This window comes from Triticum urartu, chromosome 5A, assembly GCF_056163025.1.
Source record: "Triticum urartu cultivar PI428250 chromosome 5A, HENAU_Tu73, whole genome shotgun sequence".
NCBI classification, from domain to species: Eukaryota; Viridiplantae; Streptophyta; class Magnoliopsida; order Poales; family Poaceae; genus Triticum; species Triticum urartu.
The window spans coordinates 190539977-190612065 of record NC_141877.1 but is presented as its reverse complement, the minus strand read 5'-3'; the positions used below and the strand labels follow the sequence as shown (position 1 = coordinate 190612065).

Genomic DNA, 72089 nt, shown 5'->3' with positions numbered 1-72089 from the left:
TTAGCAATAAATATGGACTTGACTCTGAGATAGTAGCCTCCTTTTGTGAATCATTTGCTACTCATGTTGATCACCCTAAAGAGAAGTGGTTTAAATATCACCCACCTATTAAAGAAGAAATTAAAGAACCGGTACCAATTAAGGAAGAAACCATAATTTATAATGTTGATCCAGTTATTCCTTCTGCTTATATTGAGAAACCACATTTCCCTGATAGGATAAAGGAACATGCTAAAGTTTCAACTGTGGTTAACAAAAGCGATATTAGAACACCTAAACCTGATGCACAAATCAAAGTAGAACATAGTATTGCTATGGTTAAAGATCTCTTGTAAGAAGATATGGATGGGCATGCTATTTACTTCTGCGAAGAAGCTGCTAGAATTGCCAAACCTGATAAAAAGGATAAACATAGACCTGTTGTTGGCATGCATGTTGTCTCAGTTAAAATAGGAGATCACTGTTATCATGGTTTATGTGACATAGGTGCTAGCATGAGTGCTAGTCCTTACACCTTATATCAAGAAATTATGAGTGGCATAGCACCTGCAGAGATAGAAGACATAGATGTTACTATTAAACTTGCTAATAGAGACACTATATCACCAATTGGGATTGTTAGAGATGTTGAAGTCTTGTGTGCGAAAATAAAATACCCTACTGATTTTCTTGTTCTTGGTTCCCCACAAGATGACTTTTGTCCCATTATCTTTGGTAGACCTTTCTTGAACACCATTAATGCTATAATAGACTATGAGAAACAAATTGTCGGTGTTAGTTTTGGTGATGAGTCTCATGAGTTTAATTTTTCCAAGTTTAGTAGAAAGCTTCATGAAAAAGAATTGCCTAGTAAGGACGAAATAATTGGTCTTTCTTCTATTGTTGTACCACCTACTGATCCACTAGAACAATATTTGCTAGACCACAAAAATGATTTACATGTGCAAGAAAGAAATGAAATAGATAAGATTTTCTTTGAACAACGTCCTCTGCTTAAACACAATTTGCCTATCGAAACTCTAGGAGGTCCTCCTCCACCTAAAGGGGATCCTGTGTTTGAATTAGAACAATTGGCAGACACTTTGAAATATGCTTATCTTGATGAAAAGAAGATATGTCCTATTATTATTAGTGCTAACCTTTCAGAACATGAAGAAGAAAGATTATTGAAAGTTATAAGGAAGCACCAAGCTGCTATTGGATATACTCTTGATGATTTAAAGGGCATTAGTCCCACTCTATGTCAGCACAAATTTAATATGGAACCTGACGCTAAACCCGTTGTTGATCACCAACGTCGGTTAAATCCAAAGATGAAGGAAGTGGTAAGAACGGAAATCTTAAAACTTCTGGAAGCAGGTATAATCTATCCCATAGCTGATAGTAGATGGGTAAGTCATGTTCATTGTGTCCCCAAAAAGGGAGGTATTACTGTTGTTCCTAATGATAAGAATGAACTTATTCCACAAAGAATTGTTACAGGCTATAGAATGGTAATTTATTTTAGAAAAGTAAACAAAGCAACTAGGAAAGATCATTACCCTGTGCCTTCTATTGATCAAATGCTTGAAATATTATCTAAGCACACACATTTTTGCTTCCTTGATGGATATTCTGTTTTTTCACAAATACATGTCTCTCAACCTGATCAAGAAAAGACCACTTTTACCTGTCCCTTTGGAACCTATGCTTATAGATGTATGCCTTTCAGTTTATGTAATTCACCTGCTACCTTTCAAAGATGTATGACTGCTATATTCTCTAACTTTTTTTAAAATATTGTTGAGGTTTTCATGGACGACTTCTCTGTTTATGGGAAGTCTTTTGATGATTTTTTAAGCAATCTTGATCGAGTTTTGCAGAGATGTGAACAAACAAATCTTGTCTTGAATTGGGAGAAGTGCCACTTTATGGTTAATGAAGGAATTGTCTTGGGTCATAAAATTTCTGAAAGAGGTATTGAAGTGGACAAAGCTAAAGTTGATGCAATTGAGAAAATGCCATGTCCTAAAGATATAAAAGGTATCCATAGTTTCTTAGGTCATGCTGGTTTCTATAGGAGATTTATCAAAGACTTTTCTAAAATTTCTAGGCCTCTTACGAATCTTTTGCAAAAGGATATTCCATTTGTTTTTTATGATGATTATTTAGAAGCCTTGAAACACTCAAGAAAGCCTTAATTTCAGCACCTATTGTTCAACCACCTAATTGGAACTTGCCTTTTGAAATTATGTGTGATGCTAGTGATTATGCTATTGGTGCTGTTCTAGGATAAAGAGTTGATAAGAAACTGACTGTTATTCATTATGCTAGTAAAACTCTAAACAATGCTCAAAGAAACTATGCAGCTACTGAAAAAAGAATTCTTAGCAGTGGTGTTTGCTTATGACAAATTTAGACCTTATATTGTTGATTCCAAGGTAATTGTTCACACAGACCATGCTACTATTAAATATCTTATGGAAAAGAAAGATGCTAAACCTAGACTTATTTGATGGGTTCTCTTATTACAAGAATTTGATTTACATATCACTGATAGAAAAGGAGCTGAGAACCCCGTAGCTGATAATTTATCTAGGCTTGAAAATGTGCCTCATGACCCACTACCTATTGATGATAGTTTTCTTGATGAGCAATTAGCTGCAATAAATGTTGCTCATAGTAACCCATGGTATGCTGACTATGCTAATTACATTGTTGCTAAATATTTACCACCTACATACCAACAAAAAAATTCTTCTATGATTTAAGACATTACTTTTGGGATGACCCACATCTTTATAAAGAAGGAGTAGATGGTATTATTAGACGTTGTGTGCCTAAGCATGAATAGGGACAAATCCTACAAAAATGTCACTCTGAAGCTTACGGAGGGCATCATGCTGGAGATAGAACTGCTCACAAGGTATTGCAATCTGGATTTTATTGGCCTACTCTCTTCAAGGATGCCCGTAAGTCCGTCTTATCTTGTGATGAATGCCAAAGAATAGGTAATATCGGTAAGCGTCAAGAAATGCCTATGAATTATTCACTTGGTGTTGAACCATTTGATTTGGGGGATTTGATTACATGGGACCTTTTCGTTCCTCTAATGGGTATACACATATTTTGGTTGCTGTTGATTATGTTACTAAATGGGTAGAAGCTATTCCAACCAGTAGTGCTAATCACAACACCTCTATTAAAATGCTTAAGGAAGTTATTTTCCCAAGGTTTGGAGTCCCTAGATATTTAATAACTGATGGTGGTTCACACTTTATTCATGGTGCTTTCTGTAAAATGTTTGCCAAGTATGGTGTTAACCATAGAATTGCATCACCTTATCATCCTCAATCTAGTGGTCAAGTTGAACTTAGCAATAGAGAAATAAAATTAATTCTGCAAGAGACTGTCAATAGGTCCAGGAAGAATTGGTCTAAGAAATTAGATGATGCACTTTGGGCTTATAGAACAGCATATAAAAATCCTATGGGCATGTCTCCCTATAAAATGGTTTATGAAAAAGCTTGTCATTTGCCTCTTGAGTTAGAACATAAAGCATATTGGGTAATCAAAGAACTCAATTATGATTTCAAACTTGCTGGGGAAAAGAGGTTATTTGATATTAGCTCTTTAGATGAATGGAGAACCCAAGCTTATGAAAATGCTAAGTTGTTTAAAGAAAAAGTTAAAAGATGGCATGATAAAAGAATCCAAAAACGTGAGTTTAAAGTCGGAGAATATGTTCGTTTCAGATTCTTTGCAGGAAAACTCCTCTCAAAATGGGAAGGACCCTATGTTAGCGAGGAGGTTTATCGGTCTGGATCCATCAAAATAAATAAAGCCGAAGGTACTAACCTGAAGGTTGTTAACGGGAAACGAATAAAACATTATATCTCAGGTACGCCCATTAATGTTGAAAGTAATATTATCCAAACTTTGACACCGGAAGAACACATAAAAGAGTCCTTCCGGAACACTCCATAATCGTGAAAATAAGGAGGTACGTGATACGGTAAGTAAACGGACTCCGAAAAATCCGCAAAAATATTTTTTTGTCAGTTTTGGAATATTTAGAAAAATAGAAAAATAAGAAACTTCCAGGAAGCGTACCCTGGTGGGCACAAGACACCAGGGCCTGGCGCGCCCAGGTGGGTTGTGCCCACCTGGGACACCTTTCAGACTCCGTTTTTCTTCAGTTTGCTTGTTCCCAAAGATAGAAAATCTTTATATACTCCCCGAACATGTTGATCACCGTATCATGGAGAAATCCTCTGTTCTCTTTTCTTGTTGTTTCCTGTCATATTCAGCCAGGCTAGCCTCATGTCTTCCTCAGCCTCCAACAATGGAGAAAAAGACACATGGGCGATTCAGGAGGATCTAAGAAGAGAGGAAGCTGAAGAGCTGGCTATGGAGGAAGAGGAGGAAAATACTTTTGGGGTTCACTCTGCGGCTTCCAAGAGAGGAACCTTGGCCGACATCTCCACTCACCCGAATCCTCATCAAGCTATGAGGTCACCAAATAATGAAGAGAGCCTCGAAGTGCAAGAAGAAACCCCACCAAGGAGGCCTTTTCATAGGTTACATCGTAACAATTTTGGCAATTTGATTCATAACTATGGGTTCGAGAATACTCCTCGTAGGCACATACCGTCCAATTGGGACATATCTCGCCCAGGAGAAAACAGTGCAGGAATAAACCCTTGGGGCCCGGAAAATAAACACATAATGGCTAAAGTGAAGAAAAACGGTGAGCTAATTCATCAAGCCCTTCGGGAGATCCAAGGCTTGAAGGATCTACTCATGGTTATACTGGAAACTACCACTTCACCACCACCTTCTTCTTCATCACCAAAGGAAAATTGAGTATCGGGTATGGGCACTCCCCTTGGCTTATGCCAAGCTTGGGGGAGGTGTCCCGGTATCGTATCATCCCCACTATCTTTTGCCTTAACTTATTTTAGTTCGATCTTTTGCTTTAAATGAATAAAAGTTTAGTTTGATCCTTTCTTTTCGAGAGTATGCTTAGTGATCTATCCTTGTAATCGTGTGCAAGATATATATAATAAAGTTTAGTTTGAGGTTTTGCTTTCTTTACTTTCATGTTGCAAATAAAAGAAAATAAATAAGGAAGAAAAAAAGAAAGGAAACAATAAAAAAGAAAGGAAATAAACGAAAAAGATCATATGCTAAATCTTATGGTAGGTGATGACACCACATAAGGAAAAGTATAAGTAGAAAAATTTATTAGAGATTGACAAACATGGCATTAGTTAAGATGCAACTCATGAAAGAATTAATAAGGGAAGGGAAGATTCACATATAAATATACTATCTGATACGTCCATTTTGCATCAGGCTTTTATATCGATATTTATTGCATTATGAGGTGTTATTACACATTATGTCACAATACTTATGCCTATTCTCTCTTATTTTACAAGGTTTACATGAAGAGGGAGAATGCCGGTAGCTGGGATTCTGGGCTGGAAAAGGAGCAAATATTAGAGACCTATTCTTCACAGCTCCAAAAGTCCTGAAACTTCATGGAAGACGTTTTCAGAATATATAAAAAATACTCGGCAGAAGAAATTCACCAGGGGGGCACACCATGCCCACGAGGGTGGGGGCGCGCCCTACCCCCCTGGGCGCGCCCCCTACCTCGTGGGCCCCCTAGTGGCCATCTTCTGCTATATGAAGTCTTTCGATGGGAAAAATCATAAGCCTTCTTCTCGGACCACACTCCGCCGCCACGAGGCGGAACCTTGGCAGAACCAATCTAGGGCTCTTGCAGAGCTGTTCTGCCAGGGAAACTTCCCTCTCGGAGGGGGAGATCATCGCCATCGTCATCACCAACACTCCTCTCATCGGGAGAGGGCAATCTCCATCAACATCTTCATCAGCACCATCTCCTCTCAAAACCCTAGTTCATCTCTTGTATCCAATTCTTGTCTCCAAGTCCGGGATTGGTGCTAGTAGGTTGCTAGTAGTGTTAATTACTCCTTGTAGTTGATGCTAGTTGGTTTAATTGGTGGAAGATCATATGTTCAGATCCTATATGCATATTAATACCCCTCTGATTTTGAACATTTTTATGCTTTGTGAGTAGTTACTTTTGTTCCTGAGGACATGGGAGAAGTCTTTCTATTAGCAGTCATGTGAATTTGGTATTCATTCGATATTTTGATGAGATGTATGTTGTCTCTCCTCTAGTGGTGTTATGTGAACGTCGACTACATGACACTTCACCATTATTTGGGCCTAGAGGAAGGCATTGGAAAGTAATAAGTAGATGATGGGTTGCTAGAGTGACAGAAGCTTAAACCCTAGTTTATGTGTTGCTTCGTAACGGGCTGATTTGGATCCATATGTTTCATGCTATGGTTAGGTTTACCTTAATACTTTTGTTGTAGTTGCGGATGCTTGCAATAGAGGTTAATCATAAGTGGGATGCTTGTCCAATTAAGGGCAGTACCCAAGCACCGGTCCACCCACATATCAAATTATCAAAGTACCGAACGCGAATCATATGAGCGTGATGAAAATTAGTTGACTATATTCCCATGTGTCCTCGGGAGCGCTTTTCTCTATATAAGAGTTTGTCCAGGCTTGTCCTTTGCTACATAAAGGATTGGGCCACCTTGCTGCACTTTATTTACTTTTGTTACTTGTTGCTCATTACAAATTATCCTATCACAAAACTATCTGTTACCACTTATTTCAGTACTTGCAGAGAATACCTTGCTGGAAACCGCTTATCATTTCCTTCTGCTCCTCGTTGGGTTCGACACTCTTACTTATCTAAAGGACTACGATAGATCCCCTATACTTGTGGGTCATCAAGACTCTTTTCTAGTGCCATTTTCGGGGAGTGAAGCGCCTTTGGTAGGTGGAATTTGGTAAGGAAAAATTTATATAGTGTGCTGAAATTTACTATCACTTGTTACTATGGAAAGTAATCCTCTGAGGGGCTTGTTCGGGGTATCTTCACCCCGACCAGTAGAGCAAAGAGTTGCTCCTCAACCTACTGAACCTACTGAAAATGAAAATGTGAAATTCATTCGGGTATGATAGAAAAACTGCTAGCTAATCCTTTTTTAGGAGATGGAACAAAACATCCTGATGAGCATCTAATATATGTTGATGAAGTTTGTGGATTATTTAAGCTTGCAGGTGTACCTGGAGATATTGTTAAGAAGAAGGTCTTGCCTTTATCTTTGAAGGGAGACGCATCGACATGGTATAGGCTATGTGATGATATGGGGTCTTGGAATTACAAACAATTGAAACTGGAATTTCATCAGAAGTTTTATCCTATGCATCTTGTTCATCGTGATCGCAATTACATATATAATTTTTGGCCTTGCGAAGGAGAAAGCATCGTTCAATCTTGGGGGAGGCTTAAATCAATGTTATATTCATGCCCCAATCATGAGCTCTCAAGAGAAATGATTATTCAAAAAAATTTATGCTCGGCTTTCTGATAACAATCGCACCATGCTTGATACTTCTTGTGCTGGCTCTTTTATGATGAAGACTATTGAATTCAAATGGGATTTATTGGAAAGAATTAAATGCAACTTGGAAGATTGGGACCTCGACAAAGGTAAGGAGTCAGGCATGACACCTAGTTTTGATTGTGTTAAATCTTTTATGGATACAGATATTTTTCATAAATTTAGCACTAAATATGGACTTGACTCTGAGATAGTAGCTTCTTTCTGTGAATCTTTTGCTACTTATGTTGATCTCCCCAAGGAGAAGTGATTTAAATATCATCCTCCCATAGAAGTAAAAGTAGCTGCACCTATTAAAGTTGAAGAAAAGATTGTCACTTATAATGATCCTATTGTTCCTACTGCGTATGTTGAGAAACCACCTTTCCCTGTTAGGATAAAGGATCATGCTAAAGCTTCAATTGTGGTTCGTAAAAGCAATCTTAAAAGATATAAACCTCCTGAGCAAGTTAAAGTTGAACCTAATATTGCTATTGTTAAAGATCTCTTGTTTGATAATATTGATGGGCATGTTATTTATTTCTGTGATGAAACTGCTTGAATTGCTAAACCTTGTGCTAAAGATAAACCTAGACCTGTGGTAGGCATGCCTATTATTTCTGTTAAAATAGGAGATCATTGTTATCATGGCTTATGTGATATGGGTGCTAGTGCTAGCGCAATACCTCATTCCTTATACAAAGAAATTATGCATGATATTGCACCTGCTGAGATAGAAGATATTGATGTCACAATTAAACTTGCCAATAGAGATACTATTTCACCAATGGGAATTGTTAGAGATGTTGAAGTCTTGTGTGGGAAAACTAAATATCCTACTGATTTTCTTGTTCTTGGTTCCCCACAAGATAGCTTTTGTCCCATTATATTTGGTAGACCCTTCCTGAACACTGTTAATGCTACCATAGATTGCAAAAGGGATGTTGTTACTATCGGTTTAGATGATATGACTCATGAATTTAATTTCTCTAAATTTAGTAGACAACACCGTGAAGAAGAATTACCTAGTAAGGATGAAATTATTGGTATTGCTTCTATTGTCGTACCTCCTAGTGATCCTTTAGAACAATATTTGCTAGACCATGAAAATGATATGTTTATGAATGAAAGAAGGGAATTAGATGAAGTGTTTCTTAAACAGGAACCTATTCTGAAAAACAATTTACCTGTTGAAATCCTAGGGGATCCTCCTCCACCCAAGGGTGATCCCGTGTTTGAGCTTAAACCATTACCTGTTATTTCTGTAAAAAGATATATCCTGTTATTATTAGTGCTAACCTTTCAGAGCATGAGGAAGAGAGATTATTGAAAACTCTGAAGAAGCACCATGCTGCTATTGGGTATACTCTTGATGATCTTAAGGGCATTAGCCCCACTCTATGTCAACATAAAATTAATTTGGAAGAAGATGCTAAACCAGTTCGTGATCATCAACGTCGGCTGAATCCTAAAATGAAAGAAGTGGTAAGAAAGGAAATACTAAAGCTCCTTGAGGCAGGTGTAATCTATCCCGTTGCTGATGGTCAGTGGGTAAGCCCTGTCCATTGTGTCCCTAAGAAGGGAGGTATTACTGTTGTTCCTAATGATAAAGATGAATTGATTCGGCAAAGAATTATTACAGGTTATAGGATGGTAATTGATTTCCGCAAATTAAATAAGGCCACTAAAAAGGATCATTACCCCTTACCTTTTATCGATAAAATGCTAGAAAGATTATCCAAACATACACATTTTTGCTTTCTAGATGGTTTCTCTCAAATACCTGTGTCGGCCAAAGATCAATCAAAGACTAATTTTACATGCCCTTTTGGTACTTTTGCTTATAGACATATGCGTTTTGGTTTATGTAATGCACCTGGTACCTTTCAAAGATGCATGATGGCTATAGTCTCTGACTTTTGTGAAAAGATTTGTGAGGTTTTCATGGACGACTTTTCCGTCTATGGATCTTCTTTTGATGATTGCTTGAGCAACCTTGATCGAGTTTTGCAGAGATGTGAAGAAACTAATCTGGTCTTGAATTGGGAAAGTGCCACTTTATTGTTAATGAAGGTATTGTCTTGGGGCACAAAGTTTCTGAAAGAGGTATTGAAGTTGATAAAGCCAAGGTTGATGCTATTGAAAAGATGCCATGTCCCAAGGACATCAAAGGTATAAGAAGTTTCCTTGGCCATGCCGGATTTTATAGGAGGTTCATTAAGGACTTCTCCAAAATTTCTCGGCCTTTGACTAATTTATTAAAAAAGATATACCGTTTGTTTTTTATGATGATTACGTAGAAGCATTTGAAATACTTAAGAAAGCATTAATCTCTGCACCTATTGTTCAACCGCCTGATTGGAATTTACCCTTTGAAATTATGTGTGATGCTAGTGATTATGCTGTAGGTGCTGTTCTAGGACAAAGAGTTGATAAGAAATTAAATTTTGTTCAATATGCTAGTAAAACCCTAGACAATGCTCAAAGAAATTATGCTACTACTGAAAAAGAATTCTTAGCAGTTGTATTTGCTTGTGATAAGTTCAGACCTTACATTGTTGATTCTAAAGTAACTATTCACACTGATCATGCTGCTATTAAATATCTCATGGAAAAGAAAGATGCTAAACCTAGACTTATTAGATGGGTTCTCTTGTTACAAGAATTTGACTTACATATTGTTGATAGAAAGGGAGCTGAGAACCCCGTTGCAGACAACTTGTCTAGGTTAGAAAATGTGCTTGATGACCCACTTCCTATTGATGATTTCTTTCCTGATGAGCAATTAAATGTCATAAATGCCTCTCATACTGCTCCATGGTATGCTGATTATGCTAATTACATTGTTGCTAAGTTTATACCACCTAGTTTCACATACCAGCAAAAGAAAAAGTTCTTCTATGATTTGAGGCATTACTTTTGGGATGACCCACATCTTTATAAAGAAGGAGTAGATGGTGTTATTAGACGTTGTGTACCTGAGCATGAACAGGAATAGATCCTACGCAAGTGTCACTCCGAAGCTTATGGAGGACACCATGCTGGAGATAGAATTGCACATAAGGTACTGCAATCTGGTTTTTATTGGCCTACTCTCTTCAAGGATGCCCGTAAGTTTGTCTTATCTTGTGATGAATGTCAAAGAATTGGTAATATTAGTAGATGTCAAGAAATGCCTATGAATTATTCACTTGTTATTGAACCATTTGATGTTTGGGTCTTTGACTATATGGGACCCTTTCCTTCCTCTAATGGATATACACATATTTTAGTTGCTGTTGATTACGTTACTAAGTGGGTAGAAGCTATTCCAACTAGTAGTGTTGATCATAACACTTCTTTTAAAATGCTTAAAGAAGTTATTTTTCCAAGATTTGGAGTCCCTAGATATTTAGTGACTGATGGTGGTTCACATTTTATTCATGGTGCTTTCCGTAAAATGCTTGCTAAATATGATGTTAACCATAGAATTGCATCTCCTTATCATCCTCAGTCTAGTGGTCAAGTAGAATTGAGTAATAGAGAGCTCAAATTAATTTTGCAAAAGACTGTTAATAGATCTAGAAAAAATTGGTCCAAGAAACTTGATGATGCATTATGGGCCTATAGAACTGCATATAAAAATCCTATGGGTATGTATCCTTATAAAATGGTTTATGGAAAAGCATGTCACTTACCTCGAACTAGAACACAAGGCATATTGGGCCATTAAAGAACTCAATTATGATTTCAAACTTGCCGGTGAGAAGAGGTTATTTGATATTAGCTCACTTGATGAATGGAGAACCCAAGCCTATGAAAATGCCAAGTTGTTTAAAGAAAAAGTTAAAAGATGGCATGACAAAAGGATACAAAAGCGTGAGTTTAATGTAGGTGATTATGTATTGCTATACAACTCTCATTTAAGATTTTTTGCAGGAAAACTTCTCTCTAAATGGGAAGGTCCTTACGTTATCGAGGAGGTCTATTGATCCGGTGCTATAAAAATCAACAACTTCGAAGGCACAAATCCGAACGTGGCGAACAGTCAAAGAATTAAACATTATATCTCAGGTAATACCATAAATGTTGAAACCAATGTTATTGAAACCATAACTCCGGACGAATACATAAGGGACACTTTCCGGAATGTTCCAGACTCCGAAAAGGAATAGGTATGTGGTACGGTAAGTAAACCGACTCCAAAACAGTTTTTAAGGCAATATTTCTCTGTTTTGGAATATTTAGAAAAATAGAAAAATAAGTAGCAGTCCGGGAAGTACACGAGGGCTCCACGAGGGTGGAGGGCGCGTTCTACCCCCTGGGCGCGCCCCCTACCTCTTGGGCACCTCGTGTGCTCTCCGGTCTCCGTTTTCGTACACGACACGTATTTTGGTCGGTAAAAATTAATTATATAATCTCCCGAAGGTTTTGACTCCCGTATCATGCAATTATCCTCTGTTTTGTGTTTCGATTTGTTGCTGCTGCAGATTAGAGCAAGATGTCTTTGCAAGAGTCAGTCGGGGAGAGCTGGGTGTCTCACCCGGCACCGAGATCAATGACAAACAACAATGCTAACCTATTTGGGCCAGCAACATAGGAAGAGATGGAGGCCGAATTGAAGAGGATATATGCCATGGAAGAGGATCAAGAAGTCACCTCCCGCTTCCGAGCTGGATTCACAATGGGAGAACTACAGAGCTCGGCTATTCCAAACTCGGTTATCCCTTCCAATGTTAGATTTCTTTCTTATGAGAATATGAAAAAGAGTGTCACTGGTTCTCCCGCAGCTATGCAGCACCCTTGGGTGCAGGGAGCTTTGGCTGTTACAGGAAAACTCTGAAAGGAAATAATGGACCTCAAGCAGCAAGTCAATAAGGTCGAGGAGGAGAATCGTATCCTGAGGGGCATCATCGCCAAGAACATCACATCACCACCCACGAAAAAGAGAGACATAATCACCTGGGTATGGGCACTCCCCTTGGCAATTGCCAAGCTTGGGGAGTGCCCCGGTATCGTATCACCATCACTTTTATCTTTACCATTTTTCTTAGTTCGATCCTTTTGGTAATATCTTGATCTAGTAGAATAAAAGTTCTTAGTATGATCTAGTCGTGAGTTTTGCTTTATGATTCTTGTATGTAATCGAGTCCGTGAGCTATATAATAAAGATTAGTGTTGAGTCAAGGGCTTGATTACTTTGCCATGATCTTAAGTGAATAAAAGAAAAGAGAGAGAAATAAAAAGAAACAAAGAGATCATGTGAGTCTTATGGAGAGTAATGAGCTCACATAGAAAAAGTATGATCCATAAAAGTTGTTGAGGGTTGACAAACATAGTTTTGGTCATCGTTGCAATTAATAGGAAGTAATAAAGAAAGAGAGGTCTTCACATATACATATACTATCTTGGACATCTTTTATAATTGTGAGCACTCATTAAAATATGACATGCTAAACAGTTGACGTTGGACAAGGAAGACAACGTAATGGGTTATGTTTTCTTACATCTGAGATAAATTATATTGTCATGGATCATCCAACATGGTTGAGCTTGCCTTTCCCTCTCATGCTAGCCAAATTCATCGCACTAAGTAGAGATACTACTTGTGCTTCTAAATACCCTTAAACCAGTTTTTCCATGAGAGTCCACCATACCTACCTATGGATTGAGTAAGATCCTCCAAGTAAGTTGTCACCGGTGCAAAGCAATAAAAATTGCTCTCTAAATATGTATGACTTATTAGTGTGGGAGAAAATAAGCTTTATACGATCGTGTGATATGGAAGAAATAAAAGCGACAGACTGCATAATAAAGGTCCATATTACAAGTGGCAATATAAAGTGACGTTCTTTCGCATTAAGATTTTGTGCATCCAACCATAAAAGCGCATGACAACCTCTGCTTCCCTCTGTGAAGGGCTTACCTTTTACTTATATCTCCTACATTGCATAAGAGTCATGGTGATCTTCACCCTTCCTTTTTCATTTTATCCTTTGGCAAGCACGTTATGTTGGAAAGATCCTGGTATATATGGCTAATTGGATGTGAGTTTTCATGAACTATTACTGTTGACATTACCCTTGAGGTAAAACGTTGGGAGGCAAAACTATAAGCCCCTATCTTTCTCTGTGTCCGATTAAAATTCCATACCCATAAGTATTGCGCGAGTGTCAACAATTGTGAAAGACTATATGATAGTTGAGTATGTGGACTTGCTGAAAAGCTCTTATATATTGACTCTTTCCTATGTTATGATAAATTGCAATTGCTCCAATGACTGAGATTATAGTTTGTTAGTTTTCAATGAAGTTTACGATTCACACTTGAAATTGTGATTGAATTATTACTATAGCATAAGAAACTATATGACTAGAATTATATAAGTTGCTATTCTAAGAATGATCATGATGCCCTCATGTCCGTATTTTATTTTTATCGACACCTCTATCTCTAAACATGTGGACATATTTTTCAATTTCGGCTTCTCGCTTGAGGACAAGCGAGGTCTAAGCTTGGGGGAGTTGATACGTCCATTTTTCATCATGCTTTTATATCGATATTTATTGCATTATGAGGTGCTATTACACATTATGTCACAATACTTATGCCTATTCTCTCTTATTTTACAAGGTTTACATGAAGAGGGAGAATGCCGGCAACCGGGATTCTGGGCTGGAAAAGGAGCAAATATTAGAGACCTATTCTGCACAGCTCCAAAAGTTCTGAAACTTCACGGAAGACGTTTTCAGAATATATAAAAAATACTCAGGAGAAGAAATTCACCAGGGGGGCTACACCCAGCCCATGAGGGTGGGGGGCGTGCCCTACACCCCTGGGCGTGCCCCCTACCTCGTGGGCCCCCTGGTGGCCCTCCGGTGGCCATCTTCTGCTATATGAAGTCTTTCGATGGGAAAAAAATCATAAGCCTTCTTCTCGGACGAAACTCCGCCGCCACGAGGCGGAACCTTGGTGGAACCAGTCTAGGGCACTGGCGGAGCTGTTCTGCCGGGGAAACTTCCCCCCCGGAGGGGGAAATCATCGCCATCGTCATCACCAACACTCCTCTCATCGGGAGAGGGCAATCTCCATCAACATCTTCATCAGCACCATCTCCTCTCAAAACCCTAGTTCATCTCTTGTATCCAATTCTTGTCTCCAAGTTTGGGATTGGTGCTAGTAGGTTGCTAGTAGTGTTAATTAATCCTTGTAGTTGATGCTAGTTGGTTTAATTGGTGGAAGATCATATTCAGATCCTATATGCATATTAATACCCCTCTGATTATGAACATGTTTATGCTTTGTGAGTAGTTACTTTTGTTCCTAAGGACATGGGAGAAGTCTTGCTATTAGTAGTCATGTGAATTTGGTATTCGTTCGATATTTTGATGAGATGTATGTTGTCTCTCCTCTAGTGGTGTTATGTGAACGTCGACTACATGACACTTCACCATTATTTGGGCCTAGAGGAAGGCATTGGGAAGTAATAAGTAGATGATGGGTTGCTAGAGTGACAGAAGCTTAAACCCTAGTTTATGTGTTGCTTCGTAAGGGGTTGATTTGGATCCATATGTTTCATGCTATGGTTAGGTTTACCTTAATACTTTTGTTGTAGTTGCGGATGCTTGCAATAGAGGTTAATCATAAGTGGGATGCTTGTCCAAGTAAGGGCAGTACCCAAGCACCGGTCCACCCACATACCAAATTATCAAAGTACCGAACGTGAATCATATGAGCGTGATGAAAACTAGCTTGACGATATTCCCATGTGTCCTCGGGAGCGCTTTTCTCTATATAAGAGTTTGTCCAGGCTTGTCCTTTGCTACAAAAAGGACTGGGCCACCTTGCTGCACTTTATTTACTTTTGTTACTAGTTGCTCGTTACAAATTATCCTATCACAAAACTATCTGTTACCACTTATTTCAGTACTTGCAGAGAATACCTTGCTGGAAACCGCTTATCATTTCCTTCTGCTCCTCGTTGGGTTTGACACTCTTACTTATCGAAAGGACTACGATAGACCCCATATACTTGTGGGTCATCACTATCCTAGAAATCTTTTTTGATTGTGAGCCCTCATCAAAATATTATATGCCAAAATTGTTGATGTTGGACAAGGAAGACAACTTAACGGTTTATGTTTGTTTATATTTACATAGAAGTCATATTGTCATGGATCCTTTAACATGTGGTGATTGCCCCTATCTTTGCTAGCCAAAAATTCGGCACTAAGTTGAGATACTACTTGTGCATCCAAAAACCCTTAAACCCAAATCTTATTTTCAAGAGTCCACCACACCTACCTAGGTATTGAGCAAGATCCCTCAAGTAAGTTGTCATCAGTGCAAAAAGGCAATAAAAATGCTTCTAAAAGTGTGAGATCATTTAGTGCAAGAGAAAATTGAGCGTTGTACGAACTTGTGATAGTGAAGAATAAAAGCGACAGACTGCATAATAAAGGTTGCTATCACAAGGGGCAATACAACGTGACGTTCTTTTGCACTAAGGGGTTGTGCATACAAACAAATAAGCGCATGGCAACCTCTGCTTCCCTCTGCGAAGGGCCTATCTTTTACTTTTATGTATTTACTTTTATGCAAAGAGTCAAAGTTTTCCTTCTATTCCTTTTTATTTTCTCCTTTGGCAAGCATCATGTGGTGAGGAAAGATCTAGGCACATATGTCCAGTTGAATATAGATAGCATGATTTATTATTGTTGACATCACCCTTGAGGTGAATACGTTGGGAGGCGAAACTACAATCCCCTATCTTTCTATGTGTCGGTTGAAACGTTTTGCTCATGTGTACGCGTGAGTTTTAGCAATCATAGAAGACTATATGATGGTTGAGTATGTGGACTTGCGTAAAGGCTCTGACACATGACCCTTCCTGAAAAGATGATGAATTGTAGTTGCAAAGTTGACTGAGAACATAGTTTGTTGGTTTTTAATAGAGTTTTTGCTTTATACTTCGATTGTGTGATGAACTGTTATATTCATGAGAAGTATATGATAAAAGTTCTATGACAAGAGTCTTATGTTTAAGTTTGTTGCTGTTATAATAATGAACATGATGCTTCTATGTCCGTATTTTGTTTTTATCGACACCTCTCTCTCTCTCTAAGCATGTGGACATGTTTTTCGATTTCAGTTCTTCGCTTGAGGACAAGCGAGGTCTAAGCTTGGGGAAGTTGATACGTCCATTTTGCATCATGTTTTCCTACTGATATTTATGATGCTTTTATCCATAATAATGCTTTTTGGAGTAATTCTAATGCCTTTTCTCTCATAATATGCAAGGTATACACAAAGAGGGAGAATTCCGACAGCTAAAAATCTGGACCTCGGAAAGCTACGTCAGGCCACCTATTCTGCACAACTCCAAATATGCTGAAACTTCACGGAGAATTTTTATCAAATATATGATGAATATTGGAGCGAATAACTACTAGAGGGGCCCCACCAGGTGGGCACAACCCACCTGGGCGCGTTAGGGAGCCCAGGCACGCCCTAGTGGGTTGTGCTCACCCAGGCCCACCTCTGGTGCCCATCTTCTGGTATATAAGTCATTTTTACCTAGAAAAAATAAGGAGAGGACTTTCAGGACGGAGCGCCGCATCTCGAGGCGGAACATGGGCAGGAGCACTTTTGCCCTCTGGTGGAGCGATTCCGCCGGGGGAACTTCCCTCTCGGAGGGGAAAATCATCATCGTCATCATCATCACCAACAACTCTCCCATCTTGGGGAGGGCAATCTCCATCAACATCTTCAACAGCACCATCTCATCTCAAACCTTAGTTCATCTCCTATGTTCAATCTTGTTACCGGAACTATAGATTGGTGCTTGTGGGTGACTAGTAGTGTTCATGACATCTTGTAGTTGATTGCTATATGGTTTATTTGGTGGAAGATTATATGTTCGGATACAATACGCTATTTAATACCCCTCTGATCTTGAGCATGATTATCATTTGTGAGTAGTTACTTTTGTTCTTGAGGTCACGGGAGAAATCATGTTGCAAGTAATCATGTGAACTTGATATGTAGTGTTCGATATTTTGATAGTATGTATGTTGTGATTCCCTTAGTGGTGTCATGTGAACATCGACTACATGACACTTCACCATATTTGGGCCTAAGGGAATGCATTGTGGAGTAGCAATTAGATGATGGGTTGCGAGAGTGACAGAAGCTTAAACCCCAGTTTATGCGCTATTCCGTAAGGGACCGATTGGATCCAAAAGTTTAATGTTATGGTTAGAATTTATTCTTAATACTTTTCTCGTAGTTGCGGATGCTTGCGTGAGGGTTAATCATAAGTAGGAGGTTTGTTCAAGTAAGAAAAGCACCTAAGCACCGGTCCACCCACATATCAAATTATCAAAGTACCGAACACTAATTAAACCAACATGATGAAAGTGACTAGATGAAAATCCCATGTACCCTCAAGAACGCTTTGCTTATCATAAGAGACCGATTTGGCCTGTCCTTTGCCTTAAAAGGATTGGGCTACCTTGCTGCACCTTTGCTACTATTATTGTTACTTGCACGTTGCAAATTATCTTGCTATCAAACTACTCCGTTACTTACAATTTCAGCACTTGCAGACATTACCTTGCTGAAAACCACTTGTCATTTCCTTCTGCTCCTTGTTGGGTTTGACCATCTTACTTATCGAAAAGAGCTACAATTGATCCCCTGTACTTGTGGGTCATTAGAAGCGAGCCCTTTGACTTCCATGGCCGGCCACCTTGCTCGCGTCGTCTCCATTAATGGCGCCCAAGCCGTAATTTAATATGGTTTTTAAATGTAAAACACTCACCGCAAATGTTTTAGTTAGAACACACGTATGCAAACCGATAACTTCCCCAGGGAGCCAAGGGAAAATGTGCCTAGCAGGAGTTGTGTAGCTCTTGATCGCAAACGTTTTTTTAGAACACCCATATGCAAACCGACAGCTTCCTCGGGAAGCCAAGAGAAAATGTGCCGAGCGGGATTTCTGCAGCTCTTGATCGCAAACGTTTTAGATAGAACACGCGTATGCAAAGTGAGAGCTATGGTCTTCCCCCTTAAGTCGAGGGAAAATTTGCAGCACAGGATTTATGCATCCCTTCAATGCAAATGGTTGTTTTGGATGACCCGTGTGCAACCACGTACAAACAATTTGGTAAGATTTGCATCTGTCATATTGGGTATGTTGTCATTTGTCAAACTAGAAAGATTGACATTTGTTGATCTAGTAACATTGCCATATGTCAATCCTTGTAACACTGCGATTTGTCAAAATATGCAGCTAAAAATCACTAGCACTGTCTAATTTTTGCAACTAAAATTCAGTAATTAAGCATACATTTCATTCATAGATTAAGCAGTCATTCTTAATTTATACAAACAGTTCAACTCGACAGCTGAACCAACCAAACTTTTCCCCAATTTTGCCAACCACGTACTTGAATAGCTAGTTCAACAATATATACTAGCTAATTTTAAGTACGTTGTACAGTTCCACCACATCTATAGTTAGATGAACTAAACAAAATAGCCCCTAAATACTACTACTACGGAGGGGCTTTGTGCTACTTCCGGCAGCCTCTCCTCTGTCGAGCGCGCTCAGTAAGAGGCAAAGGAGGAGGAGCCTACCGACGAGCTGAACAAATGCTATATGATGCATGCCGGTGTTGCACGTTTAGCGACGCTCGCCAGCTCGAATGCCCACTGCCACTCCATATGATCCCTTTCGAAGCAGCCGGATGATAACCCACAAGTATAGGGGATATCAACAGTTTTTGAGGGTAGAGTATTCAACCCAAATTTATAGATTCGACACAAAGGGAACCAAAGAGTATTTGAAGATATTAGCAGTTGAGTTGTCAATTCAACCAGACCTGGAGATTAATTATCTCCAACAACATGATCAGTAGCAAAGTAATATGATATTTTTGATAATGGTAGCAGCAGCAATGGTAACGGTAATAGTGATAACAGTAGTTTTCTAACAAGTGCAACAGTAATGATAGCAGCAGTAACTTAGCAAGAACAATATAATATAAATTCGTAGGCATTGGATCGGTGACTTGTTGGATGATATTCATCATGAGACAGTTATAACCTAGGGCGATACGGCACTAGCTCCAGTTCATCAATATAATGTAAGCATGTATTCCGTAAATAGTCATAAGTGCTTATGGAAAGAACCTGCATGACATCTTTTGTCCTACCTCCCATGGCAGCGGGGTCCTATTGAAAACTAAGGGATATTAAGGCCTCCTTTTAATGGAGAACCAGAACAAAGAATTAACACACGGTGAATACATGAACTCCTCAAAGTGCGATCATCACCGGGAGTCGTCCCGACTATTGTCACTCCGGAGTTGCCGGATCATAACACATAGTAGGTGACTATAACTTGCAAGATCGGATCTAGAACATGGATATAGTGGTGATAACATAAACGGTTCAGATCTGAAATCATGGCACCCGGGCCTAAAGTGACAAGCATTAAGCATGGCAAAGTCATAGCAACATCAATCTTAGAACATAGTGGATACTGGGGATCAGGCCCTAACAAAACTAACTCGATTACATGATGAATCTCATCCAACTCCTCACCGACCAGCGAGCCTATGAAGGAATTACTCACTCCCGATAGGGAGCATCATGGAATTGGTAATGGAGAAGGGTTGGTGATGACGAAGAACGAAGATCCCCCTCTCCGGAGCCCCAAACGGACTCCAGATCTGGCCTCCCGATGAAGAACAGGAGATGACGGCGGCTCCGTCTCGTGGATCATGATAATTCTTTCTCCTTGATTTTTTTCTGGAAAAATAGGATTTTATAGCGTCGGTTTCAGGGTCTGCGGGCCGCCAGGTGGGGACAACCCACCTGGGCGCGCCAGGAGGGGGCGTGCCTTGGTGGGTTGTGCCCACCCAGGTGCCCCCTCCGGTGGATATTGGCTCTAGAAATTCTTATTTATTGTATAAAAAATCCTCCCAAAGTTTCGTTCCATTCTGAGAACTTTTATTTCTACACAAAAAACAACACCATGATAGTTCTGCTGAAAACAACGTCAGTCCGGAGTTAGTTTCATTCAAATCATGCAAATTAGAGTCCAAAACAAGAGGAAAAGCATTAGGAAAAGTAGATACATTAGAGACATATCACCGGACTGCTCGTAGATCTCCTGATTCCTCGCCTCTATGTCGGCATGTGATGCAGCCATGGCTGCGGTAAGGCTCTTTGTGTGCTCGACGAGGTGCCCCTCCTCCTCCCATAGGAACTCGATGTAGCATGCAAGGTCGCTGACACACGTGCGGGCCTCCACCTCTGCCTCCCTCCTTCGGGCGGCGGTGGCGGAGCGGGTGATGATCCTGGCGGTCAATGATGGGCAGGCGGCCACGAGGCCAACGATGGGGTGGCGGCCATGACGGCCACCTCCCGCCTTCGGGCCGCGGTGGCGGAGCGGGTGATGGCCGGTAGTGGGGTGGCAGCCACGGCGGCCACCTCCCGCCTTCGGGCCGCGGTGGCGTAGCAGGTGATGCCGGCAGTGGGGTGGCGGCCACGACGGCCACCTCCCGCCTTCGGGTCGCAGCGGCAGAGTGGGCGATGGCCCTGGCTTTCGACGGTTGTCTGGCGGCAAGGGCGGCCGGCAACAGCTGCCGACGGGCACTGGTGACGGGGCATGTGGTCCGTGTTTCACGCACACCCAACTGGGACACCACGCGCACTACAGTATGCCGGGGACTGAGCCTCTGCCGCGGTGTAGCCTCCCAGCTGGAGTTGTCCTCTAATGATGGTGGAGCGGCTGAGCGACGATGAGGGACCGGTGCCATTGGCGATTGTGGGAGAAGCAGATGAGATAAGCTAAAGGGAGGAAGGGGAAAATGCGACGCACGACTCGCCGGCCGTGAGGGTTTATATAGCAGGCATGTAAGCATTGGGATTTTGGGGGATTTCACCGAGTCGGGCGGGAAGCTTGTGCGGGAACCTGCGAGGTTGCGCAGGAACAGCCTCACCAATGATTCATTGGCGCCACCGTTTGGCCAAAAGAACGCCCCCGCGCGCTGCGCAAGCTTTTGTTGTAGGCCGTCTGCGGTAGCGGGGTGACAAGACGTGCGGGAGGAGGGCGAAAGGACACGTACACATATGGTTAATACAAAAAAACATTTGCGATTTAATTACCTACTATAACCCCGTCTTGGTTCATAAGTATGATTTAACTAATAAAATACGAATGCATGTCGCCAAAGATTATATCATTGGATTCGTATTTGAACATTGTTCCTAGTTATACAATTTTTGTAACACGCATTAACACTTTTTTGGTTAAATTTAAGGTTATATACCAGCAAGCGTTTGCCCGCAACACACATGGCTTATTCCATCACAAACAGCTCGCATGGATCAACTATATGCCACGTATCGCACACGCAACTCTAATCTATCGTGCTTGATGTCTCTGACATCGCTCGCACGGTTCGTCTTATTTACCACGTATCACTGTGTCGGCCTCTGCTCACGTCCCCCGGCAAGTTCTACTCGCCGTTAGGCGCCGCGGCGCCCTCTGCTCGCATCCGTTGGCGCGCTCTGCTCGCGTCCGTCGGCGCGCTTGGCTTGTGGACAGCTTTTCCTTGCATGTTCAACTGCTATATGCATATTGAGGCGGCGGAGCGCTCTGCTTGCGTCCCTCCACGCGGGCTCTGCCAGCGGTTGGGCGTGCCCATGATCACGTCGGGGGCCCCATATGCATGCGGTTGTGCCGCGTGTGTTGCCACGCGATGCAGTTACGTGTGGCACCATGGAGTTACGCGTTGCAAATTAGAACTGCCATCAGGGCCTGCCGATATTCCTGGCCGTCAAGCTTCCCTTTAATTCCCGCGGCCATTATAACCTTACTCTTTTCAACCTTTCGATCGCGCCCCACAACACAACAAGCACACCCACGACGACACATAGAGAGGGGATGTCTAGCGGTGCTCCAATGGAGTTCGGCAAGCATAGAGTGGAGACCCACGCGAGGGAGACGGATCTCTCGGTGGTGTACACCATCGACCCGGCTGTGGTGGACGACTACATCAACAGCGTTGAGCACATGCTTGCTCGAGACAAGTACCAGGTGGTCGGCATCGACCTTTAGTACACCGCTGGTCGTCCCGACATAGATCAGAAGGTCGCCGTCGCCTAGTTGTGCGTGCGCCATCATGTCCTCATCTCCCACTACTGCATGGCCACAGGGCCTTGCGACCGTTTCAACAGGTTTGTCAACAGCACCGACTACAAGTTCGCCACGATGGAAACCACTGACGATGTAAAAGCGCTCAGGGTTACGGGCTTGGCCTGTCAGAACCTTGTCGAAATCCGTGAGCACTATAGGGTCTGGGGCAGCACGAAGGACTCCCTGCTTGAACTCGCCTCGGCCATCATCGACCCCTACTACGGAAAGATGAAGTAGGATGCCAAGAGAACAAGTCCTGTATCCTGGCACAGGGCCTGGATGCGGCAACTGGATAAACCTCACCTCAGGTTCGCAGCCAAAAGCATGTACACATGCTACGAGATGCATAGGCGGATCATTGACATGAGGAAGTGCCTCGTTACCCAAATCGACGAGCCCGGCTTGAGCCACAAGTAGAGCAAGCGTCACAAGAAGTAGATGATGACCAGATGATCGTTTATGCTAGTTAATCATGCATGTAATATATAGTTTACTTTATTGGTGTGTGGAAATGTCATGTGTGTAGTAGCCACCTATGTAATTATGCATGTAATAGTTTACTTTGGTGTGTGCAAATGTCATGGTTGCAGTAGCCACCTATGTAAGTGGATGTTTAATTTGATTATGCAACCATGTGCTTATATATATAGGACTCCTCTTCTGTACTTCTGGAAGTATGTACTCCCATTCTCAATATACCTCATATACGCATTAATTATACCTCTTTATTATTCTCAATATACTTCATTAAATATTCTAAGATACCACAATACGAGTTTTGTTGAAAAAATATCATCTGCGATGTACTTTTTATAATATACCTTTTTCACGTATAAACACATCAGTATATATGTAAACATTTAAAAATATGCAGACTCACATGAATTTTTTCATGGAACTCATTTTGGGTATCTAATAATTACTAATGAAATATATTAAAAATAATAAAGTGGTATAAAAGATTCATTTATGTGGTATATGGGAAGCGGGAGTACGTACACAACCATTTTCCTATATATATATACATGACAGAGCTATTTTGTTACTAGTTAACAGACTATTATTTTGTTACCCTCAGTTCTATAAGGGCCCGATCCACAATTTCCGAAGACCCCACCCCGAACAGCACAAAAACAGAACAGAAAGTTACAGGCCGTGAGCCTCACTCGGTCACTCCCCACGAACCCCGCCGCCTCCGTGGCAGCCGCCAAACCCTGCACGGTAGCCTCCTCCCTCCCCTGCCCTCCGGTCAACTTCCTCTTCGCGTGACGACCTCCTCCCAGCACCGCGCTCCGGCCGCCATCCTCCCCGTGCTCCGGCCTCCTTCCTCCCCCGCCTCCGGTAGCCTTCCTCCCCGCGCTCCGGCCGCCTTCCTGGCCGCGCCCCGGCCTCCTCCCTCCCCCGCCTCCGGTCTCCTTCCTCCCCACGCTCCGGCCGCCTTCCTCCCTAAGATTCGTCCACCTTCCACCCCCGAGATCCCAGCGCCGGTGCCCAACCCGTTCGTCCGTGAGCTAGGAGACTGGGACGCCCTCCTCGCCGCGGCGTCATTGCTGGCCGTCAGCGGCGGAAGCGGGGTGGTGGCCGGGACCTTGTCATGCTCGTCTCCGACTACTGTCAAGGTATGCGCGCACATCTGTACTTCAGTCAACAAAAGACAGCAGGGATTGGTATTATGATTTGTGTGATGATTGGTCCTGTGTGTTACTTTAATGTTGGACTGAGGAATCTGATTAAAATAAATTATCTACAAGCTGGAACATGGAGCTTGCAGCTTATGTTTGTTGTACTATGAACTTAGGCTCGTCTCTCTCTCGTGCTTCAGTTATTCTTCAGTTTTCAGTATTGGTGTAGTCTGTATGGTGAAGTATCGTGTACTTGTAACACTAATCAGTTCAGTTCTCGAGAGAGGTAAGCTCAGAGAAAAAAATATAGAAGTTCAAAGTCGATAAAAAAGAGGATGTTATTTCTTTGTACTCGTAATTTGTTATTTCTTTGCAACCAGATGCGACAGACAGAGGCAAGATGCAAAGTGTGCTATTTGTTAGATGTTCAGTACAGATTTTTCTCTAAGAAAAAAGTAGCAGGAGGCAGCAGTTTTAAATGTGCTAGTTGTAAGTCACTTAGTTATTAGATGGTCATTTCAGATTTTTGTAGATGCAACAACTAGTTTGTTTTCTTGTGCTAGTTGAACTAGTCTTGGTTCAGATATTTCTCTCAGAAAAAAGTAGCAAGAGGCGGCAGTATTGAATGATCTTTGTTAGATGTTCTGTAAATATTGTGGATTTTTCTGTGGGACACACCTGAACTGAAGTTGTTACCAACTAAAAGAAACTTCAACTTGTTTGAACATATACTAGCTAGGTTAATTATCATTACTATAGCTCTCTGCTATCCCATTTGCATACCCTATATTCAATGAACGATGTGCGCATACTTCTGAATTGTCTTGCCACCGTGGCCGAGTTAGCTTCAACGTGTGTAGTTTAGTCGCCATATGTCTGATGCATCCGCAGTTAGTTGACCACAACTCGTACAATTAAATGCCACCTCTGGTTTCAGGTTTCTTCATTGTTGTAAGGCTTTTGAAATATCTTACAATTGAGGTTATGGTGCCTTTTTCTTTCAGTAAAAATTCAGGTTGGGAAGCTTATTTTTTCCAAAGTGATTGTTTGGGTACTACAAGCTCTCACAGAGTGGAAGCGGTTGTTACCGAAAAAGGCTTTCGCCCCGCTTTATAAATAAAGCAAACCGCCACAGAGCACACATACATGGACTAGTTCAAACACACGCACCCAAGTCTCACACACAAGTACGAAGGTTCTGCTGAGGGCACAACTCAACAAGCCCAAAAACAACTAAAAGAAAAGAGCCGGAGGGCCCAACAAGCATCTAGTCGGGTTTCGACGGTGGCGGCGGGGGCGGAGGAGACAGACGGACGACCATCGAGCGAAGGTCGGCGATGAAGGCAGAGATGGCGTCACGGTCATCAGGGCGGCTAAGCGGCCGCCAAAGCTGCAAGAAACCAGACAGTTTGAAGATAGCGTCAGTAGCCCATCGAAGAGGAGCACTCTGGATCACAAGCTTATTACGGATCGTCCAGAGGGTCCAAGCGATGACCCCAATCTCAAGCCACCTAATGTGGCGAGATGCCAAGGGGGAGGACTGGAGCTCCGTATACAGGTCGGGGAAGTTGGTGTGGCACCAATTTCCACCCACCACCTCGCGGAAGCATCTCCACACGAATTGCACAGACACACAGGAAAAGATGTGGTTCGAGTCTTCGGGGGTGGCGCAAAGTGGGCAAAGGCCAGAGCCCGGGCCATTACGCTTGCGGACCTCAACGCCCGACGGAAGCCGCCCGCGAATCCACTGCCACATGAAGATCCGGATTTTCAGAGGCAAGCGGATGGACCACACCGTCGCAAGGGGGGGAGGGGCGGAGGAGGGGGCGATGGCATGGTTGAGAGACTTAGTGGAGAATTGGCCCGAAGGCTCGAGCCGCCATCTCACCTGGTTCGGGCCACCGTCCCCCACAGGCTCGTGGAGAGCCACGCAATCTAGTAACTCACGCCAAGCGGCGGATTCCGGGGGACCAAAGGGCCTCCGGAAAGCAAGGCGCCCTAAGTCAATAAGGGCCCTCTCAACTGAGATCAAGGGGTCTACCACTATGGAGAAGAGGACGGGGAAGCGCGCAGCGAAGGGGGAGTCTCCGGCCCACCGGTCAAACCAAAACAAAGTCTCCGTGCCGGACCCCACCAAGATGGAAGTCCCGATGCGAAGGACCGGGAGAAGCTGGACGATCGACTGCCAGAACTGCGAGCCGCCAGTTCTCTAACAAAAGGCAAGGGGTTGTCCATGCAGGTACTTGTTCCAGATGATATCGAGCCAGAGACCACCCTGGCCGCGCGAGATGCGCCAGAGCCAGCGGGATAGGAGGGCGATATTCATGCGCTTGGAGCACATGATACCTAGGCCGCCTTGTTCCCTGGGCTTGCAGATGTCAGGCCAACTGACCATATGATATTTCTGCTTATTGTTGTCGCCAGCCCAATAGAAGCGGGACTGGATTTTGGCGATCTCATGGTGTAGAGTCTCGTGAAGGCTGTAGAAGTTCATAAGAAACAAGAGGAGGCTGGAGGACTTCATGAAGAACAAGCACCCCATCCAGGATGTACCGCCCCTGAATGAAGGCGGATTGGTTGGGGTGGGTAACATGGTCAGTGAGGAGGGTCACCCTATTGGCGTACCCTTTAGCCAGAATCCGGAAGATCACGTTGATGACCGTGGTTGGATGAAACTGGCGGATGTCGGAGGCACCCGGGACCTTCGGGATGAGCGAGATAATCCCATAGTTGAGGCGCCCAAGGTCGATGGATCCAACATAGAACTCATCAAAGATGGCCATGACCTCAGGTTTAATCACGTTCCAGAAGGCCTGGAAGAATTTAACCGGAAGGCCGTCGGGGCCCGGAGCGGAGGTGGGATTCATACCTCGAATCGCGGTCCAGACCTCGCCCTCGGAGAACGGGGCCGTGAGGGCCGCGTTTTCCTCATCAGAAACCAGCTGGGCATCGGTCCAGCAATCAGTCGCCAGGGAGAGGCCGCTCCTAGGAGCGGCAGAGAACAGGGACCTGTAGAAATCGTTGACATGGCTACAAATGTCGCGGGGATCTTGCAATAGGGAGGCACCATCCCAGAGGAGGGGGATGGTGTTGCGTCTACGTCGGCCGTTCGCGATGGCCTGAAAGTAGGCCGTCTTTGCGTCGCCCTTCAAGACCCATTTCTGGGCCCCGCGGAGGCGCCAATATGCCTCCTTATCAGTGTAGATGACGGAAAGCTGGTCTTCTAAATCGTAGCGAGAGAGCCACTCGTCCCGGGAGAGGCCGATTGAGTTAGCCCGCAAGTCCAAGGCTTGGATGGCGGCCAACAAGGCCTTCTTACGCTCGCGGAGGTCATGCCCCAAGTTAGCACCCCAACCCTTCATGAACTGCCGGCCACGCTTGGTGCAGAAATGCCAAGAGTCAATAGCCGAAGGAGGGCGGGGGTGGGGGTGGCCACGGGCCTCCACCCAGCGGGCGCCAGCAGCCTCCACAAAACCGGTTTGGGACAGCCAGAATGTCTCAAAGCGGAATCTAGGAGGAATCGGCGGTCGCTCGTCGGCGGAGGAGAGGAGGAGGGGGACGTGGTCGGATCCAATCCCGGTGATGGCACGAAGGGAGGCTAGAGGGCAATGGAGGTCCCAATCCGGGGAAAACCAGGACCCTGTCCAGAACGGACTTGGTCGGGGAGGCCTGGCGATTGGTCTAGGTAAACCTGACATCAAGCCTATCAATCTCGCGGAGGCCAAGGTCAGCAATGCAATCATTAAACATTTGCATCCGTGCAAAGTTAACGTTCGCGTTGCTCTTGTCCTCCACGAAGCGGAGGAGGTTGAAATCGCCTCCAAGGACCACCGGGAGAGAGGCCTCCGAAATCTTCCGGTGGATCTCCTCGAGGAAGGACGCAGACCTACTATGGTCGGCCGGGCCGTAGACAATGATGACCTCCCACTTAAAGTTGAGCGACCGTTCGAAGAGTTCCATGCTCACAAAGAATTGCCTCCGATCCATGCTCCCCACCTCGAAGGTGGCATCCTTGACACCTAACAGGATGTCACCCGAGTGGCCTATGCTCCCACTAGAAGGGAGCCAATGCCAAGCAAAGAGGTGAGAGCTCAGACGGTCAAGCTCCGGGAGAGAAAATTCTGTACGCATGGTTTCTTGGATGGCGACAATGTCAATGTGTTCATCACGCATGTATTCCATGAGTTGGCGGCGTCGGACATCATGGCCGAAACCGCGGATGTTCCAGAAAAGGGCTCGCATTAAGGCGCCATTGGGGGGCTTCTTGACCCCAGGACACGGGATGTGCTTTGGGCGCGGAGGGCGGCGGTGCGGGACCGCGTACGACCACGAAGCTTGGCCGCGGCGAGGGGGAGGAGGCCGCTGGGCCGTCTAGGTGGTGCTGGGGAGGCGACTACCACAAAAGGGGAGGGGTTAGCAGGCGAGAGCAGAGCCGCGCGGGCCTCCGCTAGCCTACCGTCGAGGATCTCACGGGCCTTGATGGCCTCGATTTGGACTAAGGGGGGAGCAGCCTCCCCCTGAAGATTATCGCGGAATCAGTCACCACCTTTGCGAGGTGACCAAGAGGCACCGACTCGAGAGCAGAAAACGAGCAAGTAGCAGTAGAAGGGGGGACAGGGGGGTACCTGGCTCCAGGTTTCGAGCTGTAGCCCGGAGCTCCGCCCGGGCGGGAATGGGCAGAGCCGGACTACCGTCGGGACGCGCAGCGTCGAGCCAGGCGCTCCGGCGGGAAGCCGTCACCGGGGAGGAGGCAGACCGGCCACGGCGGGAGTAGGCCGCGGTCCGCGGAGGGGGAGGCTGAGCAGCCATCGGGGTGGTCACCCGCGTCTCTCACTCCGCCTCAGGGGCCGCAGCGGGGGCAGGCCGGAGCACCAGCCCGATGCAGTCGAGGAGCGAGGAAGAGGGCAGCGGAGTAGTCGGGGACGAGGGGTAGAGCGCCAGGTCGGAGACAGAGCCGGGGGGATGGCGGCGGGGGCGAGCACGAGGCTAAGGCCCAGGGCGAGCATCGCCGGCGAGGCGGGCCAGACGACGGGAGTCGCCAGCGGAGCCAACCTGGCCGGGGCGGAGGGACCCAGAGGAACGAGAAAATGCATACGAGAAAATGCAGAAAAAGATTAATCCCAAAACTGTTGAATGTTATTGCAGAAACATGCAAGGCGGCACACGCAGCGAGGGTTTGATGAGCCAAGAAGATATGGGGCACCGCCTGGTTGGGTAACACCAGAAATAGCACCTAGATACTTAAACAATACAAGAAGATTTCAAGCTACACCAGAATCATTAGAAGCACGGACAGGTTCTTCTCAGCAAACACCGATATCTGGGAATACAAGCTTTGCCACTGCTGGGTTGCAACAAGGCCAACAATTTCCCCAACAACAAATGTTTTCCTTCCCTAGCGCATGCAGAAAGGCAAGGACACACATGCTTCCCACCAGTCGCTCCGTCAACATCAATCATCTGTGCTGCAAAAGCGGTTGCGAAGGGAAGACCAGGCCAAAGAGACAGAAATTTTGGCCACTCTAGCAGGGTGCAAACTAGAAGATATGAGCCATATAGACAGGAGAAACCTCACAGCAAATCTGAGGGAAGACGGTCGTACAATGAGAGACGGAGAGCTTCATCAACATTGCTCCCTCCAAGAGATGCATTGCTGCATGTGCCAAGGGTGACACTACCCGCACCCATACACCAGGGTGAACAGCAAACACCGGAGGCAGCACAGAGCTATACAAATGTAAGTATCCATTCTGAAAAAACATACAAGCACAATCCATACCCTGGTACTGTGACCACCCCATCTAACATTTTCATAACTGCATTTTTGTTTGCTCACTGTTGCGTGCAGCCACCTAACATTGAAGCTTACGTTCTGCCAAGGCTAGAGATGCGCTTTGAAACTTTCAAAGAAGCAAAGGACTTCTACAACGTCTATGCAAAGCACGCGGGTTTTGCTGTTAGGGAAGGCTCCAAGGTTGAGACCAGAGTCTACTTTATTGCACGTTGATACGTCTCTGTCGTATCTATAATTTTTTATTGTTTCATGCCAATATTGTACAACTTTCATATACTTTTGGCAACTTTTTACACTATTTTGGGACTAACATATTGGCCCAGTGCCAGTTCCTATTTGTTGCATGTTTTTTGTTTCACAGAAATCCATATCAAACGGAGTCCAAACGGGATAAAAACTGACGGAGATTGTTTTTGGAATATATGTGATTTTTGGGAAGAAGAATCAACACGAGACGATGCCCGAGGGGGCCACGAGGCAGGGGGCGCGCCCAGGGGGTCAGGCGTGCCTTGGGCCCTCGTGGCCACCCCGTAAGGTGGTTGGTTCCCTTCTTTAGCCGCAAGAAAGCTAATATCCGGATAAAAATCATGTCCAAATTTCAGCCCAATCGGAGTTACGGATCTCCGGGAATTTAAGAAACGGTGGAAGGGCAGAATCTGAAACGCAGAAACAAAGAGAGACAGAGAGACAGATCCAATCTCGGAGGGGCTCTCGCCTCTCTGCCGCCATGGAGGCCATGGACCAGAGGGAAATCCTTCTCCCATCTAGGGAGAAAGTCAAGGAATAATAAGAAGGGGGGCCCTCTCCCCCTCTCTTCCGGTGGCGCCAGAACGCCGCCGGGGCCATCATCATCATCGTAATCTACACCAACAGCTCCGTCATCTTCACCAACATATCCATCACCTTCCTCCATCTATCTACAACGGTCCACTCTCCCGCAACCCGCTGTACCCTCTACTTGAACATGGTGCTTTATACTTCATATTATTATCCAATGATGTGTTGCCATCCTATGATGTCTGAGTAGATTTTCGTTATCCTATTGGTAATTGGTGAATTGCTATGATTGGTTTAATTTGATTGTGGTTATGTTGCTGTCCTTTGGTGCCCATCATATGAGCGCACACGTGGATCACACCATAGGGTTAGTTGTATGTTGATAGGACTATGTATTGGAGGGCAAGAGTGACAGAAGCTTCAACCTAGCATAGAAATTGATGCATACGAGATTGAAGGGGGACCAATATATCTTAATGCTATGGTTGTGTTTTACCTTAATGAATGTTAGTAGTTGCGGATGCTTGCTAATAGTTCCAATCATAAGTGCATAGAATTCCAAGTCAGGGATGACATGCTAGCAGTGGCCTCTCCCACATAAAACTTGCTATCGATCTAGTAAAGTAGTCAATTCCTTAGGGACAATTTCGCAACTCCTACCGCCACTTTTCCACACTCGCTATACTAACTTAATTGCTTCTTTACCTAAACAGCCCCTAGATTTTATTTACGCACTCTTTATATTCTTGCAAACCTATCCCATTACACCTACAAAGTACTTCTAATTTTATACTTGTTCTAGGTAAAGCAAACATCAAGCGTGCGTAGAGTTGTATCGATGGTCAATAAAACTTAAGGGAATATTTGTTCTACCTTTAGCTCCTCATTGGGTTCGACACTCTTACTTATCGAAAGAGGCTACAATTGATCCCCTATACTTGTGGGTTATCAAGACCTTTTTCTGGTGCCGTTGCCGGGGAGTTATAGCATGGGGTGAATATTCTCGTGTGTGCTTGTTTGCTTTATCACTAAGTAGTTTTTATTTTGTGCTCTTGTTCTCTATCTTTAGTTATGGATATGGAACATGAATTTCCAAAAAATTAGGTTTACTTGCTACTCATGGAGATGGGGAACCTCCTAAAACCCTCAATGCTCATTATGTGAAAGATATTATGTACTACTTTGATAATCCTGAGAAAACCCCATTCAACTTTATAATGGGAGTAACATTGGATCAATGTGAATACTTTAGGGATTACTGCTTGACTCAAAAAGGGAAATTATTATGGGATCAAATTTATATGTTGCATTGGTATGCTCGGCAACTATGCTTGAGATATGATTATACTTGTTGCTCTAGGATGAAGTGTAACACCCCGGTGTAATGATGCTACAGTAACCCTTGGGGTTAAGCTAATAATTTTGCTAAACAAGTGTTTGGTCATCATTGTCTTCTATCTCTTTCATTATTCCAGTTGAATTCAAATTCAAATTCTAGGTGAATTTCAAAATTTCTCAAACATGAAAACTAAAATGTTCATCATGTGGATAATATTCTTCTGGTAATATTGGTGGTGAACCAACTTTTTTTTCCAATGTGTCTAAATGGCCTAGAATAGCTAAAGCTGAAAATTAAAAAAAAGAGAAAAGAAATAGAAAAGGGAGAGAGAGAGAGAGCAAACTCCTCCCTGGACCGAACCCACCTGGGCCGGCCCACCTAACCCACTCCAGCAGGCTGGCCCACTCCCCCCCATTCCCCCCTGGTCGCCTCCTTCCCCGTGCACTGCTCCTCCGACCGAGCGGGACAGAGCGCGTCCGTCGCCGTCCAATCACCTCGCCGGGAGAGGATAAAGCCTCGACGCCTCGGGCTCCCCTCTACCCTCCCACTTGCCTTGCCGCCCCCACTCGCGCCAGTCCCTATCCCCTCTCCCCTCTCGAGCTCTTTCCCTCTCCTCCGAGCTCCATCACCGCCGTTCTCCGTCGTCACCACGGCCACCGGCCACCCCGTGCCTCGCCAGCACGACCACGAGACGTGTCGTCCTCAGCTACACCCTCTGCACCAACCGGAGCGAGAAGGGAGCCACCACTGCGAGCTCGACGACCCCTTCTTCCTCCTGCGGCCGTCTTCGTCTCTGGCGCCGATTCGCCGCCGTTGGTCCTCCCCGAGCACACTGCCACCTCCCTACGGCTCCCGGTGAGCCACCGCGTCTTTCCCCTCTCTTTCCCGAACCTTTCCGCCGCTGTAGCCCCTCCTCCACGTCGAGCCCGAACGCGGCTCCGCGCGAGCTCGTCGCCGGCGTAGCCACAGCGACCATAGGGTCCCGTGCGTGCCACCATCGCGCTCACCGCACCGCGTAGGACTCGTCTAGCCGCTTGGGTTGCCCGCAAGCGCACCCCAGCCCCGTTCCCGACGACGGCCGAAGTCCGGCGTCTACCTCGCCGCTCACCGTCGACGTCCCCGACCTCCGCAGCCTCTGCCACCACCCTAGATCACCTCGCCGTTGTCTTCTCGTTCGAACGAGCCCGACCGCGCTAAAAACAGTGTCCCGTAGCGCCATTTCCGTCGAGCACCTGTACGCGCCACCGCCTCTGCTCATCGCCGGCGATGATTCTGGCCAAATCCGGCCGCGCTACCGCCACCACTCGACGCGCGACAACGTCCGCGTTCGAACGCACCTGGCTGGGTGTGAAACGGAGCCCTGTGCTCGTTTTCCGGCTGTCTCCGGCGAAGGGCCGCCGTGGGAGAGGCTCGCCGGAGCTCTCTCCGGCGCTGACTCGACGTGGCTCAGTGGGCCCCGCCCCTGGGTCGCTGACCAGTGGGCCCTGATGGCCCAGTTGACTAGGTTGACCCAGTTAACTACTGACTGCGACGCCCAATGGCACTGACATGCGGGCCCCGCCACGAATTAAACTAATTAATTTTTTTAATATTTAAAACTAATTAGTTTAGCTAACTAGTCTATGACAGGTGGGGTCTAGTAGCTAATTAACCTAGGTTTGTTAGTTTGATGCACTATTAGACTAACAGAGGCTGACACACGGGTCAGGTTTGACCTGGCCAGCCGTCTGTTGACCTGCTGATGTCACTATGACATCATGCTGACGTCATATATCATTTTCTTTAAATAAAATAAATCCAGAAAATTGGAAAATCTTTAGAAATTCATAGTAATTTAATGGTAGCTCGGATGAGAATGTTTTCTATATGAAAGTTGCTCAGAAAAATCCAACGAATCCGAATACGCGGTCCGTTCATCTGTCACATGCCCCTAGAATGTCGAACATGGAACTTTCCCCCTCTTTTCCTTTGTCTGGAATCCGGCTAACGCCGGGAATTCATCCTCGGATGTTTATCCCCTCCGTCTGCAACGTGTAGTACTACGTTAGGGCAAAGCTAGCTCTGCCCGTCGTCATGTTATGCTTTGTGATGCTATGTTTGCTTTATATTTACTGTTTCTTCCCCCTCTTCTCTCCGGTAGACCCCGAGACCGATGCCGCCCCTGTGATCGACTACGTCGACGACGACCCCTCCTTGCCAGAGCAACCAGGCAAGCAAACCCCCCTTGAGCATTCCGATATCGCCTATTTCTTTCCCTCTCATGCTTGTATTAGAACTGCTACTGCTTTCTGTATGATCCCACTCTGATGCATAGCCTGTTGTTGTTACCTGCTTTCATACCTTACCTGCTTATCCTAAACTGCTTAGTATAGGTTGGTTAGAGATCCATCAGTGACCCCACCTTGTCCCATTTGCCTTGCTTTATGTTCGATGAATAGATCAACGTGATCGACGTCCAGGCCCCAACACCACACATCACCCCCCCTAGTTGTATGACTCTCCAGAGTTACCATCGAGTGCCGAGGGTGGAACCTCTTACATCACTCCTGATGAGATCTCTGTAGTGTAGCTATACGATCGTGGTCATCGAGGGTGATTTCCTCCTTAACCACTTCCGTTATGGCTCTGTCGTGCAACCCCTCAAGTGTGAACCTCGAGGGTGGATCCTCTTACATTCACCTTGATGATAACATCGAGTGGATTTCACCGGGGGTGATTCCTCGGGCTTTCCCCTTGGTGTTAGACACACAGTTACTATGGTTACTATGACTTCGCACTGAGCCATGTTACTAAAGACGGGTCGGCCCTGAGGGGTACCCGCGCGAGCTTAATAGCGAGTGATGTGGAGTCGGGTTGACCTGGAAGGTGCCCGCGAGATACTTACGAGGCGTGGCCGGGCATTCTCAGCCCTTGCCGCAAGTACTCGAGACGGGGTGATGGGGTTACATCGATCGTGAGTCTCTGCTCGTTACCGCGTGCCCCTAATTCACTACGGTTTGGATATTTGATCCGAGGGGCCTCTGGCCAGATAGCACTAACCATCACGTGGGCATAGTATGGGCGTTCTGCATCGTACACATAAGCCGAAGCTTAATAGATGTCAGCGACTGAGCGGCGCGCGCCGGGTTGGACTGGTAAGCACCTGCCTTTTTGAAGGAGGTTGCTAGGTCTGCTCACCGGCCGCGTACACAACGTGCAGGAGTTCCTGGGGAGATGGCCCATGACCCCTGGGGGCATAGGTTTAGTCCGGCGTGCTGGCCTCTCTATTAAGCCTAGGTCGGGTTGCGGCGTATTGTTTGGCTGAGGCCGGGCATGACCCAGGAAAGTGTGTCTGACCGGAGTTAATCGAGCGTGGTGGGTAAGTTGGTGCACCCCTGCAGGGAAGAAAACAGCTATCGATAGCCTGTCCTATGGTAACGGACACTTGGAGTTGTATCCCGATCGATACAACTAGAACTGGATACTTGTGATGAGAAGTGGATGGTGATGAGATTCAGAACAAGTTGACACTTGGATAGTATGGCTCTGGGATTGCTTTCTCGCAGAGAGTCGAGAAAGGATCTCTGGCCGAGGTTGATAACATTACTGCTACTTTACTTTATGCTACTCTACTCCCTCCTATTGCTGCAAGATGGTGGTTTCCAGAAGATGCTAGTCTTCTATAGGCTAGGCTTTCCCCTTCCCTTCTGGCATTCTGCAGTTTAGTCCACAGATACAGCCCATTTCCTTTGATACAGATGCATACTTAGTTTAGATCTGATGTAAGTCTTGCAAGTACTTTGGATGAGTACTAACGGCTGCTTTGCTACCTCTTTTCCCCCATACCCGATTGTTGCGACCAGATGATGGATCCCATGAGCCAAACAACACCACTGATGACTACTGCTACCCCGAGGGTGCCTACTACTACGTGACGGCCGCTGACGACTTGGAGTAGTTTGGAGGCTCCCAGGCAGGATGCCTTGCCTTTTCGATCAATGTTGCTTTTGTGCTAGCCTTCTTAAGGAAAAACTTGTCTAACTTATGTCTGTACTCAAATATTGTTGCTTCCGCTGACTCTTGTGTTTTTGAGCTTATGTATTCGAGCCCTCGAGGCCCCTGGCTTGTAATATAAAGCTTGTATTATTTTAATTTGTGTCTAGAGTTGTTTTCTGATATCTTCCCGTGAGTCCTTGATCTTGATCGTACACATTTGCGTGTATGATTAGTGTACGATTGAATCGAGGGCGTCACAAGTTGGTATCAGAGCCGACTGTCTATAGGTAGCCCCCTTTCCAACTCCTTGGCCGAAGTTGAGTCTGGTCACTGAAAAACTTTTACTAACATTGGCTGTGTGTCTTACGGGCCCACGTTGCCATATGGGTGGTATTAGGATCTTTTACTCCTCGATCTTTACTCTGGGACTCTGATCTCTCTTCTATCCGGGTTTAAATGGTTTTACTAACTCTAACATTAGGATCCCGTGACCACATTCACCCCAAAGCTGGATAAGCCATAGTTTTTCTTAGAATAGTATTCTGCATAGTACACACACTATCGTGATGACAACGAAGTGGTATCCATCGTACCTCTTTCATTATGCATGCTTCATCATGAATGATCCTTGTTTTTACAAATGCTCAATGCTGAACTACCCCCTGTTACATGTTAGCAGGATGGTTAGACCCGCTGGTCGTGGCGTGGTGCCAACGATCCACCACCGCCCGAATTCCTTGCTGGAATGATGCAACAATTTGAGCTGAACCGCCAGTTCATGGAAGGAATGATGGCTCAGTTTCCTCGGCCGGACATGAATCAACATCCAACCCCAGTAACTCTACAAGACTTCATGCGTCTGAACCCAACTATTTACCGTAGCTCAACTCAACCCCTTGATGCTGATGACTGGCTCCACGACATCACATATGAAATGGAGTCTGCTAGTGTGGCACCTGCTAGCTATGTCACCTTTGCATCTTTCTTTCTGAAGGGTCCCGCTGCTCAATGGTGGGACAGCCACAAGCGTACCCTGCCTACAGGAACGGTCATCACTTGGCCAGATTTCCAAGCTGCCTTCCGTGCCCGCTTCATTCCTCAGGGAATCATGGACAAGAAGAAGCGAGATTTCCGCAACCTCACCTAAGGCAACAATACTGTAGATGCTTATCAGCGGGAATTTCTGGACTTGTCTCGTTATGCTGAAGAAGACATTGCAACTGATGCTCGTAGGCAAGAAAAGTTCTGTGATGGACTTCACCCTGATATTAAGCTGGCATTGCTCGCTCATGACTTTGCCGACTTCGCCACCTTGGTGAACAGGGCTATTCAGGTTGAGACTGGTCTTCAGGAACACCAGGGATCCCTTAGGCGCAGCCGTGACGCTGGCTCATCTTCGGGCCTGTCAGCGTAGAAGCGTCGGATATGGATTCCCCACAACATGTATCGTCCAGCTGCATCTGCACCAAGATAGACCTATGCCGCACCTCATCTACCTCCTCCACCGCAGAGGCAGCCCCTTCGGGTTGTACCACCCCAAGCTTCTGCTCCCGATCCCAATGATGGTCTGTGCTTCAGATGTGGCCGCTCAGGTCACCTTGCCAAAGAGTGCCATCAGAAAAAGAGTCAGCTAGCTCTGCCTTCAACTGGCCGTAACAACCAGCCCCACAACAACAATGCCAGAACTTATGGTCGCGGTCAGGCTAATCATGTTGATCTGAATGAAGCTCAAGACCAGCCTGCTACTGTGATGGGTACTCTTCTCGTAAATTCAGTGCCGGTTCTGTTTTATTCAATTCAGGAGCATCACATTCATTCATGTCAGAATTTTTTTCTTACACACACGACATCCGATGCGAGCCCATGAACACTCCGATAGTGGTACGCACCCCTGCGGGTCAGTGTTAAACTACCATGATTGGTCGCGACGTCCCCGTTGAAATTGAAGGGTTGGAATTTCATGTTTCTCCCATTATTCTGGAGTCTTCCAACATTGACCTCATTCTGGGACTGGAATGGTTGAAAGCACATACTGCCTCCATCTTTTGTGCCACCAAAGTCATTCATCTCCTACATCCTTCCGAGGAGATAGTAAGCTACCATGCTCAACTTGTTCAAAACGCTGAAGCACGACTTTATGTCTTGAATGCGTTGAATGCATCACCTCTTGAGGGAATTGAAAAGATTCCAGTTGTTCACGACTTCCTAGATGTCTTTCCAGAAGAACTTCCAGGAATACCTCCTGCCCGGGCTGTCGAGTTCGTCATCGACTTGAAACTAGGCACCGTTCCTATTGCCAAACGATCCTACAAGATGCCGCCTCACGAACTCCTTGAACTTAAGGAGGAAATCGACAAATCTCTTTGCAGTGGTTTCATTCATCCAAGTTCCTCAGCTTGGGGAGCACCTTCTCTCTTTGTAAAGAAGAAGGATGGAATGAACCGTTTGGTCCAAGACTATCGTCCTATCAACCAAGCTACAATTCAGAACAAATACCCCCTTCCTCGGATCAATGATCTGTATGATCAACTTGCTGGTTCATCAATATTCTCTAAACTCAACTTGAGGTTGTGTTACCACCAGATCCGTGTTCGTGAAGAGGATATTCCAAAGACCGCATTCGTCACTCGTTATGGTTCTTACGAGTACACCGTCATGTCTTTTGGCTTGACCAATGCTCCAGCCACATTCTCTCGTCTGATGAACTACATATTCATGGATTACCTCGACAAGTTCGTCATAGTCTATGTGGATGATATCCTGGTATATTCGAAGAACAAAGAAGAACATGTTGAACATGTCCGACTTGTTCTAGAGAAGCTTCGAGAACATCAACTTTATGCCAAGTATTCCAAGCGCGAGTTTTGGTTACCCGAAGTCACCTACCTTGGTCATGTCATCTCCAAGGATGGTATTGCCGTCAACCCAGAGCGAGTTCAGGCTATTCTTGACTGGACCCCTCCGAAGACTGTCAAGCAAGTCAGAAGCTTTCTCGGTCTAGCCAGCTATTGTCGCCGCTTTGTCAAGAACTTCTCCAAGATCGCCAAGCCACTGACCAATCTTCTTCACAAAGGTGTTAAGTTTGATTGGACAAACAAATGTCAGGAAAGTTTCCAGGCACTCAAAGACAAGCTGACATCTGCCCAGTGCTTGCTCCCCCTGATTCTCGCAAGGACTTTGTCATCTATTGCGATGCTTCACGTCAAGGATTAGGCTGCGTCCTAATGCAAGAGCGCAAGGTGATTGCTTATGCCTCCCGTCAAATGCGTCCTCACGAAGAGAACTACCTAGTTCATGACCTCGAGATTGCTGCGGTTATCTTTGCACTAAAGCTATGGCGATAGTACCTTCTCGGTAATCATTGCGAGATCTTCACTGATCATCAGAGTCTGAAGTATTTGTTTACTCAGCCAGATCTGAACCTCCGTCAGCAGCGATGGATGGAAGCTATTGCTGACTACAACTGTGGTATATCCTATACCCCTGGTAAGGCTAATGTAATGGCCGATGCCCTGAGTCATAAGTCTTATTGCAATAACCACATGGTTCATAAAGCTCAGCCTCGCCTTTAAGAAGAGCTATGCAAGCTGAACCTTCAACTAGTTCCACAGGGTTCTCTGAATAACCTTGTCTTGGAACCAACTCTTCTGAAAGCAATTAAGTCTGCTCAAGCCAAAGATGCTCATGTTGATCTGATGAAAAATGATCTTGCCTTAGAGAAATCCAGAGATTTTTCACTTGGTGAAGATGGAACCTTATACTTCAGAGATCGCATTGTGGTACCCTGATTCGAGCTTATGACAGAGAAGGTGATGAAAGAAGCGCATGACACCCCTCTCTCTATTCATCCGGGAAGTACCAAGATGTATCTAGACATCTGTCAGAAGTATGGGTGGTCTAACATGAAGCAAGACATTGCTCGATATATTGAAGAATGTGACGTTTGTCGTCGCGTCAAAGCAGAACATCAGAAACCGGCTGGACTTCTACAACCGCTTCCGATTCCATAATGGAAGTGGGATAAGATCCAAATGGAATTTGTCACTGGCCTTCCCAAGTCTCAGAAAGGTAACGATGCTATCTTTGTCGTCATCGACCAATTCTCGAAGGTTGCTCACTTTCTGCCAGTCAAGGAGACTATCACTGCTAGTCAATCAACAAACTTGTATATCTCCCGAATTGTGTCACTCCACGGCATCCCGAAGGAGATCAGTTCAGACCATGGCAGTATATTCACTTCGAAGTTCTGGGATAGTTTCCAAGAGGCAATGGGAACTCATATTACCTGGAGCACTACTTATCATCCCCAATCCCAAGGCCAAGTTGAGCGAGTCAATCAAATTCTTGAAGACATGCTTCGGGCTTGTGTTATTTCTTTCGGCAAGAAGTGGGAAGAATCTCTCCCTTATGCGGAGTTCTCTTATAACAACAGTTATCAAGCCAGCTTGAAGATGGCACCCTTCTAAGTGCTTTATGGACGTAAGTGTCGAACTCCTCTGAATTGGTCAGAAACTGGGGAACGAACGCTCATTGGTCCAGACATTATTCAACAAGCTGAAGAGCAGGTTCGCATTGTCCGGGATAATCTCAAAGCGGCCCAGTCCCGTCAGAAGAGCAACTATGACCGGAAACACCGGGGTTCAACTTATCAACCCGGTGAACAAGCTTATCTGCGTGTCACTCCGTTGAGGGGCACTCATCCGTTCGGAGTCAAGGGCAAGCTAGCTCCGTGCTACATTGATCCCTTCTGCATCCTCGCCCGTCGTGGACTGGTGGCTTATCAATTGGAGTTGCCACCTCAGTTCTCTCACGTCCATGATGTCTTCCACGTGTCGCAACTTCGTCGATGCTTCAAGGATCCGGAACGTGAAGTGGATCCGGAATTGATTGAAGTTCAAGATGATCTCACATACAAGGAGCATCCGATCTGCATTCTTGAAGAAGCTAGACGTCAAACACGCAAGAAGGTTACCAACTTCCTCAAGGTGCAGTGGTCAAATCATTCTAAAGATGAAGCCACTTGGGAACGCGAGGATAACCTCTGTGCTGAATACCCCGACATGTTCCCTTCTACCTCTTAATTCTTGGGACGAGAATTTCTTTTAGAGGAGGAGAATTGTAACACCCCGGTGTAATGATGCTACAGTAACCCTTGGGGTTAAGCTAATCATTTTGCTAAACAAGTGTTTGGTCATCATTGTCTTCTATCTCTTTCATTATTCCAGTTGAATTCAAATTCAAATTCTAGGTGAATTTCAAAATTGCTCAAACATGAAAACTAAAATGTTCATCATGTGGATAATATTCTTCTGGTAATATTGGTGGTGAACCAACTTTTTTTCTAATGTGTCTAAATGGCCTAAAATAGCTAAAGGTGAAAGTTAAAAAAAGAGAAAAGAAATAGAAAAGGGAGAGAGAGAGAGAGCAAACTCCTCCCTGGACTGAACCCACCTGGGCCGGCCCACCTAACCCACTCCAGCAGGCCGGCCCACTCCCCCCATTCCCCCCTGGTCGCTTCCTTCCCTACGCACTGCTCCTCCGACCGAGCGGGACAGAGCGCGTCCGTCGCTGTCCAACCACCTCACCGGCCTCGCCGGGAGAGGATAAAGCCCCGACGCCTCGGGCTCCCCTCTCCCCTCCCACTTGCCCTGCCGCCCCCACTCGTGCCAGTCCCTATCCCCTCTCCCCTCTCGAGCTCTCTCCCTCTCCTCCGAGCGCCATCATCGCCGTTCTCCATTGTCATCACGGCCACCGGCCAACCCGCGTCTCACCAGCACGACCACGAGACGCGCCGTCCTCGGCTACACCCTCTGCACCAACCGGAGCGAGAAGGGAGCCACCACCGCGAGCCCGACGACCCCTTCTTCCTCCTGCAGCCGTCTTCGTCTCCGACGCCGATTCGCAGCCGTTGGTCCTCCCCGAGCACACTGCCACCTCCCTACGGCTCCCAGTGAGCCACCACGTCTTTCCCCTCTCTTTCCTGAACCTTTCCGTCGCCGTAGCCCCTCCTCCACGTCAAGCCCGAACGAGGCTCCACGCGAGCTCGTCGCTGGCGTAGCCACGGCGACCATAGGGTCCCGTGCGTGCCACCATCGCGCTCACCGCAACGCGTAGGCCTCGTCTAGCCGCTTGGGTTGCCCGCAAGCGCACCCTAGCCCCGTTCCCAATAACGGCCGAAGTCCGGCGTCCGCCTCGCCGCTCGCCGTCGACGTCCCTGACCTCAGCAGCCTCGGCCACCACCCCAGATCGCCTCGCCGTCGTCTTCTCGTTCGAACGAGCCCGGCCGCGCTAAAAACGGTATCCCGTAGCGCCGTCTCCGTTGAGCACTCGTACGCGCCGCCGCCTCTGCTCATCGCCGGCGACGATTCCGGCCAAGTCCGGCCGCGCTACCGCCACCACTCGACGCGCGACACCGTCCGCGTTCGAACACACCTGGCTGGGTGTGAAACGGAGCCCTGTGCTCGCTTTCCGGCCGTCTCCGGTGAAGGGCCGCCACGGGAGAGGCTCGCTGGAGCTCTCTCCGGCGCTGACCCGACGTGGCTCAGTGGGCCCCGCCCCTGGGTCACTGACCAGTGGGCCCTGATGGCCTAGTTGACTGGGTTGACCCAGTCACTGCTGACTGGGCCGCCCAATGGCGCTGACATGCGGGCCCCACCACGAATTAAACTAATTAAATTGTTTTAATATTTAAAACTAATTAGTTTAGCTAACTAGTCTATGAAAGGTGGGGTCCAGTAGCTAATTAACCTAGGTTTGTTAGTTTAATGCACTGTTAGACTAATAGAGGCTGACATGTGGGTCCTACTGGACCCACAGGTCAGGTTTGACCTGGTCAGCCGTCTGTTGACCTGCTGATGTCACTGTGACATCATGCTGACGTCATATATCATTTTCTGTAAATAAAATAAATCCAGAAAATTAGAAAATCTTTAGAAATTCATAGTAATTTAACCGTAGCTCGGATGAGAATGTTTTCTATATGAAAGTTGCTCAGAAAAATCCAACGAATCCGAATACGCGGTCCGTTCATCTGTCACATGCCCCTAGAATGTCGAACATGGAACTTTCCCCCTCTTTTCCTTTGTCCGGAATCCGGCTAACGCCAGGAATTCATCCTCGGATGTTTATCCCCTCCGTCTGCAATGTGTAGTACTACGTTAGGGCAACCCTAGCTCTGCCCGTCGTCATGTTATGCTTTGTGATGCTATGTTTGCTTTATATTTACTGTTTCTTCCCCCTCTTCTCTCCGGTAGACCCCGAGACCGATGCCGCCCCTGTGATCGACTACGTTGACGATGACCCCTCCTTGCCAGAGCAACCAGGCAAGAAAACCCCCCTTGAGCATTCCGATATCGCCTATTTCTTTCCCTCTCATGCTTGCATTAGAACTGCTACTGCTTTCTGTATGATCCTACTCTGATGCATAGCCTGTTGTTGTTACCTGCTTTCGTACCTGACCTGCTTATCCTAAACTGCTTAGTATAGGTTGGTTAGAGATCCATCAGTGCCCCCACCTTGTTCCCGTTGCCTCGCCTTATGTTCGATGACTCGATCAACGTGATCGACGTCTAGGCCCTGACACCGCACATCACCCCCCTAGTTGTACGACTCTCCAGAGTTACCATCGAGTGCCGAGGGTGGAACCTCTTACATCACTCCTGATGAGATCTCTGTAGTGTAGCTATACGATCGTGGTCATCGAGGGTGATTTCCTCCTTAACCACTTCCGTTACGGCTCTGTCGTGCAACCCCTCAAGTGTGAACCTTGAGGGTGGATCCTCTTATGTTCACCTTGATGATAACATCGAGTGGATTTCACCGAGGGTGATTCCTCGGGTTTTCCCCTTGGTGTTAGACACACAGTTACTATGGTTACTATGACTTTGCACTGAGCCATGTTACTAAAGACGGGTCGGCCCTGAGGGGTACCCGCGCGAGCTTAATAGCGAGTGATGTGGAGTCGGGTTGACCTAGAAGGTGCCCGCGAGATACTAACAAGGCGTGGTCGGGCATTCTTAGCCCTTGCCGCAAGTACTCGAGATGGGGCGACGGGGTCACATCGATCGTGAGTCTCTGCTCGTTACCGCTTGCTCCTAATCCACTACGGTTTGGATATTTGATCCGAGGGGCCTCTGGCCTGATAGCACTAACCATCATGTGGGCATAGTATGGGCGTTCTGCATCGTATACATCAGCCGAAGCTTAATAGACGTCAGTGACTGAGCGGCGCGCGCCGGGTTGGACTGGTAAGCACCTGCCTTTTTGAAGGAGGATGCTAGGTCTGCTCACCGGCCGCGTACGCAACATGCAGGAGTTCCCGGGGAGATGGCCCATGACCCCTGGGGGCATAGGTTTAGTCTGGCGTGCTGGCCTCTCTATTAAGCCTAGGTCGGGTTGCGGCGTATTGTTTGGCCGAGGCCGGGCATGACCCAGGAAAGTGTGTCCAGCCGGAGTTAATCGAGCGTGGTGGGTAAGTTGGTGCACCCCTGCAGGGAAGAAAACATCTATCGATAGTCTGTCCTACGGTAACATACACTTGGAGTTGTATCTCGATCTATACAACTAGAACTGGATACTTGTGATGAGAACTGGATGGTGATGAGATTCAGAACGTGTTGACACTTGGATAGTATGGCTCTGGGATTGCTTTCTCGCAGGGAGTCGAGAAAGGATCTCTGGCCGAGGCTGATAACGTTACTGCTACTTTACTTTATGCTACTCAACTCCCTCCTGTTGCTGCAAGATGGTGGTTTCCAGAAGATGCTAGTCTTCGATAGGCTAGGCTTTCCCCTTCCCTTCTGGCATTCTACAGTTTAGTCCACAGATACAACCCATTTCCTTTGATACAGATGCATACTTAGTTTAGATCTGATGTAAGTCTTGCGAGTACTTTGGATGAGTACTCACGGCTACTTTGCTGCCTCTTCCCCCATACTCGATTGTTGCGACCAGATGACGGATCCCAGGAGCCAGACGACACCACTGATGACTACTGCTACCCCGAGGGTGCCTACTACTATGTGACAGCCACTGACGACTTGGAGTAGTTAGGAGGCTCCCAGGCAGGAGGCCTTGCCTTTTCGATCAATGTTGCTTTTGTGCTAGCCTTCTTAAGGCAAAACTTGTCTTACTTATGTTTGTACTCAGATATTGTTGCTTCCGCTGACTCTTGTGTTTTTGAGCTTATGTATTCGAGCCCTCGAGGCCCCTGGCTTGTAATATAAAGCTTGTATTATTTTAATTTGTGTCTAGAGTTGTGTTGTGATATCTTCCCATGAGTCCTTGATCTTTATCGTACACATTTGCGTGTATGATTAGTGTACGATTGAATCGAGGGCGTCAGATGAAGGCTCCACACCTTCCCTTTTCATGTGAATTTAATGATGATGAAACCTTGGCTTCTTATGCTAATGGTATACATGATTATTATGATGTGGAACAAATAGAAGAATTCGTTGCTTTTATGGGTGCTTATGAAATTGAATCTTTGTTTAAAGAGTTTGAAGATTTTGATGATTCAGTTTATAGACCTGAAAATTTAGCTATCGTTGAATATTGCTATGAGAATTATAAATACAATTATGATATTGATGAATTTATTGAGAAAGTCTCCGCTGTCCGAGAAGAGACTAATATTTTGCAGGAGTCTATGGAAGAAGAAATTGATGAAACTGTGAGCGAATTGGATGAAAAAGATGATGAGGAGAGCGAAGAACAAAAGGAGGAAGAGCGGATTAGCTACCCATGCCCACCTTCTAATGAGAGTAACTCTTCAACTCATACATTGTTTAATTTCCCTTCGTGCTTACCGAAGGATGATTGCTATGATGATTGTTATGATCTCGTTGATTCTTTTGAAATACCCCTTTTTGATGATGCTTCTATGCTTGTGGCCAAGATGCCAATATGAATTATTCTTATGGAGATGAACTTGCTATAGTTCCTTATGTTAAACATGAAATTGTTGCTATTGCACCCACGCATGATAGTCCTATTATCTATTTGAATTCTCCCGACTACACTATATCGGAGAAGTTTGCCCTTATTAAGGATTATATTGATGGGTTGTGTTTCACTACTACACATGATGATTTTGATAGATATAATATGCATGTGCTTGCTGCTCATACTTGCAATTATTATGACAGAGCTACTACATCTCCGCCTCTCCATGTTTCCAATATGATAAAATTGCAAGAAACTGTTTATACTATGCATTGGCCTCTACTATGTGTGCATGAATTGTTTTTTATGACACGCCGATGCATAGGAAGAGAGTTAGACTTCGTCATTACATGATATATGTTGCTTTGTGCTCACTACTAAATCACAAATCATTGTTAATTAAAATTGGCTTTGATATACCTTGGGATCCGGGTGGATTCATTACTTGAGCACCTTATGCCTAGCTTAATGGCTTTAAAAAAAGCGCTGCCAGGGAGACAACCCGGAAGTTTTAGAGAATCATTTATTTATGTTGAGTGCTTTTATATAGTTTAAAAACAAAAAAATAAAGAGGGGAGCCCAAAACTTTTCAAAAAGGAAAGTGAAAGTGAGAGAGACAAGCATTGTTGAAGTGGGGGAGCTCCTTGAACTTTGTTCATGCCCACAGTAACTTTGTGAATCTTGATTACAGAAACTTTTCAACAAAAATAATTATCCCCTTGTACAATTCCATTTTATTATAAAAATAAAGTGCCAAGATTTGCCTTTAGGATGTTTACATTGCTTGTTGGTTTGTGCGGTGCAGAACATAAACTTTGGTTGTAGTGCACGATTTTGATTTTTTTACTGGAACATCAAACGGTTCTGAAACTTTTTTCAATGTCTTTCTATACAATTTTTTTATTTTCCCTAATTTTTTCAGAATTTTTGGAGTACCAGAAGTATGGTGAATGTTTAGATTACTACAGACTGTCCTGTTTAAGACAGATTCTGTTTTTGATGCATAGTTTGCTTGTTTTGATGAAACTATCAATTTCTATCAGTCAATTAAGCCATGGAAAAGTTATATTACATCAGCAACAATGCAAAAACAAAATATGAATTAGTTTGCAACAGTACTTAGAGTAGTGATATGCTTTATTATACTAATGGATCTTAACGAACTTTCTGTTAAGTTTTGTGTGATTGAAGTTTTCAAGTTTTGGGAGAGATCACGATGGATGAAGGAATAAGGAGTGGCAAGAGCCTAATCATGGGGATGCCTGAGGTACCCCAAGGAAATATTCAAGGACTCCCAAGCAACCAAGCTTGGGGATGCCCCGGAAGGCATCCCCTCTTTCTTCTAACGATCATCGGTAATTTTACTTGGAGCTATATTTTTATTCGTGACATGATATGCGTAAATCTTGGAGCGTATTTTGCATTTAGTTTTCACTTTTCTTTGATGTACCATGCTGGTATGAGATAGTCCATGGTTTATTTATAGAATGCTCATTGCACTTCACTTATATCTTTTGAGTATGGCTTTATAGAATGCTTCATGTGCTTCACTTATATCATTTGAAGTTTGGATTGCCTGTTTCTCTTCACATTGAAAACCGCCATTTGTAGAATGCTCTTTTGCTTCACTTATATTTGTTAGAGCATGGGTATATCTTTTGTAGAAAGAATTAAACTCTCTTGCTTCACTTATATCTATTTAGAGAGATCACATGAACTGGTCATTCACATGGTTAGTCATAAAATCCTACATAAAACTCGTAGATCACTGAATATGATATGTTTGATTCCTTGAAATAGTTTTGCGATATAAAGATGGTGATATTAGAGTCATGCTAGTGGGTAGTTGTGGATTGTAGAAATACTTGTGTTGAAGTTTGTGATTCCCGTAGCATGCATGTATGGTGAACCGTTATGTAACGAAGTTGGAGCATGAGGTATTTATTGATTGTCTTCCTTATGAGTGGCGGTCGGGGACGAGCGATGGTCTTTTCCTACCAATCTATCCCCCTAGGAGCATGCACGTAGTACTTTGTTTCAATGACTAATAGATTTTTGCAATAAGTACGTGAGTTCTTTATGACTAATGTTGAGTCCATGGATTATACGCACTCTCACCCTTCCATCATTGCTAGCCTCTTTGGTACCGTGCATTTTCCTTTCTCACCTCGAGAGTCAGTGCAAACTTCGTCGGTGCATCCAAACCCCGTGATACGATATGCTCTATCACACATAAGCCTCCTTATATCTTCCTCAAAATAGACACCATACCTACCTATCATGGCATTTCCATAGCCATTCCGAGATATATTGCCATGCAACTTCCATCATCTTCATATACATGACTTGAGCATCATTGTCATATTCCTTTGCATGATCGTAAGATAGCTAGCATGATGTTTTCATGGCTTGTCCGTTTTTTGATGCATTGCTATGCTAGATCATTGCACATCCCGGTACACCGCCGGAGGCATTCATATAGAGTCATATCTTTGTTCTAGTATCGAGTTGTAATATTGAGTTGTAAGTAAATAAAATTTTGATGATCATCATTATTAGAATATTGTCCGATGTGAGGTTATCAAAATAAAAGTGGCCAAAGAAGCCCCCAAAAAAGAGGCCAAAGAAGCCTACAAAAAAAGAAAAAATTAAAAAAATTAAAAAAAAAGAGAGAGAAGGGACAATGTTACTATCCTTTTACCACGCTTGTGCTTCAGAGTAGCACCATGTTCTTCATATAGAGAGTCTCTTGAGTTATCACTTTCATATACTAGTGGGAATTTTCATTATAGAACTTGGCTTGTATATTCCAACGATGGGCTTCCTCAAATGCCCTAGGTCTTCATGAGCAAGCAAGTTGGATGCACACCCACTTAGTTTCAGTTTGAGCTTTCATACACTTATAGCTCTTAGTGCATCCGTTGCATGGCAATCCCTACTCCTCGCATTGACATCAATTGATGGGCATCTCCATAGCCCATTGATTAGCCGCGTCGATGTGAGACTTTCTCCCTTTTTGTCTTCTCCACACAACCTCTATCATCATATTCTATTCCACCCATAGTACTATGTCCATGGCTCACGCTCATGTATTGCGTGAAAGTTGAAAAGGTTTGAGAACGTCAAAAGTATGAAAAAATTGCTTGGCTTGTCATCGGGGTTGTGGATGATTTGAATATTTTGTGTGGTGAAGATGGAGCATAGCCAGACTATATGATTTTGTAGGGATAACTTTCTTTGGCCATGTTATTTTGAAAAGACATGATTGCTTTATTAGTATGCTTGAAGTATTATTATCTTAATGTCAAATGATAGACTATTGCTTTGAATCACTTGTGTCTTAATATTCATGCCATGATTAGATTATGTGATCAAGATTATGCTAGGTAGCATTCCACATCAAAAATTATCTTTTTTATCATTTACCTACTCGAGGACGAGCAGGAATTAAGCTTGGGGATGCTGATACGTCTCCGTTGTATCTATAATTTTTGATTGTTCCATGCCAATATTGTACAACTTTTATATACTTTTGGCAACTTTTTATACTATTTTTGGGACTAACATATCGGCCGAGTGTCAGTTCCTGTTTGTTGCATGTTTTTTGTTTCGCAGAAAATCCATATCAAGCGGAGTCCAAACGGGATAAAAACTGACGGAGATATTTTTTGGAATATATGTGATTTTTGGGAAGAACAATCAACGCGAGGCGATGCCCGAGGGGGCCATGAGGCAGGGGTGCGCTCCCTAGGGGGTCAGGCGCCCCCTGGGCCCTCGTGGCCACCCCGTAAGGCGGTTGGTGCCCTTCTTTCTCCTCAAGAAATCTAATATTCAGATAAAAATCGTTTCCAAATTTCAGCCCAATCGGAGTTAAGGATCTCCGGGAATTTAAGAAAGGATGAAATGGCAGAATCTGAAACGCAGAAATGGAGAGAGACAGAGAGACAGATCCAATCTCGGAGGTGCTCTCACCCCTCCGCCGCCATGGAGGCCATGGACCAGAGTGGAAACCCTTCTCCTAGGGAGAATGTCAAGGAAGAAGAAGAAGGGGGCCCTCTCCCCCTCTCTTCCGGTGGCGCCAGAACGCCGCTGGGGCCATCATCATCACCGCAATCTACACCAACACCTCCGTCATCTTCACCAACATCTCCATCACCTTCCTACATCTATCTACAGCGGTCCACTCTCCCGCAACCCACTGTACCCTCTACTTGAACATGGTGCTTTATACTTCATATTATTATCCAATGATGTGTTGCCATCCTATGATGTCTGAGTAGATTTTTGTTGTCCTATCTGTAATTGGTGAATTGCTATGATTGGTTTAGTTTGCTTGTGGTTATGTTGTTGTCCTTTGGTGCCCATCATATGAGCGCACGCATGGATCACACCATAGGGTTAGTTGTATGTTGATAGGACTATGTATTGGAGGGCAAGAGTGACAGAAGCTTCAACCTAGCATAGAAATTGATGCATACGGGATTGAAGGGGGACCAATATATCTTAATGCTACGCACTACAAAAAAATACACTTCCGTGATGATACATGTTTGTCACAGTAGGTCACATTTTTTGTCATGCATGTACATCCATGATGATTTTATGATAGAATCAAGATAGTCATACATGTGTTGTCGTAGAAGTGTTCGATGACATTGCCAAAATTATCATCACTGAAGTGTCCACTTCCATGACGATAAATCGCGCATCACAGAAGTGCTTTAGTCAAGGGTGACCGACACGTGGCATCCACCGTAACGGAACGCCGTTAAGCTATCGGGTCCGATTTTGGATCCGATAACCCGTTAACAGCCCCGACCAATGGGGATTTTCCACGTGTAAAATCATCATTGGCTGGAGGAAACACGTGTCGGCTCACCGTTGGGACAGATGTCATCCACTCATTGGACCCAATGCGCCTATGATACGTCGACACGTGGCACGGCCCAACAGAGGCCCATTCCTATGAAAAGGCTGGCCCGTTTGACTTGGTCAAAAGGTGGCTGGCCGGCCCACGGAAAGCCTGTTAACGGCATGTTCGCATATAGCCCATTTACAACTCGCTAACTCACAGCCCGTTGCGGCCTACCGGAGTTAGGCCCAGTAGCATCATCTAGGCCGTCCAATATGATTCCATCCCGTTGTAACTTCCGGCCCATGTATGGCCCATGACATATTTCGGCCCATATGAGTCCCTTTGAAACTCTTGGCCCATTAACGGCCCGTGGTGAAACCAGCCCGTAATGAAACGTGTATCGCTTTATACCCATTAGCGGCCCATTATTCCATTGGGTCGTTTCCAGCCCGTGTTACCTTTCGGCCTTCTCAGGGCCCATTTATTCTTGGGCTCATTTCCAGCATTCAGTTACTTAAGGCCCGTTACTGGCCTTTTCTGCTTGTGGGCCAAATTCAGCCCGTGGATACAATCGGCCCGTTTGTGGCCTGTTAATCTGTTGGGCCATTTTCATAGCATCATCAAATATGGCCTATTAATGGCCTGTTATGGTCAGCCCATAAAACGTACGATTTCCACTCTAGCCCGTTTACGGCCCCTTATACGGCCCATACAAGGCCCATAGATGAGACGACCCGTTGAAGGCCCATTGATCCAATGACCCATAGAAGGCCCATTGATCCGACGGACCATAGAAGGCCCATGGATCCGACGGCCCATGGATCTGACGGCCCATAGAAGGCCCATGGATCTGACAGCCGATAGAAGGCCCATGGATCCGACATCCCATAGAAGGCCCATGGATCCGACGACCATAGAAGGCCATGGATCGTCCGTCCCGTAGATGGCCCATGGATCGTATGGCCTGTGGAGGGCCATGGTCACTACAACGTTTGGGCGAGTTGGCCCCCGTTTGAACGATATAGCATATTCAAAGAATTATCCTACTCTATACTATCACCTCTAAAAACATACACTATACAATAAAGAGATTAAGGCATAGAAACGTAGAATGATCCTACACTATACAATAAAGAAACTACAACCGATTATACCCACTGGGCATTATGGTTTGGCACCAGTGATAATAAAGCACACACAAACAACAAATTACATACACTGGGCAAATACATCTCCTACATCATGGACGCGCATCAACATAACTTACCATTTGAACTATAATCTCTTCATAAAATAGGATTGGTCGGATTTAGATAGCACAAATTTCAATCTGCAAAATCTCCAATTCCTTCGTTGTGACCTCAGTGTCTTGTTTCATTTTTGACTCCTACATCTAATACTTGCATGTCCATTCTCAACTTGTTGATTGTACATTGAGAATCATGTACACGTTGTCTTGCCACCTCTAGTTGATGCTCGAGAACATCAGCACATTCCAATTCCAATCCATAATCATTTGGTAACGGCCATGCCGCACTGCTCGCAGATCTTTGTGTTGATGTCACTTCATCCTAAAATGTTTCTGTAAGTACACATGACTAGGGCAAAAATATATTTACAATAGTGAAGTGAGCAAGACAGACTATTTTGTACATGGCAAAATAGGACTAACAATAATGTTACACGTCATGAAGCATAAGCATGTGATATTTTAAAAATTATAAAAAGGTAGTCTATGCAACCTGCATACAGAAATCTCTCTTAGCTCACCAGAGGAGCATGATGTTGGGGCCCAATCCAAAACACAAACAAGTTACAAATTTAGGCAACACATTGTGTAGAAGTAAGCAAGCAGTTGGCCATTCTGTAGCTCAATTAAAGTCTTAGGGAGCATAATGAACAGCAGAGGGTTTCATACAAACATACTACAGCAAGCAAAACTATGCAATCATTAGCCTAGTATAAACTAGATTGTGAGCCTCATGAAATAATAGTTGGTTAATAGACTTCAAAGCTTCAGGCACACTTCGGTGGAGTAATTAAATGGTAAGGCCTTTAATTATGTCAACTAATAGTTATACAAGTACCCAACATCAGGCATCATTCTTTGGGCATCTCATTAACTGAGGACAAATAAAGCAATTGAAAGAGCAAATTAACTATGCCTGAAACAAACAAGGAGTTGAACGGTTGAGTTGGATACAGTGACTTACCTTAATAGGTTGAAGAGGCTCAGCGCATCTCCTACTTCTCTTGCAAGGCTCCTTCTCAACATCTTGTACTTGGAAATCCTCAATCTTATCTTCATTGCACCCCCTCTGCAAGGTGACACAAACTAGTTACTCATCTCCTTGGAATATAAATATGCATACTTTCCAGTCTGTGAACACAAAAGGATGAGATTATAACAAAACGACACCACATAATGAAACATGCCGCATCTCTTGCACTTGCACATAGTGAAATGAGCATTTACTATGTCTGCACTATGTAAAAAATAGGCATACCTTCGGACTGGATCTCCAGGTACTCTTGGAGTGCCTACATTAGTGTACATGCAAACCTTTATGTCACCTATGAGTTAGAAAAGGCCCCACTACAGTAGCCCTTAGTGTTTAAATCATTGACAAGCTCTGTTAGAGTGTTAGGTCAAGAACAACAAGTAATCAAAGCAAACATTCCTAGTATGGCTAGCTGATGCAAACAAGCAATTGAACAGATGTGTGAGCAAATCTTACATATCAAGAAAAGAAGCAAAGAACGAGGCTTAAAGACCATCACTTGACTGACCAGATTTAATGGGCATTTAAACATCATGTGCAACATATGAACTAACATAAACATTGCATATTCCAGATTCTACAATGGAATGCACATGTATTAGGTTATGCCATGTATGATGATGCCTAAATGTACACTATAGCAGGCATGAGTGATTCATCATTGCACACACAATTGAATTGCAGGTTAAGGGCCAGTTCTATTCCGCCTTTTCAGGGCTTATTGTCAAAATAAGCCATAAAAGATGTAAAGAAATCATTTTTGAGTTATGGGCTTGGGCTTAACTAATTTCGCTTTGGAGGGGGTGTTTCGGGTAGAACCTCTCTAAAATTGAAGGGAAGGGGAATAGTGAAATGACTCTGTTGTCTGCCTATATTACACTCAAAATGCAACTGCTGATGCCCGCGTCACACCTCACCCTCAAGTAAAAATAAACACGCAAGCGTTCATTGCCCTGCCCGCTTGCATCTCCTCTCCCCTTCCCCTCTACCTTGATCCCCTGCCTGCAGCACTAGGGTTCCTCCAGCGAGCCATCACCACCGGTCCCATCTTGCCTGGTCCTTGACAATGCTCTGTCCAGCTAGGCTACATGGCCGGCGGGTAGGGGCAAATCTCCCTGGCTGCTCCTCCCTCTGGCGCCGCCCCTCATTCTCATGGTCTCCAGCAGCTGCTCCACTGTGGTTCGTCAAATGCACTACTCCGGCAGGCGCTGCACAACTACGGCTGATGCCACACTGCAACAGAAGGCACCTTATTCCCCCTCCCCACCTCCCAGGACATGGCCTTGAGGTGATGTTGAAGATGAGCTCATCCAACAAGCTGAGGATCTCCTCTGATTTTTGCCAAATTTTCATTCTGATCCACTATACGATGAATTGCTATGAGCTGCTTCTGCTGCTGCTATATGATGCATTGCTGTGAGCTGCTCCTGCTGCTACTATATGATGAATTGCTATGAGCTGCTGCTTCTATATGATGAATTGCTATGAGCTGCTTCTGCTGTATGATGAATTGCTATGAGCTGCTGCTGCTATATGATGAGTTGCTATGAGCTGCTCCTGTTGCTGATGTATGATGAATTGCTATGAGCTGCTCCTACTCCTGCTATATGATGAATTGCTATGAGCTGCTCATGCTGCTGCTATATGATGAATTGTTATGAGCTGCTCCTGCTGCTGCTATATGATGAATTGCTATGAGCTGCTCCTGCTGCTGCTATATGATGAATTGCTATGAGCTGCTGCTGGTATATGATGAATTGCACACTGCGTTGTTGCTGCTGTATGATGAGTTGCTATGAGCTGCTGCTGCTATATGATGGTTTCAGGTGGTGCTGCTATATGATAATAACCAACCACTTGGACCATCGAATTTCAATAAATAATTGTTCTTCATTTAAATGTGGGTCATGCATTCTTCGTTTAAATTAGGCAATGGGATCTCTATGGAAAACATTGACCAAAGTAGATTGTGCCAAGTAGATGGTATCTTTGTATTTGCATTTTGAGAAAATAGTGATGGTCTATTTTCCTATCATATTAATTATTGCATTGGGTTCAATTTGTGATGTTTGCAAGTCAAATTAATTTTCATATGGGCAGAAAAATGAAAAATATAATGCAATCTAGAATTTTCACTGATCATACCAAAGATAAGCTGAAAACGCAATGAAAAAAAACTGGTTGGCTTATTACATGGAGCTTATATTCATAGGTGCTTATTTTCTTACGATAACTCGTAATAACTGTCCCTAAGAAACTTGGCCAATAGAACTGACATACAAATAACACGTCACGATGATTGCAATGGAGGAGTGACGTACCATAGCATATTGTATAGGCTCACCGCTGCCTCTCCTTTTTTGCGATGTTCCATGAAATTGCCACACACATCTTGTACTTTCTCATTGTGTAACCCTATCTGCAAGTTGATAATACATTGCATATCCCTTGCGCATATTTAAACCACCAATTAATGATTGTGTGCGTAGCATAAACTAGCCATGACTCTGTGTGCTGGACTAGCAGACACTCTAAGGGAGCCTAATGTAGTGCACAGGAATTCCTACATGCCACCTACAATTTTGTGTAATGTACTACCTCTGTTCCTAAATATATGTCTTTGTAGAGATTCTAGTATGGACCACATACAGATGTATATAGATGCATTTTCGAGTGGAGATTCACTCATTTTGCTCCGTATGTAGCCTATAGTGGAATCTCTAGAAAGACTTATATTTAGGAACGAAGGTACGAGGTAGTATCATGTATGACATCTACATATCTAATTTAACATCCAGTAGTAGAAATCATTGTATGCACAAAGGGATTACTGGTCGAAAATCCTAGCAAAGCACGCTGGCAGGCATAGAACAATACAAGAGAGAGAGGGACACACTTACAAGATAATAGGAATGCCTCAGTCCAGGATCTTGGTTGGCCAAGCTGTTAGATCCAGAAGAAACATTGTCCTTGTAGTTTTTGCCAGCCGCATAACAGGTAACAACGACCTGTTAGTATATTTGAAGTACATCAGGCAGGTGATGCTGGACGAGTATAAAGGTGACAAGTACCTAGGTCGTGGCGGGTGCTTGGCATCTTGCCAGACGGTGGGAATCAGGTTAGAAACGTCAAGGGTGATGACACTGTGCTGGCTGTCGGGGTCCGGTAAGGAGATCTAGAACCGTCGAGTAGGGTGTTTGTGGAGTGGCTCCGGTAGGGTGGACTACGGTGTGGGCGAAGCGAATCTGTGGCCATGGACGAGGGCGTAGGTGAAGCTACTCCAGTGGTTGGGTTAAGTATGGTGTCAACAATGCGGATCTGCGGCCGTGGACGGGGCATCAGAAGCTGCTCTGGTAGGTTGGATGAGGGTGCGAGGAAGCGGATCTAAGGCCGTGGACTTGTGTGTTGGCAAAGCGGCCCCGGTAGGGTTGATAATGGTATAGGCGAAGCTACTCCGGTGGGGTTGACGATGGTGTCGGTGAAGCGGCTCCGGTAGGGTTGAGGAAGGTGTCGGCGAAGAGGATCAGAGGCTGTCGATGGGGGCATCGGTGGGGAAGCTCCGGGGGGCGTGGACGAAGCGTCTCCGGTGGGGAGTACGAATGAGCCGCTTCAAATGCGCTACAGTTGACGAGAGTACCGGCGAAGCAGATCCAGCGCCGTGGACAAGGCCGACACTGAATGGGCTGTAGTACAATGGTGGATGAGCAGTCTACTTGTTTCTAGGGGAGGTGGGAGGGGTAGATGTGGCCGAAGAAGCAGATCCGGCGAGGTGGACGCCGCTGGCAGTGAATGGGCTCTGGTATGTCGGTGGATGAGCAGTCTAGGGTTTCGAGAGGGGTGGGGAGAAAGGCCGATGAAGTACGGATGGCGTGATGTAAGATGCTTTGGTGCTATGGAGTTAGTCGTTTTTGTGGGAGGAGGAGAGGAAATGGGGGTGCCATGTGGTGGGGGGAACCGGAAGTTACCAAAGCAGCCCCGACCTATTATGTAGATGAGGGCGGTATTGTAACTATTGGTCTCCGTGCACCAAGGACAAAAGGGGAATTTCGCATGCTAAGACTAAGGTGGTGGAAATTTTAGAAGGAGGCAGGAGATTTTGCCGCCCGCGGGATCGTTCGTATCCAGTTTCAACTAATTTTGGACCGTGCTAGTGGGAAGGTCATGCGAGACTGTGTACACGGGATGTTCACACGGGTGCGGAATATCGTATGGGTGTAGTGGCGCGTTCACAAAAAAGGGATCAAACGCTCAGCCTATGTATTTCTCGTGTAAATAGATAATTTAGTGCAATTGGTTATTTACTTTAAACATAATGCATTGACATAGAGGCACACAAAAAGAAATGGATATTGTAGTCCGCTACTTAAAAGTGTTACCTCATATTATTACATAGCCTCCATTTCATAAATTGCGTACCCATTGAATTCATATATGAATATTACATATATTACTTCATAATAGAACCTTAAATCATCCAAGACTAATGATTTTGAATGCAAGAGTAACAATGGTGCATGTACATGATAGCTACATTGGTTGTTTGAAGAAACATCACTGTAACTTTGGCATGCACAACTGAAAAGGTTTATTTAAATAGAAAAAAATGTGATACGTGAGTGTCCAATATTTATAGCGTTGAATCGATATTGTACCTTTGGCCACAATACGAAGTAGATATTGATTTATGTTCAAGCGATGCACGTCCACGATCGCTAGATAGTGATACGTGAATGAATTGTGCAATCTCTCTCACACGCATACATATCTCATTTCCCTGTGGGCATCGAAATCACACACGCGCACTTTGTGTATTTCTCTCCCTCCATCAAGGTTAGAATTCATCTTTCTACCCCGTCCTACAAGTCTCTCACATAGAAACACACACGCTCTCTCTGTCGAATACGCCCACCCCTTTAATTCCGCCCACCCACAGCCACTAATGTCTCAAAGTATAATAATGTCTCTCACACATATGCCTAAAGTTAACTCGAGTTCCGGAACCATATGAATACATACAATGGGATTCCAGCAGAGCACCTTTTGTTTTGAGATTTTGCTCTCTCTCTCTCCCTCTCACACACACACGCTTGCATTTGCATGCACACCGTTTTGTTTATCTTCGTGATGCTTTAAGTATGCCTCGCACAAATGCTATCTACCTATCCCTTAATATAGCTAGATATGTGTCACACAAACTCCTTCTCCCTACTAGCAAGATGCCATGCGTTGCACGGAACATCAAGATGCATTTGTATGAGTAGTTTATCTTGTGGGAGAAAAGGATGAACTAGGGAATGCCTTATTTGCAAATGCAGAGAGGGGTGTGGGTATCTTTTTGCAAAATTGCCACAATTTCCTTCCTATCCATCGGATATAAATCGGATGGCCTATATTGCAGGATGGCAGGAACACCATCATCACCAACTTTGTTTTTTATAAGAGTAGAGATATGTAACTGTCACTGCCCGCCCCGACACACACACCCACACCCACACTACCACACACACACACTTCCGAACACCGAAGGAGTAGGGTGACACCTTGATCTTGATACTAATCTATCGACTGGCTTCTCTCTCAAACACACACACACACGCACACACACACTACCCGACACCTAAGGAGTAGAGTGGCACCTCGATCTTGATAGTAATCCATCTACTCCTCTTTCAAACACACACACACACACTCGCTAGCTGTGCCTCTATGCCTACCGCGCACACTCTCGATATGTCTTTCTCTCCCTCCCCCTCCCCCACCCCAACAATGACAGCAGAAGGGTGACAACTCGATCTGATCGTAATCTGTCAATTGGTTTCTCTCTCGAACATTGTGTCTCTGTGCCTCGCTGTAACGCCCTCGATGCGGCTATATCTCCCACGTGTCGAAGCACGACTTAGAGGCATAACCGCATTGAAAGCAATGTCGCAAGTGAGGTAATCTTCACACAACCCATGTAATACATAAGGGAAAGAGATACATAGTTGGCTTACAATCGCCACTTCACACAATTACATGAATAAAACATTACATCAAACAGATACAATCAAGGTCCGACTACGGAACCAAAATAAAAGAAGACTACCCCAAATGCTACACAGATCCCCGATCGACCCCAGCCGGGCTCCACTACTGATCGACTAGAACGAAACAACACAAAAGACAAGATCTTCAACAAGCTCCTCCTTGAGCTCGGTTGTGTCATCTGCACGGTATCCTCGGCACCTGCAAGCTGGTTTTGGAAGTATCTATGAGTCACGGGGACTCAGCAATCTCGCACCCTCGCGATCAAGACTATTTAAGCTTATGGGTAAGGTAAAGGTATGATGTGGAGCTACAGCAAGCGACTAGCATATATGGTGGCTAACATACGCAAATGAGAGCGAGAAGAGAAGGTGAAGCGCGATCGAGAAACTATGATCAAGAAGTGATCCTAGAACAACCTACGTCAAACATAACTCCAACACCGTGTTCACTTCCCGGACTCCGCCGGAAAGAGACCATCACGGTAACACACGCGGTTGATGTATTTTATTTAAGGTCAACTTCAGGTTTTCTACAACCGGACATTAACAAATTCCCATATGCCCATAACCGCGGGCACGACTTTCGAAAGTTCAAATCCCTGCAGGGGTGTCCCAACTTAGCCCATCACAAGCTCTCACGGTCAACGAAGGATATTCCTTCTAGCGGGAAGACCCGATCAGGCTCAGAATCCCGGTTACAAGACATTTCGATAGGTAAAAAACAAGACCAGCAAGACCGCCCGATGCGCCGACATCCTGATAGGAGCTGCACATATCTCGTTCTCAGGGAAACACCGGATGAGCTCTCCGTACAACTAAAACCAGCCCTCAAGTTTCCCCGAGGTGGCGCTGCAAAGGACTCTAGTTCGGACCAACACTTAGAGAAGCACTGGCCCGGGGGGGTTAAAATAAAGATGACCCTCGGGATGCGCGACTCCCAAGGGAAAAAGGCTAGGTGGCGAATGGTAAAACCAAGGTTGGGCCTTGCTGGAGGAGTTTTATTCAAGGTGAACTGTTAAGGGGTTCCCATTATAACCCAACCGTGTAAGGAATGCAAAATCTGGGAACATAACACCGGTATGACGGAAACTATGGTGGCAAGAGTGGAATAAAACACCAGGCATAAGGCCGAGCCTTCCACTCTTTACCAAGTATATAGATGCATTAATTAAATAAGAGATATTGTGATATCCCAACAAGTAAACATATTCCAACAAGGAACAACATCTCTATGTTCCAACAAGGAACAAACTTCAATCTTCACCTGCAACTAACAACGCTATAAGAGGGGCTGAACAAAGCGGTAACATAGCCAAACAACAGTTTGCTAGGACAAGGTGGGTTAGAGGCTTGGTTCAACAATATGGGTGGCATGATAAGCAAGTGGTAGGTATCGCAGCATAGGCATAGCAAAAGAGCGAGCAACTAGCAAGCAAAGATAGAAGTGATTTCGAGGGTATGGTCATCTTGCCTGGAATCTCGCAAGGAAGAAGAATGAGTCCATAAAAAAGACAAACAGACGTTGTCGAACGGATCCTCACAACACGACGTTATCGGAACCAACCCGAAGAAGCAACACCGGAAAGAAGCACACAACATAGTAAACAAACTTCACATAAGCATGGCACGATGCGCAAACAAGTATGATGCATGTCCGGTTTAAAGAGACATGGCATGGCAAAGTGCAACAAACAGCACTACAAATTAAGTGGAGCTCAATATGCAACGAGTTGCATATTGACAAAACACCACATGACTTATTTAGTTCTCTCTCGGTTATGTACTCAACAATATTAAATGTTGGTTAGCATGGCAAGAGGTGACATAAAATATATCACTTCAACCCAATTATCGTAGTAACTATTTTAAAAGAAACTAGCTAGATGCCCGTGCGTTGCACGGAACATCAAGATGCATTTGTATGGGTAGTTTATCTTGTGAGAGAAAAGGATGAACGAGGGAAGGCCATATTTGCGAACGTGGAGAGGGGTGTGGGTATATTTTTGCAAAATTGCCATAGTTTCCTTCCTATCCATTAGATATAAATCCGACGACCTATATTGCAGGATGACACGCACACCATCATCACCAACTCTGTTTTCTACTCCCTCCGTTCCTAAATATTTGTCTTTTTAGAGATTTCAACAAGTGACTACATATGGAGCAAAATGAGTGAATCTACACTCTAAAATATGTCTACATACACATCCGTATGTGGTAGTCCATTTTAAATCTGAAAAAGATAAATACTCCATCCGTTCCTAAATATAAGACCTTTTGGAGATTCTACTATAAACTACATACAGATGTATATAGACATACTTTAGAGTGTAGATTCACTCATTTTGCTCTGTATATAGTCTATAGTGGAATCCCTAAAAGGTCTTATATTTGGGAACGGAGGGAGTATTTAGGAACGGATGGAGTATAAGAGTAGACATGGAGATATATCTCCAGCATGGTCTACAACAAAAATGTGCTGGACTGGTTAGCACCGGATGCTCGCAACGCGATGACATGAGTTCGAATTATGTCTTTAACTTTAGATTTTTATATTATATATTACTTATTTAATATATATTTCTTTTTCTATTGTACTGACAGTGAAACCCACAAAGTACTTAGAATACAAGATTACGGATGGACTTGTTTCTTTTTTACTTTTTGTATGAAGCTGTAGCCACCCTGCAAGTCACGTGTACACTGTACATGCAATTAACTTTTTATAGAGGGATAATCATACACACATTTAACTCAAATGGATTGGATGTCACTTTATTATTTCTAGCATAAGAGCATCTCCAACGGCAGCCGACAAATTTCCTCCCGCTTCCTTCCGGGGAGGACGACATCAAACGCCAGCGGCATACATTTTCACAACTCTAACCAACCAGATGAAATTCGTGCAAACACGAACTGATTTCATATAAGCATGAAGGATTTCATATAAAAAGCCGGATCTTCATATAAGCATGATGGATTTCATTACATTTACATGAACTAAGCGGTGCCAATCCGGCTCTCTCGGTATAATTAATACTCCCTCCGTCCGGAAATACTTGTCCTAGAAATGGATGTATCTAGACTTATTTTAGTTATAGATACATACAATTTATCCATTCTTAGAACAAATATTTCCCGCCAGTTGGAGAGGGAGTACATAATCTAAATGGCTGCCCGCGGATCCCTTTGTCTTCCTCATGTCCGGCAGACACTTGCGGCGTCGATGAAGGTCCTCGGAAGAGACGAAGCAGTAAAGAAACCACCAGAATGTGCAGTCGTCGCCTCGACGGTAGCCTTCATGGGTCCCAAGTGGCGGCGGACTCCCGTGTTCTACTTCTCCTCGATGATGGCGGTGGACACGGAGAAGCTGGCCACCGACTCGTCGCTCTCCACGCACCCGGCTTTTGTCTCTGCCTGCATGGCGCTGCCGCAGGCATGAGAGGCGCGCCCACAGACACTGGTGGCGCGATACGACGTGGCAGCGACGACGCCCGTACCGGTGTGCTCGCCGCTGTGCCGTCATGGAGCAACTTGCCACTCCTCATCGAGCTGAACTGGAGCGGCGAGTTGCTGAACCACGCGCCTGCTTGGGGCGGCAATTGGCTCCGTCGGGCCAAGAGAGGTTGGTGAAGCACCGAGCGGCCTCGACCGTATCTGGAGGGCTCGACGGGCCACCCAGCCGGGTAATATGCCGGAGAACGGCTCCTCGGAAGCCATCGGAAGAGTGGAGAAAATGGTGAAGGAGGAGATGGGGGAGTGGCGGAGGGGTGCGATTCTTGCCCGCTGTTTGTCTGGCCTCGTCTAAATAGAGGGAGGACGGTAGGAGCTTGGCCGGCGTCTGGCCTCGTTTAAACTGAGGGCGGACTGGAGGAGCTCGGCCAGTGTTGCATTTAATTCCGGCCCGCTCATGAACGAACGTGTGGCCGGAGCAGGTTTCTCGGTTTGCATGCAGATTTAATGGAGGCGAGGAGGCATGTTCAGCCAGGCGTGCAGCGGGCGGCACAGTACTATTCGATTTGACAACGGGCGACGCAGTTCCCGATACGGCTTTAATGCAGACGAGGGAGGGAGTAGCGGTTCCCGAAATGTTGAACGACCAATGCATCCTCCTTCAATTAATGCATGAGGAAGTAATGGGAGGAGGACTGAGAAAAGAGGTTGCACAATGTGAATGCAACGCAGTTTGCCCTCATATAAAGGCGCCCCTCCATTCCAATGCATCTACCACATCATACGCACCTAAGCATTTGCCTAATCACCTACACTAAGCGCAAAAGAGCTCACTACAGACCCATGGCGGCGATGCGCGCGAGCGGCCAACGGCTGTACCAGATGGTCCACGACGTCGGCGTACGGCATGGCGCCGAGGATCGTCTCCAGACGGTGTTGCAGACCGACTGGTGGATGGCCGCCGTCGACGCCAACTACGACTCTCAGTTGGACCAGATGATCGTTGCCACCACCAACAAGTTCACCGTCCTCAAGAAGCTCGTGAGCCGTACTCCTCCAGCCCGAGTGCCCGGGCTCCTCATTGCTTGCCACCCTAATCGGCCTCCATGGCCGGAACCTCTTTCAAGCACTGGTGGCCCTGCGACTGCCCGCTGACGCCATGAAGAATGTCCACCTGGAGGTCGCGCTCGCTGCAATGCGCCTCGCCCTGCAAGATCGTCGACCTACACATCCACGTGTACGAGCAAATCGTGTACATAGGTATCTACAAGGCCAGTGAGGACGCTACGACGTTGGCATTCCTCAACCGGCTGGAAGCCTTGGATGCCTTTGCTGAGAAGCACCTCGACCTTGCCACAAAAGCCGCCACTCCTTAGCCGCCGGTCGGTGGCCCGGCGCACTAAGTTGAGGAGGAGGAGGAGGTCATACATTGATGTATGCATCTTTCTCTTGCCTTCTGTAACCACCACTGCGATCGCATCATCATCATGGCCTTAATTCTTATTGTGCTATTGCATTCTCGTTCCAGTCAATACCGTCATGTGCGATCCCTTTGCTTAATTATATGCATCACTATAACTAGTACTCCATCCGTCAATTTATAATTTGTGCTTACCTTTTCCATCAACTTCGTGCAACGCGCGGGTATCTTGCTAGAAACACTAGAACATGTCAGACCGCGTGTGACCAAACCGACGATGCACCAACCTAGCTACTATGTACCCTGCTTATCTGGCGGAAATAGCCCCGCCCTAGCGTTTCCAATCATTATTTCTATCTATCGATCGTGCCAAGGAGCAGAACCAAAAAGTTACAATTTATACATGTTTCACTACTCCTACTCCTATAAAAGACTCAGTTGGTGATGGTGGTGTGTTTGCCATCCGTCGTTTCTGACCTTTAGACCTGCATCTAACAGCTATGAGGTAAGTTGTGGCATTTTTGCAACAATAGCCCACTTCTCTACTCGAATTTGCAGAAAACCCCTTATTATCTTGAAAGCAACCACATCCCTCCCTCACCTCATCAAAACAGCCTGAGAAATATATTTTGAGTGAAAAGTACTCCCTCTGTTCCTAAACATTTGTCTTTCTAGAGATTTCAATAAGTGACTACATACGGAGCTAAATGAGTGAATCTACACTTCAAAATATGTCTATATAATCCGTATGTGATAGTCCATTTGAAATCTCTAAAAAGACAAATATTTAGGAACGGAGGGAGTAATATATTAGGACTATATCAAAACAAGAGTGATTTCTTTCAAGTTTGTGAACAAGTACTACTATTCTACTACTTTGGATCTATCGCAACGCACGGGCACATTGCTAGTAAAAGGAAAAGGCATGTTGCGTTCGTGTCGCACTCCCCCCCCACACGCCCAGGAATCGGGTGTACTCCACGGCCCATCCGACACGACACATAGCTTAGGGAAGGCGTGTTGCCTAGCATTTTCACTTTCATGTGGGACCGTCGTTGAGCAAACCGACTATTGGCAAACTGCACCCCGCCCGCCGTCGGGTTAGAAAACATAAACGTGGGGAAGATCTAGCTGTAGCACGGAAGCCAAGAAATTTGGTGTCATATGGGGCTCGTTGATAGAATAGGAGCATTCCATACTATTCTACTCCTACTAGTACCAAGTTTGTACTATACAACTAGTACTACCACTATACAACTAGTAGGTATGTGCACGACACAACATCGTAGGAACAAAAAACAGGAAGATCTTGCTTTGTGTGATTTATCTTTTTTTCAGTCAACGTAGTATGAATAATATGATGTGGGGGGCACCCATGAAGCTTATGTGGCTTGGTTGCATGGCTACGAAAGGTTAGAGAAAAATAAATAGATAATGTGTTTAGAGTGCACTCCACTAAATAGATATACTTTGGATCCATTGCAACAGGCCGACACATCTATATCTATAGCCCCTACATAGTGTGTGAATAACTTTGAAAGTTGGTCGTTGGATGAAGCCAATCCGATAGTACAAAGATGGCAAATCCGAGCACTACTCGCCGTTGGATACCGTCTACATTCCACCAGATTCTGCCACATGTAGAATCTAGAAGACTCCATGGTTGAACTTCATTCATGACTAACTTTGCCACAACTAAGCTTAGGCAAAGTGTGTCTGCCACAAAAAATGTGGCTAACAAAATGGCCACCACAAGTGTGGCAAGATATGGCAAGAAGTTGAGTCTATGACATGTGGACCATGTAGCTAGAAAAGTGTGGCAAGTCACAAGTGTACCAATGAACCAAACACATGCCTGGTGTGTTTGGTAGGGTGTATGAAGGGTGCATGATCCCAAGAGTTCCCTTCTCGACCCACTTTTGGGTGTTTGGTATAGTGTATGGAGGGTGCATGAGTCCACACTAGCTTAGCACGAATACACTAGAAGCATGCATGAAGAGAGCATACATGAAGATGGGTGTTGAGTTGAGCATGCATGAAGAGGGAACAACTATGCTGAGACGAGAACGCAACCAAACACACTTGTGGCACGCCTAAGCTTAGGCGTGGCAAACTTAGGCTGCAAACCAAACATCTATACCCCTATATAGTGTGTGAATAACTTTGAAAGTTGGTCGTTGGATGAAGCCAATCCAACGGTACAAAGATGGCAAATCCGAGCACTACTGGCCATTGGATATCATCTACATTCTACCAGATTTTGCCGCATGTAGAATCTAGAAGACTCCACATGTAGAAGCATAATGCACAAACCACCAGAATCTCATGTGTGTAATGCATGTGTACCTTACTAGTAGTTGGGAGTAGTAGTAAGAAAAAAATTCCGGGTTTGGCACTAGCTCGTACTGCAGGAGCACCACAAGGCCTGCCGCAGGAGTTACATTTCCCTCTCGGGGCCCACGGGACCGAACTTCAGTGGCTTAGTTCCCGGCCTATGAGTCAATGACATGCGGACCGTAAATGCGGCTGGCCCACATGTCATTCTCATGGTGGTGGTGTGGTTCGCAACTCACTCGTTTGAGATGAACCGACCGGTGGTGGCGTGGCCATGGCGAGGGTGCCACAGCTGGGCATCGGGGCGTTACGAGGCGTAGATGGCCACACCGGCGGGTACTACCTGTAGTACAGAAGTACTCCAGCTGAGGATTGATGCCCAGGACGAAATGTGTCACAGCCGCTGGATGAAAATTCGATGGTGCGGGAGTACGGATCGGAGCACAGTAGCGGAGCAGGCAAACCGCGTCCAATCGGGTGTGGTTGTGGTAGAAAGTTGATGGTCACCGCAGTTCAGCTGGCCCGCATGTCATGCACACAAAGGTAGAGGAGCGGTGGGGCCGAGAGGGATGAGGCGCACGTCGGGGGGATGAGGATCCCCTGATGTGAACAATCCTACCATTCTTTCACTGACATGTGGGACCCCCAAGTGTGGGTCCCACCTGTCAGCGAAGGAAAGGCAGGGTAAGGTAGTGATAGCCACGTCAGAGGATCCATGTCCACGTTGGTGGACGTCGTGCTTACATGTAGGGTTGGAGCGGCGTCGTGGGAATCGTGTGGGGGTGTGGCAGTGATAGAAACAAGAAACGTGATGGTTGCCATAGTTCAACTTCCATGGACAAGCTGTCATGTCTGCTGACACATGTATATCAAAACTAGAGTGTTTATATTTCAAGCACGTGAACAAGTATTATTCTACTATTTTGGATCCATTGCAACGCACGTGCCAGCACATTGGTAGTAGTAGTGTCTATCTCTATCTCTAGAGGCCTTCCCTCGTTCATCCTTTTCTCTCACAAGATAAACTACTCATACAAATGCATCTTGATGTTCCGTGGAACGCACGAGGATGTTTCCTTGCGGGTCTCTCCAGCGCGGCATGGCCGTAGTTGCAAGTTGACGCCCCTTGAGATGCCGACGTTGAGGGGCACTCGGATTTCCTCTGATGAGCAGGTAAGATGAGTTTGATCATGTAGTAAATGCATTCTAAAGACTACTTCCGTGTCCATTTCCTAATTCCCCCCTGCCCACTGTTTCACAGGTTAGGCTTAGTGCAAGTGGAGATTGGCTTGCATATGTACGAGAGGGTACCAACATCAATTTGCACAACATCTACAACGGTGACACCGTTCCCGTAGAACCTTTGTCCAACATTGGGATCAGCCATGCAACGGGCCACCGCATGAATTGGTACAATGGAACCACTGTGAGATTGAATAAGATAGCACGAACCTTGCACATGGTGGTCAAAGGTGGACCATGCTGTCCGCGGCCGATTTGTTGACATACGAGTACGAAGATGTTGTGCTCCTTTCTAACCGCATCTTCGCGGTGACAAACTAGGGGACTTGTTTCGTATGGGATACATCCTACGATATACTCCCTCTCTCCCAGTTTATTTGTTTTGAATCTTTTCGTTTTATAAGTTTCAAATTCAAATTTAGAGCTCCCCGTCACATGTTGAGATTACAATGTCCATTAAATCGTTGCGTGCATGTATAGTAAAGAACCAAATCTCGAGTTTGGCACAAGTTCGTGCAGCGGTAGCACCAGCCCGGCGCAGGAGTTACATTTCCCTCTCAGGGCCCTCGGGACTGAGCTTCAGCGCCTTACTACACCTGCCTTTGAGTCAATAACATGTGCACCCGATAGGCGGCTGGTCCATATGTAATGCTCCCGAAGGCAGAGGGGCGGTGGGGCCAAGAGGGTTGAGCCGCTGGTCGGGGGACGTGTGGTGTCATGGGTTCATGCGGCGTCGTGGGAATCGCGTGTGGCTATGGTAGAAACTTGATGCTCGCCGCATTTAAGGTGGCCCACATGTCATGCACACAAAGGCAGAGGGGAGGTGCGGCCGAGAGGGGTGAGGCGCATGTCGGGGGACGTGGTGCCGTGGGTTGGAGCGGCGTCCTGGGAATCGTGAGTGGCAGTGGATGAAACATGATGGTCGCCATAGTTGAACTTCCATGGACAAGTTGTCATCTCTACGGACACATGCATTGCATACCGATCACTGGAAGGAGTAGTAGAGAAACCTAGGCGGATAACTAGTTCCTTATAGTCAAGCGGACCCATGCTACTACTTGTTCCAAAGACATGCACACCATCGAAATAGTCCATCTATATCAATATACACAGAGAGGGAATAATTTTTTGTACAAGAGAGGAAATAGTTCATCCATCCATAATGCCCTGCTGCTGGTGTAGCCTGATACATCTTCAATGTATCTATAATTTATGAAGTATTCATGCTATTATATTATCTGTTTTGGATGTTTATGGGCTTTACCAAACACTTCTATTGTCAGGACCCCGATTCCAAGTCACATTGGTCTACCCGGTAACACCTCATATCACTTTGCGGCCTCACGCACGGTATTCCCACGGTTGTCGCCTTACCATGGCCCGGGATCGTTTGCGCCTTTTGGCTCACGTATATGATAGTGTCGCTACCATCCATGTGACAGAGAACCCGGGTCGACATGGCTAGTCGTGAACCCAAAGCGGCACCAACCTATGGGGACAGGCATACATGAATCACGTCGAGCATGTCGGTCAGCAACGTGTGAATCCGGGCTGTAGCACTGGGCTAATAGGACTCCAGGAACCGGGCTGTAGCAGGCTAGGCAGGACTCCGGATGTCACCGCGTGACATTTCCCCAAAGGGACAGACACAGGAACGAAGTGAAACACATGCCGGCCAGTCAAGTGTCCTGAGCAGTAGTGCTGGGCTAGCAGGACTCCGGTTAACCGGGCTGTAGCGGACTACTATGGCTCATGGAAACACAAGACTACATTTCCCCATAAGAGGGGCTACCAAGGATAAACAACTAGGTTGTCGGATCCCACACATACCAAGCATTTCAATCATACACACAATATGCTCGATATATGTAAATACAACATGGCATCACAACATAACTCTACGACTCAAGTATTTATTCATTAGGCTCCGAGGAGCAAGATATTACAAACATGGGTCTCATGACCCAACAATCATAGCATACAAATCAAAGCACATGCGGAAGCTTAACATGTCTGAGTACAGACATCTACAAATGAAAGAGGCTAAGAAGCCTGACTATCTACCAGATCCTGCCAAGGGCACAAGATCGTAGCTGAGGTATCAAGATAAACGTCAAAGTCCACGCGTAACTACTAGCGAGACTGAGGTCTCCCTGCAAAACATAAATTAAGCGAACGTGAGTACAAATGTACCCAGCAAGACTTACATCAGAACTAACTACATATGCATCGGTATCAACAAAGGGGGTGGTGGAGTTTAACTGCAGCAAGCCAGCTTTGACTCAGTGGCTAACCTGAACTACGACTGCAAGCAACTCTTTTGAGGTGGCACACACGAGTCCACATATTCACCATTCAATACACCACTATGGATCTGCTCCCGTCTCCCTACGAGAACGCCATCCATAGCACTCACGCTTATCTTGCGCATTTTAGAGTATCCACTTTCACTTGTCTATGAACTATGCAAGGGGTCCAAGTTTCCATATCCGAGGAATCCGGCTATTCGAATAGATAATGACAACCCTGCAGGGGTGTACTTCTTCACACACGCTCCCACCACTTACCGTCGTTTACACGACATGTACTCGGCAACCTTCAAGCGGAAGCCCAATGAGGGTGTCGGCCACGGCCTACCTAAACACTCAAGTCTCTAGTCCAGGATTATCGCCTATCCAGGTTCCATCCGTAGGGAGTCCGGCCGAGGTTTCCACATACGGCCCCGAACGATGTGAACAGGGTTCCCGAGACACCAAACGGGCGCCCGGTACACCGTGCCATGGTGTATCTACCGCATCATAGCCCACCCCTAGGGTTAGCGCTACGCACGGCCGCCAACACATAACCTACAAACACCAGAAACTAGTTGCAACTCTTGGACAGAGTACTAGGGTGATTAAGAAGCCGAGAGGGTCAATTAAGGATCCCAATGAGTGGTAGTAGCTGTTCATGGATCACAAACACAGAACTCAGTTCCTAAGAACGGTTTCAATGAGACAACCCACCATGTACTCCTACATGGCCTCTCACCGCTACCTTTACCAAATCGTGTTCACACACTTAGCTCACACACAGTAGGACATGTTCACAACTTTCCAATTCATCCCCGATGAATCGGACCTGACACAACTCTAAGAAATAGCAGGCATGACAAACAAGCATGAATGAGTAGGCACATCAGGGCTCAAACAACTCCTACTCCTTCTAGTGGGTTTCATCTATTTACTATGGCAATAACAGGTCATGCAGAGGATAAGGGGTTCAACTACCGCAGCAAGTAACAGATGAATCGTTGTTGTCCTAATGCAGTAAAAGAGAGCAGGAGCGAGAGAGTGGGATTGTATCGGATTGAACAAGGGAATTTTGCTTGCCTGGCACTTCTGAAGATAGTATAACTCTTCATCGGTGTCATTGATCACATCGTCGAAACATACGTCTACCGAGGGGAACAATCACCGGCAAACACAGAAAGAATACAATTAATGCAATGCACATTATGATGCATGATCATGACATGTCAATATGTTGTGATTTGAGCTAATGCAACTAAAACCAGATTAAATGAAGTTGGTTTGAACCAAAGACTCAAATTCAACTCCATATGTGATTATTTAAATGCCACTTATTTGATTTGACCTGATCAGCAGGCATAATTTGTTCAAACATGCATGATAATGCCATAATCAGATTCTTGGGATTTTTCTGATAATTTTTCATATATAAATTATTTCATTTGGAGTTACGGTTTAATTTCTATGAATTTTAGAAGTTTTGGGCATTTTCTGGAATTTCTGAATTAGAATAAATCCAAAAAATGAGTTATTGCGTCAGCACTGCGTCACTGTGACGTCAGCTGGTCAATAGCGCCTAACCAGAGTCAAACCTGACAGTGGGACCCATATGTCACCCACTCAGCTAATCAATATAGTTAACTAGCCTTAAATTAAACCTAACTAAAATGTCAGTGGGGCCGGGGCCCACATGTCAATGACTCATCTAGTTAACTAAGTTAATTAACACTAATTACCTAACACTAAATAAACAGGGTCTGGGCCCACACGTGATTGACCCAGGGAATCAAACCCCTGGTCAAGAGGGTCAACACGCCGGCGGCTTGACGCTGGCGATGACAGACGCGGCGAAGAGGCTCAGGTTTCGCCGTCCGGTGATAGTTTGACTCGCGGTTTGGCTCTACACGCAGCCGGAAGTGCGCCGCGTCCAACGGAGCAGGTGGCTGGGCGAGAGGGGGCCGGAAACAGCGACTGCAACAACGACAGGCGGCGGCCGGAGTTCGGGTGACGACAGATTCGTCGCTACGGTGTGCAAGACGACCGGTTCTTGACGCCTACTAAACCTACGC

General features: G+C 45.4%; 1 protein-coding gene across 1 annotated transcript; it reads left to right on the top strand.

Annotated features, from left to right (window-relative positions):
- Positions 1–22740: 22740 nt before the first annotated feature.
- Positions 22741–32143, top strand: LOC125506941 (uncharacterized). The gene is made up of 4 exons (XM_087523616.1): positions 22741–22898; positions 23744–24284; positions 29433–30024; positions 30136–32143. Exons 1-3 carry the CDS (start codon positions 22741–22743, stop codon positions 29811–29813), a joined length of 1080 nt encoding a protein of 359 aa, XP_087379742.1. The 3' UTR covers positions 29814–30024; positions 30136–32143.
- The last annotated feature ends 39946 nt before the right edge of the window (positions 32144–72089 follow it).

Excerpts from the sequence above, each read along its gene's own strand:
- LOC125506941 (XM_087523616.1), top strand. The coding sequence starts at position 22,741 with ATGGAAACCACTGACGATGTAAAAGCGCTCAGGGTTACGGGCTTGGCC. Across the intron at positions 22,899-23,743 it reads CCCTACTACGGAAAGATGAA|TTCTATAAGGGCCCGATCCA; the intron begins GTAGGATGCCAA and ends TGTTACCCTCAG. Across the intron at positions 24,285-29,432 it reads CGTCTCCGACTACTGTCAAG|AAACATGCAAGGCGGCACAC; the intron begins GTATGCGCGCAC and ends ATGTTATTGCAG.